Source organism: Engystomops pustulosus, chromosome 9, assembly GCF_040894005.1.
Source record: "Engystomops pustulosus chromosome 9, aEngPut4.maternal, whole genome shotgun sequence".
Classification (NCBI taxonomy): Eukaryota; Metazoa; Chordata; class Amphibia; order Anura; family Leptodactylidae; genus Engystomops; species Engystomops pustulosus.
The window spans coordinates 110,851,666-110,923,754 of record NC_092419.1 but is presented as its reverse complement, the minus strand read 5'-3'; the positions used below and the strand labels follow the sequence as shown (position 1 = coordinate 110,923,754).

At 50.2% G+C, this 72,089-nt stretch overlaps 1 protein-coding gene across 4 annotated transcripts; it reads left to right on the top strand.

The window, feature by feature from the left end:
- Positions 1-23,248: 23,248 nt before the first annotated feature.
- Positions 23,249-45,471, top strand: FUBP3 (far upstream element binding protein 3). 4 transcript variants are annotated; one of them, XM_072125688.1, is made up of 18 exons: positions 23,250-23,448; positions 28,714-28,819; positions 31,087-31,120; positions 31,743-31,792; positions 32,314-32,385; positions 32,489-32,546; positions 33,229-33,391; positions 34,706-34,804; positions 35,411-35,512; positions 36,057-36,159; positions 36,417-36,517; positions 37,335-37,473; positions 39,949-40,109; positions 40,299-40,372; positions 40,930-41,006; positions 43,539-43,610; positions 43,716-43,843; positions 44,009-45,471. In XM_072125688.1, exons 1-18 carry the CDS (start codon positions 23,359-23,361, stop codon positions 44,015-44,017), a joined length of 1,638 nt encoding a protein of 545 aa, XP_071981789.1. In that variant the 5' UTR covers positions 23,250-23,358; the 3' UTR covers positions 44,018-45,471. The 4 variants fall into 4 exon arrangements, with proteins under 4 accessions (XP_071981790.1, XP_071981789.1, XP_071981787.1 ...); XM_072125686.1 differs by lacking the exon at positions 23,250-23,448 and adding an exon at positions 28,410-28,610; XM_072125689.1 differs by lacking the exon at positions 43,539-43,610 and having other exon boundaries at positions 23,249-23,448.
- Positions 45,472-72,089: the final 26,618 nt, after the last annotated feature.

Below are 72,089 nucleotides of genomic sequence, written 5' to 3'. Positions count from 1 at the left end.
AGGTCTCCTCTGACCCCCGGAGCTTCTCCTCAGCCTCTGGATCATCCAGGTGGTTATTGGGCCCTACATGCGCTGGGGTGAGCACCTTGTGTGTCCTACAAGACTATAGTCCACGATGTTCTAGTGTCTTACTCATAGTAATTTACGACACGGCACATACTATGGATTGCACTCTTCTTAGTAAATGTGCCCCAATGAGTGCAGAGTAGGAGGAGCTGCGGGTAATAAGTGCAGAGTAGGAGGAGCTGCGGGAAATGAGTGCAGAGTAGGAGGGGCTGCGGGTAATGAGTGCAGAGTAGGAGGAGCTGTGGGTAATGAGTGCAGAGTAGGAGGAGCTACAGGTAATGAGTGCAGAGTAGGAGGAGCTGCGGGTAATGAGTGCAGAGTAGGAGGAGCTGCGGGTAATGAGTGCAGAGTAGGAGGAGCTGTGGGTAATGAGTGCAGAGTAGGAGGAGCTACAGGTAATGAGTGCAGAGTAGGAGGAGCTGCGGGTAATGAGTGCAGAGTATGCAGGGCTGCGGGTAATGAGGGTCTGCGGGTAATGAGTGCAGAGTAGGAGGAGCTGTGGGTAATGAGTGCAGAGTAGGAGGAGCTGCGGGTAATGAGTGCAGAGTATGCGGGGCTGCGGGTAATGAGTGCAGAGTAGGAGGAGCTACAGGTAATGAGTGCAGAGTAGGAGGGGCTGCGGGTAATGAGTGCAGAGTAGGAGGAGCTACAGGTAATGAGTGCAGAGTAGGAGGGGCTGCGGGTAATGAGTGCAGAATAGGAGGAGCTACAGGTAATGAGTGCAGAGTAGGAGGGGCTGCGGTTAATGAGTGCCGGGTGGGAGGATCTGCGGGTAATGAGTGCTGGGTGGGAGGGGCTGCAGGTAATGAGTGCAGAGTGGGAGGAGCTATCTCCTATCCCCCCATAGAAGTAACAGCATGCCACGTGGGGTATCTGGGAGCTTGTACATGGGGGTCTCTGTGTTGGGCCTAGCAGGTCTGTGTACAATGCACAGGCTGTACTCAGTCTTCGGGCAGCTATGGCGGCGGCTGTAGCGCCAGTTTCCTGTACGCTCGCCGCACTGCAGCTATAAATCATCAGGTGCCGAGCAGAAATCATGGGATTAGAGGTTTTGGGGTTGGACTGTCCCATCTGTCAAGGTGACAGGAATCTCCCCACCCTCCGGCGTGGCCCCGGCCCCCTCCACGGGCAGAGCTGTCAGGCAGCGGGCGCGCGGCGTCTCACCGCCATTCTAGCACCTGTCAGCCTATCATCTATGGAGCCCCCCCACCGCATACAAATAGCAGCTCCACCACTGGGACAATTTGTCCGGCTCCTTCCGTGTGTGTTTTTTCCCGGCTCTTAAAGATACAGCACACATAGTTATCCCCCGCAGGGTAATGCTTGTCTGACTGTAGCCAAGAACATTAGCCAAGTGCTCCCCGGAGGCCGCGGCAAAGATTTCCTCTCTTACAATTATTTCCATCTTATATTCTACATTCACCGGGAAGAAATCTCTACCATGCGCATGCGTATGGTCCGTACAATAACGCAGGTCACATGACCAGCCGCTAGGATAGATGTGCTATTATTAATGCATGTCACGTGACCCGGGCCCCCCACCTGTGTCATGTGACCAGGGGCCCCCCATCTGTGTCATGTGTCCCGGGCCCCCCACCTGTGTCACGTGACCCGGGCCTCCCCATCTGTGTCATATGTCCCGGGCCCCCCACCTGTGTCATGTGTCCCGGGCCCCCCACCTGTGTCATGTGACCCCGGCCCCCCACCTGTGTCATGTGTCCCGGGCCCCCCACCTGTGTCACGTGACCCGGGCCTCCCCATCTGTGTCATGTGTCCCGGGCCCCCCACCTGTGTCATGTGACCCCGGCCCCCCACCTGTGTCATGTGTCCCGGGCCTCCCCACCTGTGTCATGTGTCCCGGGCCCCCCACCTGTGTCATGTGTCCCGGGCCCCCCACCTGTGTCACGTGACCCGGGCCTCCCCATCTGTGTCATGTGTCCCGGGCCCCCCACCTGTGTCATGTGACCCCGGCCCCCCACCTGTGTCATGTGACCCCGGCCCCCCACCTGTGTCATGTGACCCCGGCCCCCCACCTGTGTCATGTGACCCCGGCCCCCCACCTGTGTCATGTGTCCCGGGCCCCCCACCAGTGTCATGTGACCCTGGCCCCCCACCTGTGTCATGTGACCCCGGCCCCCCACCTGTGTCATGTGACCCCGGCCCCCCACCTGTGTCATGTGACCCTGGCCCCCCACCTGTGTCATGTGACCTGGGCCTCCCCACCTGTGTAATGTGACCTGGGCCTCCCCACCTGTGTAATGTGACCTGGGCCTCCCCACCTGTGTCATGTGACCTGGGCCTCCCCACCTGTGTCATGTGACCCTGGCCCCCCACCTGTGTCATGTGACCTGGGCCTCCCCACCTGTGTAATGTGACCTGGGCCTCCCCACCTGTGTCATGTGTCCCGGGCCCCCCACCTGTGTCATGTGACCCCGGCCCCCCACCTGTGTCATGTGACCCCGGCCCCCCACCTGTGTCATGTGACCCTGGCCCCCCACCTGTGTCATGTGACCTGGGCCTCCCCACCTGTGTAATGTGACCTGGGCCTCCCCACCTGTGTCATGTGACCTGGGCCTCCCCATCTGTGTAATGTGACCTGGGCCTCCCCATCTGTGTCATGTGACCTGGGCCTCCCCATCTGTGTCATGTGACCTGGGCCTCCCCATCTGTGTCACGTGACCCGGGCCCCCCACCTGTGTCATGTGACCCCGGCCCCCCACCTGTGTCATGTGACCTGGGCTCTGCACTTGTGTCATGTGACCCCAGCCCCCCACCTGTGTCATGTGACCCCGGCCCCCCACCTGTGTCACGTGTGTCCCCCCCCCCCATCTGTGCCACGTGACCCGGGCCCCCCACCTGTGTCATGTGACCTGAGCCTCCCCACCTGTGTCATGTGACCTGGGCCTCCCCACCTGTGTCATGTGACCTGAGCCTCCCCACCTGTGTCATGTGACCCCGGCCCCCCACCTGTGTCATGTGACCTGGGCCTCCCCACCTGTGTCATGTGACCCTGCCCCCCCACCTGTGTCATGTGACCTGGGCCTCCCCACCTGTGTCATGTGACCTGGGCCTCCCCACCTGTGTCATGTGACCTGGGCCTCCCCACCTGTGTCATGTGACCTGGGCCTCCCCACCTGTGTCATGTGACCCTGGCCCCCCACCTGTGTCATGTGACCTGGGCCTCCCCACCTGTGTCATGTGACCTGGGCCTCCCCACCTGTGTCATGTGACCTGGGCCTCCCCACCTGTGTCATGTGACCTGGGCCTCCCCACCTGTGTCATGTGACCCTGGCTCCCCACCTGTGTCATGTGACCTGGGCCTCCCCACCTGTGTCATGTGACCTGGGCCTCCCCACCTGTGTCATGTGACCGGGGCCTCCCCACCTGTGTCATGTGACCTGGGCCTCCCCTCTTGTGTCATGTGACCTGGGCTCCCCATCTGTATTTTTCTATGATCAGTGGTCACTAGATGGCGCTGTATTTTTCTAATCTTTATCTCTGTAAGATGGACTCGTGGTCACTAGATGGAGAAGTCTATTATAGGAGTGTAAATCGTGTGTCAGTGTCAGTAGTGACTGTCATCAGCGTAACCTCTGTGCAGGGCCGGATCTCATCCTTTATCCCGCTCTATGTTTTTCTTGTCAGCTCCTGTCTTGTTATCTTTGAAGACAAGAGAGAAGACGCTGATGATGGAGGCCGCGTCCCTTCACTTCTCCCAAGCAGAACGTGTGACCCAGGAGATGAACATCCCTCACTCACGTGTACAGGGGCAACAGCAAGATACAAAGTCATCAATGGCAACATTGTAACAACACATCAGCAGATGCCCCGCCCCCGCTCAAACATCAGCCAATTACAGAGGAGGGAAAGTGCGCAGAACAAAACATTGTAATGGGGAGTCACATCTAGTTCTTCCACACAATCATAAGCTCCTAGGATAGACCCCGGGGCAGAAGATGGGGGGTAAATCTGCACCCACATAACTGACACTGAAGCTGCTGCAAAGCATCTAATGATGTCTGATCTCAATTCTTTACATTTGATGCATCTTTATACGGTCACCATTTACACTAGAATGTGCATCTGAAGCCACACCTCCTATTACACAAAGCCCCGCCCCTTTGTCAGACAAGATACAAAAAGAATGTGGTGTGTGTAATACCAAGACAAATACAGGCACTTATAAATTGTTACACATAAACCGCTCCCTGTATTTTCTATACAAAAAAAAAATTATCATGAAAAAAATTTAAAATAAAAATAAGGTTTTCTTGTTTTGTTTTTTTTTATTTTTGTTTTCTCGCTTTTATAGAAATTCAATAATTTTACGAAAACAAAATCCTCTCAATCGCAGTTTCATGTCATTTTTTGTCCCCTATATTTTATTTTATATATATCTGAAATTCATATTTTTTAAGTAATTTACTATTATCAAGATTTAAAAACACTCGATATTAATTGTTTATTTACAAAAACAAACAAATATCCAATTTTATGTTTTTTTTTTATTTTTTAAAATCTTTAAATATTTTTGCTTTTTTTCCTAATTGAAAAAATTGGATATTTTAACCATTTTTTTTACGCAGTTTTGGCTTTGAGCTCCCATTAACAATATCCGTTTTTTCATGAATTTTTTTTTGCAGCAATGTTCCATTTTCTTCCTCTTTTGCCGTGTTTTCTCTTCTCCTTGTGCGATGAGAATATTTTTCTGTCTACATGTTTGCCATTTTTCTTCTCTTTTATTTTGTTTTTTATTATCATTTTAATTGTTTTGTATTTTTGAGATCAGTTTTAACCCTTTGCGCTGGTAATTCTTTTCCCATCCTCTTTTGCTACAAGCGATACATTTGTTGCAATTTATTTTTTTGGTGTACATATCTTAGATTGATTGCAGTTTCCGATTTTCTAGATTTTTCCTTTCCGCCGCCTCCTATAAGCTGCTTTTAGCGATGAGAAGACACAATGCACGGAGAATCATCCGCTGAGCGGCCGCTCCGAAAGGAATTGAAAAGAAATCTCTCGGCAGCGTCCCCCCCCCCCCCCCCCAGTCCTGCAATAATAATAAAATACAAAATATCTCCAGTTGTCCGGACTGGGGGGAGAAAAATACAGTCAAACAGCCATAATTTTCTCTGTGGGGTATGTCAGTAATTGAACCATTATGATACAAATAAAAACGCGGAGGTAGAGGGACGCGGGGATCATGTCATAGGCGCCGCTCACACCCAAATCACTGCGTTTCTCCTTATTTTCGGAGACGTTTGCTCTCCGTCAGGGCTCGGGCTGCTGCTTCTTACATGTGGTTATAAGAAAAATTTAATGAAAAATTAAAATGGTTTTTTAAAAAAATACCAAATTTCGATAAGTCATTTGCTGTGATTGAGAGACGATTTTTTATTTTTTGGTTTCTTAGTTGAAGGAAGGAGATTTACATCGGAAATTTGTTTTCTCTGTGTTTAAGGGACGCAATTTCCTGGCAATGAATTATCGCGTCTCGGTGACGTTCAGATTGAGATCCTGCAATTTTTGTCTTTTTTTAATTTTCCTGTGTCTCCGGTTAATGCTCCTTCCTGACTCGTTAACTCTGAAGATGTCACATAATGGAGATGGGGGGGGGGATGGCGGCTTAGATGAAGCTTCCAGTCATCCGCCTTCTGATCCTCTCATACTCCGTAATATCGCCCCCCAGGACTGAGCGCGGCCATCACTCCCTCCCTGGGACCGGCGCAGCCTCCTGTGGTGGGTCACAGCCTCCGCTCGCCCACCCACCAGGCCAATTGCTGCTAATGTGTCTGAGGTGTTAATGCCCTTTTGTTGAGCCGTTCTTAGACAAGAAGATGTGATCCTAGTCTCATCCACATCCCTCGGGTATCCACTGTGTGATACTGCTGAACTAATGTATCTAATCCCAGTATGTATGATACTGTCCCCTGAGATGAGTATCTAATCCTATCCTGTGTGATACTGTCCCCTGAGATGAGTATCTAATCCTATCCTGTGTGATACTGTCCCCTGAGATGGGTATCTAATCCCAGTATGTATGATACTGTCCCCTGAGATGAGTATCTAATCCTATCCTGTATGATACTGTCCCCTGAGATGAGTATCTAATCCTATCCTGTGTGATACTGTCCCCTGAGATGGGTATCTAATCCCAGTATGTATGATACTGTCCCCTGAGATGAGTATCTAATCCTATCCTGTGTGATACTGTCCCCTGAGATGAGTATCTAATCCTATCCTGTGTGATACTGTCCCCTGAGATGAGTATCTAATCCTATCCTGTGTGATACTGTCAGATGTGTATCCATTCCAATAATGGGGCTCATTCACTAAGGGTCCGCGGAATGCATTTTTGCCGAGTTTCCCCACGATTTCTGTTTTGTGACGCATCACGCCGGGAATTGTGTGGCACGCGATTGGACTTTGGCGCATCGGCGCCGGCTTGCACGCGACACAAAATTACACGCACTTACAAGCACCGGGTAGAATAAGGTGAACTCCGGCGGACCTCAGCACGGAAGTGACGGATGGAGGAACTCGGGCGCACGAGCTTCATGAATTGCGCCGGACTTCATCCTCGTCGGACCGTCCGAATCGGGGATTTACTTACCCGATCCCGTTGCGATCCTGCGGTGCGTTGTCCGTCGAGGATTCGGGTCTGCCACGATTCACGATTCACTAAGACAGGTGTCGCTGTTGCGCCGGGGTCTGCCAGAGTTCACCTTCTTCTCCCGGTGCATGTGAGTGCTGATCTTGCGACACAAATCCTTTTTTAAATTCCGCGGTTTGTCCGAATTCGTCGGGTTGTCCGAAGGCCACGCCCCCGATTTCTGCCACTTGCAAGCCAGCGCCAGTGCGCCAAAATCCGATCGTGTGTGCCAAAATCCCTGGGCAATCCGGCGTAAAACAGAAATATTCGGGAAACCCCACAAAAGTGCGGCGTTTGGACCCTTAGTAAATGAGCCCCAATGTGTTTGACTGTCTGCTAAGCAGTGTATCTAGGCCCATCCTGTGTGATACAGTCTGCTGAGTTTATGTATCTAAGCCGCTCCAGTGTGATATCATGTGATTATTTGGGATTCTCACGGATGTCTCCTGGGGGGGAGAAGCTCTGGTGCATTGTCCCATGACTAAAGTGTCTCTTTACTAACTAATTACCAATCAATTAAAGGTCTCACATAAACAACTGAGAGGAGGAATGTTCCTGGGGGCAGATGATGGGGGTTGTCATCCTGCAGTGTGTGATCTGATTCTCGCTCCACTGCCTCCATCATTCTCTACCTGCTCAAGAAACTGGATAACAATGTGCAGGGGCTGAAAGTGACCAGAAACAGGTGACCGGAGGGAGGGGGGGGCCACAGCTTTATCATATGGTCATGGTGATGTCATCGCAGCGCATGGAGTGACCTCATACAGGGAGGAGGGTGCGTGGGAGTTGCCACTATGCCCCATGGTTAAAGAACATCCCTAAAGGGCAGTTTAAACGTATAAAACGCAATTGCACCAAGGTGGAGGATTACAATAAACAATGCTCACTGCTAAAAGATAGATTCCTAGAAGATATTAATAAAGCCATTAGAGAAGGGGAAAGTCTCATTACAGAAACAAAGTGAGTCTCACAGGGTAAAAGTAAGATGATGGAGGACAGAGGTAAACTAATCACCATTCCTTTTATCACAGAATATACAGGGGATTCTCACCATATTAGGCCAATCATTAAAGGGCACCTACCACCCCGATTCTACCTATAAAGGTAGAAGGGGTGGTAGGTGGATGGGATGTGAGGATAGCCCTTTTTTGGGCTAATCCTCACGTCCCGGGTGTCTTTTAGAAAACTTTATTACATGTATATGCAAATTTTTTTATCCGGCTACTGGGTCGTGGAGTAGCCGGACATGAGGCTACTAGTCACGGCTACTCCACGCCCCAGTAACCACGTTACTCCGCCTACCAGGTAATCTTCAGTAGCTGCGGGCCCTCGTCTGAGTCCCCCGGCTACTGCGCATGCGCAGTCGTTCCGGCCCCGGAGCCGCGGCCGCGCAGCCGAAGGCCTGCGTTCTGCACATGCGCAGAACGCAGGGGACCCAGACGAGGGCGCACAGCTACCCCAGTAGCCGCATAAAAAAAATTTGCATATACATGTAATAAAGTTTTGTAAAAGACACCCGGGATGTGAGGATTAGCCCAAAAAAGGGCTATCCTCACGTCCCATCCATCCACCTACCACCCACTTCTACCTTTATAGGTAGAATCGGGGTGGTAGGTGCCCTTTAAGAAAAACTGGCACATCTTGAAGTATGACCCAGTGATAGGATCATTGCTGGGGGCACCCAAATTTGTAGAAGAAACACTGGGGGTACTTATAACTTATCATCATCAGACAATTCTTTACTGTATAATATTAAACACTTTGCCACTTGTGACACTACTCACATTATTTAGATGATTGTCTGCCCGTGTGGTTTGAAATATATAGGAAGAACCATAAGGAAATTAAAAACACGGATCAACGAGCACTTTAGGAATATAAAGAACGGGAAGTTGGATCATTGTTTGTCTGCTCACTATGCACAACATCTCCACTTCTCTTATCAGTCTGGAACGTGTCTCCGCACAATGATTGTTTACATAATACAATTAAATCCATCATTTTATTATGTAAACAATCATTGTTAACTATGAACATCGTTACAGGTCCAGGCCGGGTGTTAGCTCCTTTTTTTTTTGTATATAACAGGCAATATGGGCGACAAATTAACATTCAGCTACTGATGAAAAAACCGAGAGGAGACTTTGAAACGCGTTTAGCAATTTTATCTCAAAAAACTTTTTTGGACGGTTACCGTGGAGATTAACGCCAGAAAAAGAGGACATTCTATTGTATGAAGCATCTAAGACAACTTATATCCGTTTGCTGTTGATTTGGACCACTGGGAGGCGCGTTGGTTGGGACAAGGCAGACACAATCCCACCAGGGACAGCGGTCTCGCGCATGCGCACAACGGCACACAGAACGCAGAGTCAAGACGATCGCTCCCACATGCAACGTTCGTGGCGGCTGGCTTCAGGAACCCTTCAATATTAGTATGGTAAAACCGTGAGTGCAATATCTGATGTTTACCTTTCGATAAAAAGCACAAGCCTGCATAAAAATCAAGTGCACTACCAATATATCACATTGATTTCACACGCTATACAAGCTTGTACAAACCTTTAACCACCAGTCGCCATCTTCTACGACACACATAGACTGTCATCAGTCCGGATCATATTCACAGCGTTTGTATTTGGACAATAACAACCATACTGACAATTGTCCATTCAGTACTCTTCAACGTTCTCCACGGATATACCTCCATTTGTCTAATATTTTTATCAAATTTTTTTTTTTTTATATATACAATTTTTACGTTTCAAACTATTTTTGGGAAAAATTGTGCACTTGGGCCCTTCATTGATTTTCTGACCCCTCTTTTAGCCCAGCCTGAGATCTAAAACATGTAGTATATTCATTGTATTTTTATGTCATATGAGAATAATATTTTGTGCAATGTCAAATTTTGAAACATAATGTTTTAATATTAAATATGTTTAATACTATACACACTTATATCGTCAATTGAGTATAGATAGGTGTCCTGGAGAGATGTGCAATCAGACCTCACACTGCTGTGCTCTGTACTCTCTGCAGCCAGTGTTATGTATTGTCCCTGGAGAGATGTGTAATCAGACCTCATACTGCTGTGCTCTGTGCTCTCTGCAGCCAGTGTTATGTACTGTCCCTGGAGAGATGTGTAATCATACCTCACACTGCTGTGCTCTGTGCTCTCTGCAGCCTGAGTTATGTATTGTCCCTGGAGAGATGTGTAATCAGACCTCACACTGCTGTGCTCTGTGCTCTCTGCAGCCAGTGTTATGTATGATCCCTGGAGAGATGTGTAATCAGACCTCATACTGCTGTGCTCTGTGCTCTCTGCAGCCAGTGTTATGTATTGTCCCTGGAGAGATGTGTAATCAGACCTCACACTCCTGTGCTCTGTGCTCTCTGCAGCCAGTGTTATGTACTGTCCCTGGAGAGATGTGTAATCAGACCTCACACTGCTGTGTTCTGTGCACTCTGCAGCCAGTGTTATGTATTGTCCCTGGAGAGATGTGTAATCATACCTCACACTGCTGTGCTCTGCGCTCTCTCCAGCCAGTGTTATGTATTGTCCCTGGAGAGATGTGTAATCAGACCTCACACTGCTGTGCTCTGTGCTCTCTGCAGCCAGTGTTATGTACTGTCCCTGGAGAGATGTGTAATCAGACCTCACACTGCTGTGCTCTGTGCTCTCTGCAGCCAGTGTTATTTATTGTCCCTGGAGAGATGTGTAATCAGACCTCACACTGCTGTGCTCTGTGCTCTCTGCAGCCAGTGTTATGTATTGCTCCTGGAGAGATGTGTAATCATACCTCACACTGCTGTGCTCTGTTCTCTCTGCAGCCAGTGTTATGTATTGTCCCTGGAGAGATGTGTAATCATACCTCACACTGCAGTGCTCTGTGCTCTCTGCAGCCAGTGTTATGTATTGTCCCTGGAGAGATGTGTAATCAGACCTCACACTGCTGTGCTCTGCGCTCTCTCTAGCCAGTGTTATGTACTGTCCCTGGAGAGATGTGTAATCATACCTCACACTGCTGTGCTCTGCGCTCTCTCCAGCCAGTGTTATGTATTGTCCCTGGAGAGATGTGTAATCAGACCTCACACTGCTGTGCTCTGTGCTCTCTGCAGCCAGTGTTATGTATTGTCCCTGGAGAGATGTGTAATCATACCTCACACTGCTGTGCTCTCTGCAGCCAGTGTTATGTACTGTCCCTGGAGAGATGTGTAATCATACCTCACACTGCTGTGCTCTGTGCTCTCTGCAGCCAGTGTTATGTACTGTCCCTGGAGAGATGTGTAATCAGACCTCACACTGCTGTGCTCTGTGCTCTCTGCAGCCGGTGTTATGTATTGTCCCTGGAGAGATGTGTAATCAGACCTCACACTGCTGTGTTCTGTGCTCTCTGCAGCCAGTGTTATGTACTGTCCCTGGAGAGATGTGTAATCAGACCTCACACTGCTGTGCTCTGTGCACTATGCAGCCAGTGTTATGTATTGTCCCTGGAGAGATGTGTAATCATACCTCACACTGCTGTGCTCTGTGCTCTCTGCAGCCAGTGTTATGTATTGTCCCTGGAGAGATGAGTAATCAGACCTCACACTGCTGTGCTCTGTGCTCTCTCCAGCCAGTGTTATGTATTGTCCCTGGAGAGATGTGTAATCAGACCTCACACTGCTGTGCTCTGTGCTCTCTGCAGCCAGTGTTATGTACTGTCCCTGGAGAGATGTGTAATCAGACCTCACACTGCTGTGCTCTGTGCTCTCTGCAGCCAGTGTTATGTATTGTCCCTGGAGAGATGTGTAATCATACCTCACACTGCTGTGCTCTGTGCTCTCTGCAGCCAGTGTTATGTATTGTCCCTGGAGAGATGTGTAATCATACCTCACACTGCTGTGCTCTGTGCTCTCTGCAGCCAGTGTTATGTAATGTCCCTGGAGAGATGTGTAATCATACCTCACACTGCTGTGCTCTGTGCTCTCTGCAGCCAGTGTTATGTATTGTCCCTGGAGAGATGTGTAATCAGACCTCACACTGCTGTGCTCTGTGCTCTCTGCAGCCAGTGTTATGTACTGTCCCTGGAGAGCTGTGTAATCAGACCTCACACTGCTGTGCTCTGTGCTCTCTGCAGCCAGTGTTATGTACTGTCCCTGGAGAGCTGTGTAATCAGACCTCACACTGCTGTGCTCTGTGCTCTCTGCAGCCAGTGTTATGTATTGTCCCTGGAGAGATGTGTAATCAGACCTCACACTGCTGTGCTCTGTGCTCTCTGCAGCCAGTGTTATATATTGTCCCTGAAGAGATGTGTAATCAGACCTCACACTGCTGTGCTCTGTGCTCTCTGCAGCCAGTGTTATGTATTGTCCCTGGAGAGATGTGTAATCATACCTCACACTGCTGTGCTCTGTGCTCTCTGCAGCCAGTGTTATGTACTGTCCCTGGAGAGCTGTGTAATCAGACCTCACACTGCTGTGCTCTGTGCTCTCTGCAGCCAGTGTTATGTATTGTCTCTGGAGAGATGTGTAATCAGACCTCACACTGCTGTGCTCTGTGCTCTCTGCAGCCAGTGTTATGTATTGTCCCTGGAGAGATGTGTAATCAGACCTCACACTGCTGTGCTCTGTACTCTCTGCAGCCAGTGTTATGTATTTTCCCTGGAGAGATGTGTAAACAGACCTCACACTGCTGTGCTCTGTGCTCTCTGCAGCCGGTGTTATGTATTGTCCCTGGAGAGATGTGTAATCAGACCTCACACTGCTGTGCTCTGTGCTCTCTGCAGCCAGTGTATACTGTCCCTGGAGAGATGTGTAATCAGACCTCACACTGCTGTGCTCTGTGCTCTCTGCAGCCAGTGTTATGTACTGTCCCTGGAGAGATGTGTAATCACACCTCACACTGCTGTGCTCTGTGCTCTCTGCAGCCAGTGTTATGTATTGTCCCTGGAGAGATTTGTAATCAGACCTCACACTGCTGTGTTCTGTGCACTCTGCAGCCAGTGTTATGTATTGTCCCTGGAGAGATGTGTAATCAGACCTCACACTGCTGTGCTCTGCGCTCTCTCCAGCCAGTGTTATGTATTGTCCCTGGAGAGATGTGTAATCAGACCTCACACTGCTGTGCTCTGTGCTCTCTGCAGCCAGTGTTATGTACTGTCCCTGGAGAGATGTGTAATCAGACCTCACACTGCTGTGCTCTCTGCAGCCAGTGTTATGTACTGTCCCTGGAGAGATGTGTAATCAGACCTCACACTGCTGTGCTCTGTGCTCTCTGCAGCCAGTGTTATGTATTGTCCCTGGAGAAATGTGTAATCATACCTCACACTGCTGTGCTCTCTGCAGCCAGTGTTATGTATTGTCCCTGGAGAGATGTGTAATCAGACCTCACACTGCTGTGCTCTGTGCTCTCTGCAGCCGGTGTTATGTATTGTCCCTGGAGAGATGTGTAATCAGACCTCACACTGCTGTGCTCTCTGCAGCCAGTGTTATGTACTGTCCCTGGAGAGATGTGTAATCAGACCTCACACTGCTGTGCTCTGTGCACTCTGCAGCCAGTGTTATGTATTGTCCCTGGAGAGATGTGTAATCATACCTCACACTGCTGTGCTCTGCGCTCTCTCCAGCCACTGTTATGTATTGTCCCTGGAGAGATGTGTAATCAGACCTCACACTGCTGTGCTCTGTGCTCTCTGCAGCCAGTGTTATGTACTGTCCCTGGAGAGCTGTGTAATCAGACCTCACACTGCTGTGCTCTGTGCTCTCTGCAGCCAGTGTTATGTATTGTCCCTGGATAGATGTGTAATCAGACCTCACACTGCTGTGCTCTGTGCTCTCTGCAGCCAGTGTTATGTATTGTCCCTGGAGAGATGTGTAATCATACCTCACACTGCTGTGCTCTGTGCTCTCTGCAGCCAGTGTTATGTACTGTCCCTGGAAAGATGTGTAATCAGACCTCACACTGCTGTGCTCTGTGCTCTCTGCAGCCAGTGTTATGTATTGTCCCTGGAGAGATGTGTAATCAGACCTCACACTGCTGTGCTCTGTACTCTCTGCAGCCAGTGTTATGTATTGTCCCTGGAGAGATGTGTAATCATACCTCACACTGCTGTGCTCTCTGCAGCCAGTGTTATGTATTGTCCCTGGAGAGATGTGTAATCAGACCTCACACTGCTGTGCTCTGTGCTCTCTGCAGCCAGTGTTATGTATTGTCCCTGGATAGATGTGTAATCAGACCTCACACTGCTGTGCTCTGTGCTCTCTGCAGCCAGTGTTATGTATTGTCCCTGGAGAGATGTGTAATCATACCTCACACTGCTGTGCTCTGTGCTCTCTGCAGCCAGTGTTATGTACTGTCCCTGGAGAGATGTGTAATCAGACCTCACACTGCTGTGCTCTGTGCTCTCTGCAGCCAGTGTTATGTATTGTCCCTGGAGAGATGTGTAATCAGACCTCACACTGCTGTGCTCTGTACTCTCTGCAGCCAGTGTTATGTATTGTCCCTGGAGAGATGTGTAATCATACCTCACACTGCTGTGCTCTGTGCTCTCTGCAGCCGGTGTTATGTATTGTCCCTGGAGAGATGTGTAATCAGACCTCACACTGCTGTGCTCTCTGCAGCCAGTGTTATGTATTGTCCCTGGAGAGATGTGTAATCAGACCTCACACTGCTGTGCTCTGTACTCTCTGCAGCCAGTGTTATGTATTGTCCCTGGAGAGATGTGTAATCAGACCTCACACTGCTGTGCTCTGTGCTCTCTGCAGTCAGTGCTATGTATTGCCCCTGGAGAGATGTGTGATCAGACCTCACACTGCTGTGCTCTGTGCTCTCTGCAGCCAGTGTTATATATTGTCCCTGGAGAGATGTGTGATCAGACCTCACACTGCTGTGCTCTGTGCTCTCTGCAGCCAGTGTTATGTATTGTCCCTGGAGAGATGTGTAATCATACCTCACACTGCTGTGCTCTGTGCTCTCTGCAGCCAGTGTTATGTACTGTCCCTGGAGAGCTGTGTAATCAGACCTCACACTGCTGTGCTCTGTGCTCTCTGCAGCCAGTGTTATGTACTGTCCCTGGAGAGCTGTGTAATCAGACCTCACACTGCTGTGCTCTGTGCTCTCTGCAGCCAGTGTTATGTACTGTCCCTGGAGAGCTGTGTAATCAGACATCACACTGCTGTGCTCTGTGCTCTCTGCAGCCAGTGTTATGTATTGTCCCTGGAGAGATGTGTAATCATACCTCACACTGCTGTGCTCTGTGCTCTCTGCAGCGAGTGTTATGTACTGTCCCTGGAGAGCTGTGTAATCAGACCTCACACTGCTGTGCTCTGTGCCCTCTCCAGCCAGCGTTATGTACTGTCGCTGGAGAGATGTGTAATCAGACCTCACACTGCTGTGCTCTGTGCTCTCTGCAGCCAGTGTTATGTATTGTCCCTGGAGAGATGTGTAATCAGACCTCACACTGCTGTGCTCTGTGCTCTCTGCAGCCAGTGTTATGTATTGTCCCTGGAGAGATGTGTAATCAGACCTCACACTGCTGTGCTCTGTGCTCTCTGCAGCCAGTGTTATGTATTGTCCCTGGAGAGATGTGTAATCAGACCTCACACTGCTGTGCTCTGTGCTCTCTGCAGCCAGTGTTATGTACTGTCCCTGGAGAGATGTATAATCAGACCTAACACTGCTGTGCTCTGTACTCTCTGCAGCCAGTGTTGTGTATTGTCCCTGGAGAGATGTGTAATCAGACCTCACACTGCTGTGCTCTGTGCTCTCTGCAGCCAGTGTCATGTACTGTCCCTGGAGAGATGTGTAATCAGACCTCACACTGCTGTGCTCTGTGCTCTCTGCAGCCAGTGTCATGTACTGTCCCTGGAGAGATGTGTAATCAGACCTCACACTGCTGTGCTCTGTGCTCTCTGCAGCCAGTGTTATGTATTGTCCCTGGAGAGATGTGTAATCAGACCTCACACTGCTGTGCTCTGTGCTCTCTGCAGCCAGTGTCATGTATTGTCCCTGGAGAGATGTGTAATCAGACCTCACACTGCTGTGCTCTGTGCTCTCTACAGCCAGTGTTATGTATTGTCCCTGGAGAGATGTGTAATCATACCTCACACTGCTGTGCTCTCTGCAGCCAGTGTTATGTATTGTCCCTGGAGAGATGTGTAATCAGACCTCACACTGCTGTGCTCTGTGCTCTCTGCAGCCAGTGTTATGTATTGTCCCTGGAGAGATGTGTAATCAGACCTCACACTGCTGTGCTCTGTGCTCTCTGCAGCCAGTGTTATGTATTGTCCCTGGAGAGATGTGTAATCATACCTCACACTGCTCTGCGCTGTGCTCTCTGCAGCCAGTGTTATGTATTGTCCCTGGAGAGATGTGTAATCAGACCTCACACTGCTGTGCTCTGTGCTCTCTGCAGCCAGTGTTATGTACTGTCCCTGGAGAGATGTGTAATCAGACCTCACACTGCTGTGCTCTGTGCTCTGTGCAGCCAGTGTTATGTATTGTCCCTGGAGAGATGTGTAATCAGACCTCACACTGCTGTGCTCTGTGCAGCCAGTGTTATGTACTGTCCCTGGAGAGATGTGCAATCAGACCTCACAATGCTGTGCTCTGTGCTCTGTGCAGCCAGTGTTATGTATTGTCCCTGGAGAGATGTGTAATCAGACCTCACACTGCTGTGCTCTGTGCAGCCAGTGTTATGTATTGTCCCTGGAGAGATGTGTAATCAGACCTCACACTGCTGTGCTCTGTGCTCTCTGCAGCCAGTGTTATGTACTGTCCCTGGAGAGATGTGTAATCAGACCTCCCACTGCTGTGTTCTGTGCTCTCTGCAGCCAGTGTTATGTATTGACCCTGGAGAGATGTGTAATCACACCTCACACTGCTGTGCTCTGTGCTCTCTGCAGCCAGTGTTATGTATTGTCCCTGGAGAGATGTGTAATCAGACCTCACACTGCTGTGCTCTGTGCTCTCTGCAGCCAGTGTTATGTATTGTCCCTGGAGAGATGTGTAATCAGACCTCACACTGCTGTGCTCTGTGCTCTCTGCAGCCAGTGTTATGTACTGTCCCTGGAGAGATGTGTAATCAGACCTCACACTGCTGTGCTCCGTGCTCTCTGCAGCCAGTGTTATGTACTGTTCCTGGAGTGATGTGTAATCATACCTCACACTGCTGTGCTCTGTGCTCTCTACAGCCAGTGTTATGTATTGTCCCTGGAGAGATGTGTAATCATACCTCACACTGCTGTGCTCTGTGCTCTCTGCAGCCAGTGTTATGTATTGTCCCTGGAGAGATGTGTAATCATACCTCACACTGCTGTGCTCTGTGCTCTCTGCAGCCAGTGTTATGTATTGTCCCTGGAGAGATGTGTAATCATACCTCACACTGCTGTGCTCTGTGCTCTCTGCAGCCAGTGTTATGTATTGTCCCTGGAGAGATGTGTAATCATACCTCACACTGCTGTGCTCTGTGCTCTCTGCAGCCAGTGTTATGTATTGTGCTCTGTGCTTTGTGTATGTATCTTCTCTGGTGTGAGTGATGGAGAGGGGCAGAGGTTTCCTATCTCCGTTAACCCTGTAGTGTCCTGGCAGTGGTGCCGCCCCTCCCTGGCACTTGGCAGTGAGTCTCTTTCATGGCATCTTTCCATGTATCATCTTCCTCCGGTCGCTGCCAGCGTTCTGTCATTTTTCTTAGTTTTCGTGGCAGAACAATCGGCTGAGTAATCGCGACTTGTTATCCACTTCAGCTGGAGATGCACGAGGGGCGCAGGAGATGCACGAGGGGCGCAGGAGATGCACGAGGGGCGCAGGAGATGCACGAGGGGCGCAGGAGATACACGAGGGGCGCAGGAGATGCAGGAGGGGCGCAGGGGATACACAAGGGGCGCAGGAGATGCACGAGGGGCGCAGGAGATGCACGAGGGGCGCAGGGGATACACGAGGGGCGCAGGAGATGCAGGAGGGGCGCAGGGGATACACGAGGGGCGCAGGAGATGCACGAGGGGCGCAGGGGATACACGAGGGGCGCAGGAGATGCAGGAGGGGCGCAGGGGATACACGAGGGGCGCAGGAGATGCACGAGGGGCGCAGGGGATACACGAGGGGCGCAGGGGGATACACGAGGGTCGCAGGGGATACACGAGGGGCGCAGGGGATACACGAGGGGCGCAGGGGATACACGAGGGGCACAGGGGATACACGAGGGGCGCAGGGGATACACGAGGGTCGCAGGGGATACACGAGGGGCACAGGGGATACACGAGGGTCGCAGGGGATACACGAGGGTCGCAGGGGATACACGAGGGGCACAGGGGATACACGAGGGGCACAGGGGATACACGAGGGGCGCAGGAGATACACGAGGGGCACAGGGGATACACGAGGGGCGCAGGAGATACACGAGGGGCACAGGGGATACACAAGAAACATCTGGCTGCAGAGAGCACAGAGCACAGCAGTGTGAGGTCTGATTACACATCTCTCCGGGACAATACATAACACTGGCTGCAGAGAGCACAGAGCACAGCAGTGTGAGGTATGATTACACATCTCTCCAGGGACAGTACATAACACTGGCTGCAGAGAGCACAGAGCACAGCAGTGTGAGATGTGATTACACATCTCTCCAGGGACAGTACATAACACTGACTGCAGAGAGCACAGAGCACAGCAGTGTGAGGTATGATTACACATCTCTCCAGGGACAGTACATAACACTGGCTGTAGAGAGCACAGAGCACAGCAGTGTGAGGTCTGATTACACATCTCTCCAGGGACATTACATAACACTGGCTGCAGAGAGCACAGAGCACAGCAGTGTGAGGTCTGATTACACATCTCTCTAGGGACAATACATAACACTGGCTGCAGAGAGCACAGAGCACAGCAGTGTGAGGTATGATTACACACCTCACCAGGGACAATACATAACACTGGCTGCAGAGAGCACAGAGCACAGCAGTGTGAGGTATGATTACACATCTATCCAGGGACAATACATAACACTGGCTGCAGAGAGCACAGAGCACAGCAGTGTGAGGTCTGATTACACACCTCACCAGGGACAATACATAACACTGGCTGCAGAGAGCACAGAGCACAGCAGTGTGAGGTCTGATTACACATCTCTCCAGGGACAATACATAACACTGGCTGCAGAGAGCACAGAGCACAGCAGTGTGTGAGGTCTGTTTACACATCTCTCTAGGGACAGTACATAACACTGGCTGCAGAGAGCACAGAGCACAGCAGTGTGAGGTCTGATTACACATCTCTCCAGGGACAGTACATAACACTGGCTGCAGAGAGCACAGAGCACAGCAGTGTGAGGTCTGATTACACATCTCTCCAGGGACAATACATAACACTGGCTGCAGAGAGCACAGAGCACAGCAGTGTGAGGTATGATTACACATCTCTCCAGGGACAATACATAACACTGGCTGCAGAGAGCACAGAGCACAGCAGTGTGAGGTCTGATTACACATCTCTCCAGGGACAATACACAACACTGGCTGCAGAGCACAGAGCACAGCAGTGTGAGGTCTGATTACACATCTCTCCAGGGACAATACATAACACTGGCTGCAGGGAGCACAGAGCACAGCAGTGTGAGGTCTGATTACACATCTCTCCAGGGACAGTACATAACACTGGCTGCAGAGAGCACAGAGCACAGAAGTGTGAGGTATGATTACACATCCCTCCAGGGACAATACATAACACTGGCTGCAGAGAGCAGAGAGCACAGCAGTGTGAGGTAGGATTACACATCTCTCCAGGGACAATACATAACACTGGCTGCAGAGAGCACAGAGCACAGCAGTGTGAGGTCTGATTACACATCTCTCCAGGGACAGTACATAACACTGGCTGCAGAGAGCACAGAGCACAGCAGTGTGAGGTCTGATTACACATCTCTCCATGGACAGTACATAACACTGGCTGCAGAGAGCACAGTGCACAGCAGTGTGAGGTCTGATTACACATCTCTCCAGGGACAGTACTAACACTGGCTGCAGAGAGCACAGTGCACAGCAGTGTGAGGTCTGATTACACATCTCTCCAGGGACAATACATAACACTGGCTGCAGAGAGCACAGAGCACAGCAGTGTGAGGTCTGATTACACATCTCTCCAGGGACAGTACTGTAATCGGCTTAACAGCAATTCATTGCAAAGTCAATATTTGCCTAGAAATGTAACTTTTTCCCCCAAAACACATTTCACCTTCATTGCCGGGGCCTTAGACGGAGCAGCGGCCATGGTGTCAGTGATGTCTCCAGTAACACAGGTGCGGGGGCTGATGAGGACAGGGCTGGGGGACAATGTGTCATGTGTAAGTAACAATCACACCCCTGGACACTTTACAAGGAGGCTGGTGCTTGACATCATTGAGTCTCTTCTGTTACCCATGGTTATCTCTAAAGAAACTCGTGCAGCCATCATTGCACTGCACAAAACTGGCCGAACAGGGAAGAGTATCGCAGCCAGAAAGATGTCACCTCAGTCACCAATCTATCGCATCATCAAGGAATCCAAGGAGAGAGGCTCCATTGTTACCAAAAAGGCTAAAGGGCGCCCAAGTAGGACCAGCAAGCGCCAGGAGCGTCTCTTACAAGTGTCTCAGCTTGGGGATGGGGCTCCCAGCATCGCAGAGCTCAGGAATGGCAGCAGCAGGTGTGAGGCATCTGCACGCACTGTGACACTGCGGAGACTCCTGGAGCAAGGCCTGGTGTCCAGGAGGGCAACACAGAAGCCGCTTCTCTCCAGGAACCATCAGGGACAGACGGATATGCTGCAGGAGGTGCAGGGAGTGGACGCTGAGGACTGGGGGACAGACGGATATTCTGCAGGAGGTGCAGGGAGTGGACGCTGAGGACTGGGGGACAGAAGGATATTCTGCAGGAGGTGCAGGGAGTGGATGCTGAGGACTGGGGGACAGACGGATATTCTGCAGGAGGTGCAGGGAGTGGACGCTGAGGACTGGGGGACAGACGGATATTCTGCAGGAGGTGCAGGGAGTGGACGCTGAGGACTGGGGGAAAGGCATTGTCTCTGATGAATCCCCTGATTGTTGGGAGAGGACAAGGTGAGCGATGCCCCCAGTCCTGTCTCCTGCACCTGTAAAGCTCCTGCAGCCATTCATGTGGGGGGGGGGGGGGGGGGGGGAATCGGCTAAAAACACCTCCATGAATAAAGAATGGAGCAGAATGTCCTCCAGGAGCCGCTTCTCCCGACCCTCCAGGAGCAGATGGTGATGAGCAGAGCCTCCTCCAGCATGATGGAGCACCGGCCATAAAGGGGAGAACTAAATGGATCAGGGGACAGAACACAGAGATTCTGGGTCCATGGCCCGGAAATAGAACACAGAGATTCTGGGTCAATGGCCCGGGAACAGAACACAGAGATTCTGGGTCCATGGCCCGGGAACAGAACACAGAGATTCTGGGTCCATGGCCCGGAAATAGAACACAGAGATTCTGGGTCCATGGCCCGGGAACAGAACACAGAGATTCTGGGTCCATGGCCCGGGAACAGAACACAGAGATTCTGGGTCCATGGCCCGGGAACAGAACACAGAGATTCTGGGTCCATGGCTCCGGGAACAGAACACAGAGATTCTGGGTCCATGGCCCGGGAACAGAACACAGAGATTCTGGGTCCATGGCCCGGGAACAGAACACAGAGATTCTGGGTCCATGGCCCGGGAACAGAACACAGAGATTCTGGGTCCATGGCCCGGGAACAGAACACAGAGATTCTGGGTCCATGGCCCGGGAACAGAACACAGAGATTCTGGGTCCATGGCCCGGGAACAGAACACAGAGATTCTGGGTCCATGGCCCGGGAACAGAACACAGAGATTCTGGGTCCATGGCCCGGGAACAGAACACAGAGATTCTGGGTCCATGGCCCGGGAACAGAACACAGAGATTCTGGGTCCATGGCCCGGGAACAGAACACAGAGATTCTGGGTCCATGGCCCGGGAACAGAACACAGAGATTCTGGGTCCATGGCCCGGGAACAGAACACAGAGATTCTGGGTCCATGGCCCGGGAACAGAACACAGAGATTCTGGGTCCATGGCTCCGGGAACAGAACACAGAGATTCTGGGTCCAGGGCCCGGGAACAGAACACAGAGATTCTGGGTCCATGGCTCGGGAACAGAACACAGAGATTCTGGGTCCATGGCCCAGGAACAGAACACAGAGATTCTGGGTCCATGGCCCGGGAACAGAACACAGAGATTCTGGGTCCATGGCTCCGGGAACAGAACACAGAGATTCTGGGTCCATGGCTCCGGGAACAGAACACAGAGATTCTGGGTCCATGGCTCCGGGAACAGAACACAGAGATTCTGGGTCCATGGCTCCGGGAACAGAACACAGAGATTCTGGGTCCATGGCCCGGGAACAGAACACAGATTCTGGGTCCATGGCCCGGGAACAGAACACAGAGATTCTGGGTCCATGGCCTGGAGACTCCCCGGATCTTATCCCATTGAGAACTTGTGGTCAATCATCAGGAGACGGGGGACAAACAAAACCCAACACATTGTGACAGAATGCAGCAGTGATTGTGCAGGAATGGACGGGATCAGTCAGGATCTGGTGCAGGAGGTGAGTGAGAGCTGCCAGGGAGAATTGCAGAGGTCCTGAAGAAGAAGGAGAGGTCCTGCAGATACTGACTCGCTGCAGTAACTCCTCCCACCTGACAATAAAAGCTTCTGCTCCCCATAATATGATTGCACTTGTATCTCTGTATGTGATAAACATCTGACAGACCAGAGGACACATCATGTGACAAGAGGAGATTTGTGTCACTCTCACAACTTATGGCCATGAGTGTACATATAAGGTGCTGTGCCACGGGCTGATCACTGTCGGCTCTGCTGCATCTATCAGTCCCCAGCAGAGGGATCACTCCGTGGCACAGTACTATTAATGTCCGTGATATCCATGGCCTCCTGCCTTCTAAAATCAACTTTGATAATTATGCTAATGAGCCAGAAAGGCTCCAATGTGTGAGATTATAGGCAGAGGGAAGGGGAGACAGCGTAGCTGCAGCATGGAGGGGCTCTGGTAACACATCCAGGAGCCCGTCTGTCTCATTAGCATAATTATAACAGTTGATGTTAGGAGGAAGGAGGCCAGGCATAAGATGTAGGCAGGGACCACAGTCCCGGTGCCTGGATCTAGGACTAATGTCCCGGTTCACCAGGGTTTATTTCCTTTAAGGGCATGTCCATTAGCGGTAGCCGCTTTCCATGGACAGTCTCGGGCAGGACCACACACAACCTCAGGCTGCTGTGGCGTTAGGAAGCAGCTGTGTTTCCTCATGGTGAACCAGCCCTTCATACGTGGCGATTAGTGATGAGTGTGAACAGGGCTGTGCGGTGAGCACGTGGCAGCGCTGGCCGGAGGGGCTCCTCCTGGGACACGCCCAGAGCCCCCCAGCCACGGTGCCGCGTCCTGGCTGCGCGTGACATCACCTTCCCCCTCCCCCCTCTGTTGGCTTCTGCGCGGCGGCCGGGCGCTGGTGACGTAGTTCCGGCGGAAGCAGTTCTCGCGGTCGCTTTCCGTTTCCGGGTCCCCGGGCGCAGTGAGTGAGGTCGGTGTAGCGGCGGCGGCCTCCTCCTGTGGGTGGCCGGTACCATGGCGGAGCTGGTGCAGGGACAGAGCGCGGCTCCTGTGGGGATCAAGTCCGAGGCGTTGGCGGACGCGCTGCACCACCGGGTCCGGCAGGTGAGGACGGGAGGGGACAGGCCGCGGCGCAGGCCTGGGGGGAGGGGAGGCGGCGGATACCGGGGGAGGACGCCAGGGATCCCCGCGCTGTGCTCAGAGGCTCCCGCGGCCTAGGCCCGAGCCCGGCCCCGCACATCCAACCCCCAGGTGTCAGCTCTGCGGACCAGGCCCAGGACAGTCATGTGGCCTCCACCCGGGCCCTCAGCGCCTGGTCTGCAGAGCTGACACTCATGTGGCCTCCACCCGGGCCCTCAGCGCCTGGTCTGCAGAGCTGACACTCATGTGGCCTCCACCCGGGCCCTCAGCGCCTGGTCTGCAGAGCTGACACTCATGTGGCCTCCACCCGGGCCCTCAGCGCCTGGTCTGCAGAGCTGACACTCATGTGGCCTCCACCTGGGCCCCGGCGCCTTGTCTGCAGAGCTGACACTCATGTGGCCTCCACCCGGGCCCCAGCGCCTTGTCTGCAGAGCTGACACTTATGTGGCCTCCACCTGGCCCTCAGCGTGTATCCAGCGCCTTGTCTGCAGAGCTGACACTCATGTGGCCTCCACCTGGGCCCCGGCGCCTTGTCTGCAGAGCTGACACTCATGTGGCCTCCACCTGGGCCCCGGCGCCTTGTCTGCAGAGCTGACACTCATGTGGCCTCCACCTGGGCCCCGGCGCCTTGTCTGCAGAGCTGACACTCATGTGGCCTCCACCTGGGCCCCGGCGCCTTGTCTGCAGAGCTGACACTCATGTGGCCTCCACCTGGGCCCCGGCGCCTTGTCTGCAGAGCTGACACTCATGTGGCCTCCACCTGGGCCCCGGCGCCTTGTCTGCAGAGCTGACACTCATGTGGCCTCCACCTGGGCCCCGGCGCCTTGTCTGCAGAGCTGACACTCATGTGGCCTCCACCTGGGCCCCGGCGCCTTGTCTGCAGAGCTGACACTCATGTGGCCTCCACCTGGGCCCCGGCGCCTTGTCTGCAGAGCTGACACTCATGTGGCCTCCACCTGGGCCCCGGCGCCTTGTCTGCAGAGCTGACACTCATGTGGCCTCCACCTGGGCCCCGGCGCCTTGTCTGCAGAGCTGACACTCATGTGGCCTCCACCTGGGCCCCGGCGCCTTGTCTGCAGAGCTGACACTCGCAGGGATTCCCTCTGGTGCTTCCTGGGAGATGCACTTAAATACTGTAAGGATATGAAGGGACTACAACTCCCAGTGTCAGGGAGAGCTCACTCTTCCCTGTAGCCACTGATGCTCAGTGCTTTACTACCCAGCAACCACTGGAGAAGTGTGAGCCCTGCAGCCAAGGTGCCAGAGTCCTTTTTTTGGATGTTAGATTATATCTGTGGATCCACAAACCACTAGTCATCAGGCACGTCCTGGGGGTAGCAGAGAGGAGTGTAAGCTCTGTAGACGAGCCCTGGACACATGCTGATAGTTGTAGTTCTGCAGTATTTACTTCTAGAGGGATTAAAGGGAAAAAATTTCCAGCATCACCCAGTTTCTTGTGCACAGAGCTTCCGTTTCTTTCTGTGTCTAGCATCCAGAAACCAGCAGAGAGTGCAGAAGTGTGTTAGCTCTTTGGTCCAGGCATCGGCGGCCTGCTTGTAGTTGTAGTTCTGCAGCATTTTCTTAGAGGGGTAATAGATGTGCATGCTAAACTTACAAGGCACCAGACCTATTCTGGGGGCTGAAGAAAGAGTGTCAGCTCTGTAGACAAGGCGCTGGAAACATTGAGAGTTGTAGTTCTGCAGCATTTAGTTGGAGGTGGTACCTTGTTCTGAGAACTTACCTGCAGCCCCCCGCCCCTGGTGCTTTCTAGACGCTCAGGATTTTCTGTGGTCTGGATCCAGCATTGCCGTCACAATCCATCCGGATAACCAGGGACATTACTCATAGATCCAGGGACCGGGACTGCGGGAATCTCCTTATATTTATCTATAGCCTCCTGCCTTCTAATATCAACTACAAAGATGCCAAAAAGCCGCTAGTGATCTGGGGGTGTTACTAGAGCCCCACCATGCTGTAGCTTCACAGGCTGTTATCCAGTCTTCTGTTCCACTCCCCCTTCCTCCGCCTACTGTAATCTCTTTGCAGTTGAGGAGGTTTCAGCACAGTGGAAAGGGGAAGTGCTCTTTGCACACTGTAACAGCCTGTGAAGCTACAGCACGGAGGGGCTGTGGTAACATCCCTAGAGCCCTCTCGGCTAATTAGCATAATTTTTGACCCCTTTTGCCGAAATTCCATTTCTTTTAAGACAAATCACCCAAATAACTTCATAACGAACCTTTCCCTAATGCCGGCCTCATATTGGGGGCACCTCGTATTTCTCAGATGTTATGGGGCTTAGAGTTTTGGGTGCAATTTCTCAATTTTTTTTTAATGAAAATCGCCAAGACATTTATTTGCAGGTATATGCACAGCTCTGAGAGGCCGAAATGATGGTAACACCCCATAATTTACCCCATTGCAGAAACTGCACCCCCTCAGTGTATGAGAAACCAACTTTAAGAAGACTGTTTAACCCTTTAGGTGTTCCATTTGGGGAGAAATTCCCTTGTGTTTGCATCGCCATGTTCTAAGAGCGGTTATGGTTTTTGTGTTTTAGGGGCATTTATACTTTTTATTTATTGGGATCTTATTGGGATAAATGTTACTTTTTTACCACGTTTTTTTTTTTCATGGCGTTGACTGTACGGTACAAGTTATTACGGACGTGGTGGTTTCTAATATGTAATGGGTTTTGTAGTTTTTTTTTTTTTTATATTATTTTTAGATCTGATCGGCCATTAGGGGATCTTCCCAAATTCCTTTTTAATCCTTTTGTTTTGTCAGTGTGCAATGATTTGGTGACCTGTTGAGTGTAATACACTGCACTAATGTATAGCGGCATATTACATGAATCCGCCTGGCAGGGGTATTCGCACCCGCTACTGCTCCATAGGAATTAAATGCACATGGGGACACAGGATATTTGGTGACGGACATGTACGTCCATATGTGTTACGGGGTTAAAGGTTGATGATAGAAGGCAGGAGGCCACGGATAACAAATATAAGGAGATTCCCACAGTCCCGCTGCCTGGTCTATGATTGGTGTTTCCTTTGCAGATTCCTTTACTGGTGGCAGGCTGTCCCCGCTAGGAAGATTGTACAAGTGATGCTGAGGAGATGCTCGTTACCTTAGGGGGTACAGGGTGAGGCAAGGTTTGGCAAAGATCTCCACTTTATATAAATATGGTAAGGAGCCTCTCAGGCCTATGTCTGCCGGCACCTTCTCTTCAATTGTGCAGCCCTCGTAATAGAAAATCCTAGTCTGTTCCTCCCGCAAACCCTGCAGACGGCATGTGACGTCACCCGGCCGTCTGCAACACCAGTGCGGCTGCGCAGGGACACCTGGCTGGTCTCTGCAGCACTTGTGGGAGCGACAGACCATGAATTTTTATTACTTAGGCGTGCATGATTGAGGAGTGTCCGGGGCCAGAAGGCGCTTGGCTGTCGCAGGTCCTTAACATATTTTTATAAAGTATAAGGGAACCTGTCACCGGGAGACTCCTTTTTAGCACCTCTCCCTCCCCCCGTCCCCATAGAGCATTGCACATAGACTGCTAAACATTTGCAGATGAAGCGGTGCCGGCCGCAAGGTTCCCCCATCATGTATAGTGTGGAGCATTCGCAGATGGTTGTGGGGACCTTGCGGCTTGCACCTCCTTATCTGCATATGTCCGTGCACACAGTACAAGAGATGCTGACCACACAGGCGTAAGAATGCCTGACGCGGGCGTGGTGGGGGTGTTGGGACCGCTCTTCAGCCCCACCCAGGGGGCAACTTGACTAGTCACAGAGCACTTGTCATTCTAAGGTAATGTATAACTTATCTTTTGTTCTGTGAAACTATTTTTCATTATCAGTGTATGTGCAATGCTCTATGGGGGGGGGGGGTTCTAACAAGGGGTCTCCTTAAGTTCTTTGCCAAATGGACCAAGGATAAGAAAACGGGTGCCCTAAAGTAACGAACATGACAGTGGGGACAGTCTGCCTGTAGATCCTGCCTTACAAAGTTTGACACTTCCCGCTCGCTGTCTCCCACCAGTAACTGCTTCCCTTTTCCTCCGTGGTGTTGGAGCAGTCGTGTAACCGGGGAGGAGATGGCTGTGATGTGCGGAGACTCCTCCATTCTATCTGCTCCAGGGAAAGCTGAGTGGCATCCAGACACATTGCGCCCATGGTATATCTGGGCCTAACATCCATGGAGTAGTGCAGTAGTGGTAGTAGTAGTGTAGTCCATGGTCCCCACGGCTCTGTATATACGTGTAGTGCCGCCCTGTGTCACTATCTGTAGTCAGTGCTGGGTGCACCTCCTGTTACTGGGGGCTTGGCCCCGGATGATTATCTCTTGCGGTCACATGGTCGTTGCCGCCATGTTGCATTGGATCTGGGGTGGATTGTTGTGTCCTGAGCCGATGTCTGCAGTGATATCCATGTAATGACACATTCCCTGTACAATTCCGAAATAATTCCCCACCTCGGGCTCCATCAATGCAGGAGACGAGACAATGCGCCCCAGTCCCTCTTACCGTACAGCAGGTACCTGATGATTGGTGCGCCCCGGACATGTTCTGGCTGCAGACACAAAGGAGCGTTCAGCCTTGAATCTCAGACGGTCTCTTTTCAGGTGCGCTCTCGCCTCCTACGTCTAGAGCGCTCCAGCTCTCTACCATTATGTCTGCACAGCACACAATGGAAAATGTAACCGATCATTAGAACTACAACTCCCAGCGTGCCCCAGGCTCTGCACTCAGCAGTGCAAGTGTTTCCATTGTGCCAGGTCTGTGTAGGTTCTGCCCCTGATGCCCAACCCTCGCTGTGTCTCTCTGTTATCAGCCAAGTGTCAGGAGCTTTCCATCTATATCAGACAATGCTGAGATCCCAGGCAGATTTTTGCAAGTGTAATTAACCCCTTGGTGGCCCCCAAGGCAGGGGCGGCTTGTTTGTGGTCCGGTGACGGGGATGTGCAGCTCGCACCAAGGTCACACAGACAGATTAAGGCTGAGAGCGGCTTCTATCCCCTGGTGTCACATTGGCTCTCAGCCTCTGCCGCCATGTGTCATCCCCCTCCAGCTGTTACCCAGACCCCTCATACAAGCACCTCTGTACTGGAGCCCCTGCTATGGACAGGTGGCAATGCTCACAGCTTCCTGTAGGCGTCCGGCTGGACTTAACCCTTTCTGTTCAGCTGCTTCTAGGCCCTTGATCATTTGTTTCTATATCTCTTTTACAGATCGCTGCTAAAATAGATGGAATCCCACACTTGAATAATTCCGGACCACTCGTGGACCCTTCGTTGTACGGATATGGCATTGGGAAAAGACCGCTGGATGATGGAGGTAATGTGATGGCGCCAGCAGTTTCCCCTTCACTGTCTTTCGGCATCGCCTGCGGTTGGGTTTGATGTGTGGCAGGAGGTTTGTTACTGACCTAAGTTTTGTATGTAAGAGCAGTGACCGCTTCATTGTCCTCAAATCTTTCCTCCTCTATTCCCTGCACCTCCTGCATTACCAGCCAGCTCCTAGCTGTGGCCTCTGCTGCCTGTCACTGAATTGCTCTACAGCGGAAGCTCACTACCTTTCCTGAACTTTTTGCAGCTGAGGGTTTGCTACAATGCATTGATATAGATGGCAGCCAGGATTGTCAAACACTGAGGCCCTAACCTAAGACTGAAACCTTATGGAATGGATTTGTGGGGGTCTCCGGTTAGTATCGGAATCACCTGGACTAGGGATCAGTCATCGGGGTGTAATAGTGGAAACTCTCCTTTTAAGAAAAAGTTGCCCTGAGACCAGTCAGGGGTTGTAGTCTGGTCCCCCCATTCAGGCCCATTCATCGATACAGTGCATGGTCATAGTCCGGACCCCCAGAGATGTAGATGTAGGGTACACTGTCTGCACATAATGGACAGTTGCCTTCTATAGCAAAATTGCAAACATAGCTGATTTTTTTTTTGTTGGACTCTGCTCCCGTGTCTCCTACTCCTCAGTGACAGGGACACATTAAACTTGGTGTCAGATGGACTCAGACTCCCCGGAAATGGTCCCAAGCTCTATATGCTGCAAATAAAAGTAGATTGGTGCCAGAGAGCAGAGAATGCTGGGAGTTGTAGTACAGTTCGTGGGCTTGTTTACTCACCTCGGCTTATAAATAACATCTGCTGTGTCATCTGATCTGTGGAGTTGTGGGTTTACACAGCCGCCTGGCACTGGGAAAGTCTCATAGATCTCCAGGCACGCGGAGCAGGAGCCGGGGGAACAGCTGCTGTCCCCTGCAGTATAAATAGCCCCCATTATCAGGAGCAAACCTCACTATCTACACGGGAGGCCTGGCCAAGGTGCACAGTACAGGGGGTGGCACCCACATGACTGTACATTATACTGGTAATGATGGAGCCCCCTCCAGTGCCAGGTCTCCATGGCCTCCCTGACCCCACTACAGTATGTGCTTTACAGCGAGGAGAGGGGGATGTGTGGCCCCCAGATGTGAGGGGGTGGATTATCTTCATGAACAAAGCATTGGCCATATATCGAAATCCAGCATGGCCGTCCCCTCGTAGCCTCCCCAAAGCTTCCCCCAACCCCTACAAAAGACTTTCATCCAAGGTGTAGGGAATGTATTTCCAGTGGCTCTTAGGTGTTGCACTTGTTGACGGCCACAGCATCTAAGTAGTTGGACATAGAGGCGGAGCTTCCTGTCTGCGCCTCTTGATGGATGTGTACCTGTATACTGTGGTGTCTCCACCTGATTCCCTTCTCAAGCTCAGTGTTCTTTATCAGAAATCAGTAAAGCTTGATGCGGTTCTGTGATTTATAATCTAGAAGTTCCCTGGACAATGAGGCAATCTGCAGGTGTCCCCCTTTTTTGGACCCCAGTGGGTATCACCTGCTGCGCCCCCACAGGCGGAATAAAGCATTACACAATGCCCTCTGATTGCCTCAATCAAATTTGTAATATCTATTGGGGTACAAAAGTTATCAGCACAGGACGTGTCCAATGTGATGCACAGCTATGTGTCGTGTTGTCCCTGGATACAATGAGAATCAACAGAGAATCTCTGGTCTTCTGTGATGGGGTAGATTGCCTTCTCCTAAATATCCATTGTGGGGGGGTTGGGTTCTTACCCCTCACCTGCTGTAATAGAGGAGCGGCTGCACAGCACTCGGCAGCCCGCAGGGCCGGAGCAGCACTCCCAGCGGACGTGTCCAGAGAGCAGGATCGGCGCTGGTCATCTATCGATCGGCGTTTACAAGAGCAGACATATGTCCCGGCCGCGTTAATGTGGACACCAAGCTGCTGCTCTTTACATCATCTTTAATTTGGTGGCCAGTGGGGAGGATTTAAAGGGTTTTTTTTTTAAAGAATTTTCATGGGGGGGGGGGGCACCGTATGTCCTCCGGATCTCCCACCCCCCTTGCATGAAAGCTTACGATCAATGTCATTGCTCTGGTCCAGCTGGTTCATACGACTTATAGACTGGACATCCCCCCCCATAATGTGCTCAGACGCCGAGAGCCTAAATGTCTGCCCCCCCTCTGTGTATTATGTGATCGCTTGTCATTAAGTAATACTTGTGGTTTCTCTGTTCCCCTCTTCTCTCCCACAGTTGGTAACCAGTTAGGGGCCCTGGTACATCAAAGGTAAGCCCTGGGCTCCGTTTTATTATTTATTGATTGGCAACTAATTGTCTATTGATCCGCCATCTGTACTCGGCTATGAGAGCGGCGAGTAGATGGAGACATCGGGAAGGGGGGAGAGGAGTTCATACTCTTAATATCCAGCATTTAGAGAAATAGAAAGGGAAGGGGGGGGGGGGGGCGGTCGATAAAGTTTTTGATTTACGGTTATAGTCTGACCAGGGTCCTGCAGGCCGAGGGGCCCCGCTCCATGACATCACATAGGGAAGGTGGGATCATACTAGGAGGGTCCGAGGACGACTGGACAGGAGGAGGTAATACAGAGGGGCAACATCTGTGGGGTCTCACCCTTAAGCACAAGAACTGGGGCCCCCCATTCCATATGGTTCATGTATAACCTGATGCTTCATTCATTAGGGGATGCAGGACCCTGTTCTTATGGTTGTTGTGGTCTTTCTGATCACCATGGTATTGGGATGTACAGACTTCATAGATAAGTGGGCTCTATGCTGCAATAGAAAGCTGATAAGACATTGGGGGGTCGGGTGGTACCCCAGTATATCCCAGTCTCCTGGTATTACATAATGTGCCCGTTCCCTGCTTCTGATGAGCCTTTTCTTTGCAGGACTGTGATGACCGAAGAATTTAAAGTGCCTGACAAGATGGTGGGATTCAGTAAGTTCATAGCTCCCTACTGTACTTCTGCTGTGTATTTAAAGGACATCTCCCACCAGACGAGCCTGAGGGGCTCCATTAACTCCTATGGACCCTGTAGCCCCTGGGGCTCATTTGCATACAGTCTGGTGGTAGATGCCCTCTGGTCCAGGACTTTGCATTGGTGATCAACATCTGTTTGGAAGAAGAACACGCAAAACAGGATAAGTGATCAGTATAAAATCCCTGCAAATCTTTAATGTTTAGTTCTGGCCTTTCGGGAGCCCAAGGAAGTTGAGTTACGTCTTCACCCACCCACACAGAACCAGAAATAATCTAATGGCAATAATGTGGGTCTACTATATAGTATAATGACAGCCTGCCTGACATTGGGGTCTGTGGTGTGGAATGGGTCCCTTGTTCTGTTCCTATGTCACTACAGACTGGACAGATGTGAACGGGGATGTGCGATTTTTGTTTAGGGGGCAGGTAAATTGTGGTTCTTTCTGCTGAGCCCTTGATCCTTGTGTTCTTTCCTCCAGTTATCGGACGAGGAGGGGAACAGATTTCAAGAATCCAGACGGAATCCGGATGCAAGATTCAGATTGCTCCAGGTAAGTGAGGTTAACCCTTACACACACCACTGTGTGTGAGCTCCCAGTACAGGTGTATTAGCTTGTACCGATGAATTTACATTGTCTGTGTCTTGTCTTACAGATAGTGGTGGAATGCCCGAGAGACCCTGCGTCCTTACCGGAGCACCGGAGAGCATTGAGTAAGCCCCCAATAATCCCCTGCAACCTGCTGTACCAGTAGCCATTTCCCTTTGTGCCGTGTTGCTAAGTATAATCCATCTCGCACCTCTCCCCCTCCTCCCCCGTTCCTACAATCTCTTCCACAATTGCTGCACTTTTTTCCGCTCAGCGAGTGAACACAAAAGTCAGTGAAGGTATCACAGCGGGCGGAGGCGCGGCAGCAGCAGCGCTGGGGTTTTTTCTTCCTCCTGCGCCCCATCACGCACTCAGAGCGGGCCGCAGCCGCCCGTCCTCCAAGCTGCGCTCAGGATCTGTATAGATAACTGGTTTTACTGCACCCCAGCAAGTCGTCCTGAGTTTTGAGGGCGTTTGAATAGCCCCCTCATTCATGCCGGGCCGCTGTGACTGCTCAACTGGAATAAGTGTTATTGGCAACTGCATATTACACAGCAAGCAGTGCACTTTCTGCTTTGTTTTCAGGGGTGTTTTTTTTTTTTCCCTCTGAAGATATACCCATTACCGTGCAGTGAAATCATTGGGGCAGCAGCGGCTCTTTAACCCCTTGTTTTGCAGACCGCTGCAGTTAGTTGCAGGGGTGGTGTCACCATTCTCATACCTGAATTTCATTAAAGTTTGTGGTTTGTAAGATGATACCCACTAGTGTAACCCCTTACTAATCCCGTGTCACTGTCCCCCCCACAGGCAGGCAAAGCGTCTCCTGAGCCAGATAGTGGAGCGCTGCCGGAACGGGCCTGGTTTCCACAATGACATGGATGGGAACAGCACCGTGCAGGAAATCCTCATCCCGGCCTCTAAAGTCGGATTGGTCATCGGCAAAGGAGGGGAGACCATCAAACAGCTTCAGGTAAGAAAAGGGTTAATGTGCGATAGGCTCAGGCCTTCCACCATCCTCCTCACTCCCCCGGTACTACAGGTCTTTTTTTCTCTCCTCCATTTTGCTAATAGTTTAGCGCTGCAGCAGGTATAAGTGTGTAATTACGCTCAGTGTGCAGCGGCCTTTGTAGGATGGTAATTTGCAGGAGTGCAGTCTGCCGCTAATTAGCACTTAATTCCCAGAAACTCTGGATCCGAGAGGAAAAAAAAAATAATAATAATAAATTCATTTCCTTAATTCTTAAATTCTATTTTGGTTTTTCTCCTGTTTTATTAAAAAATAATAAAAATGAAGCGTTTTACACTCCCGAATACTTAAGTCGGGCGAGCGCTGAGTGATGCTAATCACTGGTTGCAGTTACGAGCCTCGAGAGTCAGTCATACACCCGGGTGACAGGTACGGCACATGTCAGCGAGGAGGGGGACGGGGTGACAGCAGAATGTGAAGGAGGAGGAAGTGCATGATACCTGCCATAGAGAAGGGAAGGCTGCAGAGCATGGACTCCCCCCAAACCCTCCCCACATGATTGTCATATGGAGACGTCCATGGACTCCCACCCTGCACACACACATGATTGTCATATGGAGACGTCCTGATGGACTACTGACATGATTACGCTACAAGAGAGGAAGTGATTCCCGGCATCATAGATGATTACAATGCTGGGAGTCCAGCTCATCGCTCTAAGCCCAACACAGTACGTGTTTATAAGCCAGTTTTAGTTGCTTGCATGACCTGCAATTTTCTCTCTACATTGGACATAGATGCAACACATTTGCCTTGGGAAAATCTGGAACACAATGCGCTGCCTAGTTATACGCTGTTTTGGCTGCGTTCTTTCCACGTGATGGTACCCTAAGGCCAGTGACGTGGTCTATGACTGTATCCTGCCTGGGTTTCTTAGATGCACTGTGTCGGAAGCCGGACTCCCATCATTATAGTGAAAGATGATTAGAATACTCAGTCTGCACCGTGTTCTGTCTCGGACATGATTTTCATATTGCCTTTTGTTATTCAATGTCTTCCATTAAATGGAGCCTCAAAACTCCTCCTGGTTCTGGAGTAAAATCTGACGCATACACGGTGACATGAGGGTGATGTAAAATAGGGATGTATAATATGATCTAGGTCTGTAAAAACAAGTCTGCATGTTCATCAATCATTGCTACGTGGCACCCACTACCTGTGTTAGGGCCCATGTGCCACTCAATGTAATGATCCTGTTGTTTTGATGTTGCATAAGGAATTGTCAATTCTAAAATCCTCTTTGATCTGTTTCCATAGGAGAGAACCGGTGTTAAAATGATCATGATTCAGGATGGTCCATTACCCACCGGCGCTGACAAACCTCTCCGGATCACAGGAGACCCATACAAAGTTCAGGTACAGATGTGAGACGTCTGATGTGGCAGCTAATGCTTGAGAGATGCGCATGAGCCGTGCATTCACTCCATCGCTCACATGTCAGGAGTCTGAGACAATGCTGTATACTCAGAATATCTCCACTGGTGAATGAGAGTGATGGGGGTGACCACAGAGGGTTAATCCGCCTGCATGCTGCCCAGCTCTACGGCATGACTATACCCCGCTCCGCATTTATGTCATTGTGACTTGGTAGAGTGTTAAAGGCACAGGCGCACATTATGTTCTCCTTACTGAGTTCTTAATAGGTAAAATTTGTTTGAGCACAAAGTACAAGTCATGCGGTGAGTTCACGGCCTGTGCCGGAAAAATAAACAATGGATCTGTGGAAACTTTGTGTGCTGTGAGATCTGGGCTCCGATCCTAAAGCAGCGAAACCCTGAGGCCGGTGTTATATGGCTGCTATCAGGCTCTGTCTGACATGTAGTATGCAGAAGTAACACTGTGCAGCCAGTGCAAGATGTAATGAAGTGTAGAGGGGCAGGAGCTGCTGTCTGTAACATGGGGGTAGCTGCACCTGTAATACTGACTTCTGAAAGCAATAAGGGGTTGTCTTTTATATTGCAGCAAGCGAGAGATTTGGTCCTAGAAATCATCCGAGAAAAAGATGTGGCAGACTTCAGAGGGGTACGCAGCGACCTGAGCTCCAGGATGGGAGGCAGCATAGAGGTAAGTACCGCCATACTGTTCATCAGTTACACCAGCTTTAGGTATGAGGCAACCAATAGAACGTCCTGCTATTTGTTCAACCACCATAGACATATGGGGCTTATTACTCATAGGGTGCGTTCACACGGAGCGTTTACAGTGTTTAGAAATGCAGTATAAATGCCCTTGGGCGGGGCTTGGTCCAAACACATATGCATTTCCATTGAAACCTGTGCGATCAATAACAGCAACTGCTGTCTTCCCTGTCAACAACGCAAAGCACCAGGTGCTTGTTAGTGATCACTTGGGCTTCAATGGAAACACATATGCAATGGGGCCGATCATTTTGCTTTGCATTTCTTAATGCCATGACACATATAGGGTTGAGCAGGGGTCTGTAAAGAAATAAAACCTACTGCTTGCAGCTGTTATTTTACTACTACTCCCAGCATTTTCTTGTAGTTTTGCATCAGTTAAGAAGCCGTACATCAATCTAATGACTTGGTGATCAGCTGATGTCGTATTCCTTAACCGTGTCATCTCTTTCCCCCCACGTCCTGACCAGGTTTCTGTTCCAAGGTTTGCAGTAGGAATTGTAATCGGTAGAAATGGTGAGATGATCAAAAAGATCCAGAATGACGCCGGCGTAAGAATCCAGTTCAAACCAGGTACGCGAGATCACGGTGGGGCTAATTCACCTGCCACATCTGGGTGTGTGGTTGTTACCATTGTGCCCCTTGCCGCCTCATGTGCTTCATACGGAGGGCAGTGTGTTCTTGGAGGTCGTCATTTTGCATAGGAGCAGGCACAGGGCTTGTGTATGTTGCTGTTGGCTTTTGGATCCGCTGCCTGCGTCTGTACGAAGCATCACTGCACGACCGCTGGGGGCTAAATGGTTTGCTTTGGTTGTGTATCCCTCCTGCAGATGACGGAATCAGCCCTGAGAGAGTGGCGCAAGTAATGGGCCTCCCTGACCGGTGTCAGCACGCGGCACACATCATCAATGAGCTGATCCTGACAGCACAGGTGAGACGGCAGACACCACACATGAGCGGAGGCCTCACCTGTCATAAGAGGAGTCCATGTCTCTCCATAATCCTCAGGCCATGGCTGCCATTGTCCTATTTGTAGTGCCTGACAGTAGAGGGAGTCTACACCGCGCCTGGCGTTCTGTTGATCGTGTAAAGGGATGTTTCTTGGAGGGTGCACTAGACGCTGTGATCACACCGTAGTGAACCAAGAAGCAAATTTGAGGCTTTAAAATTGTTTTATGTAAAATGTATTTTCTGTATAGATTTCCTGAGCTTATTAAGTCCCATATACTCAGTTTATTTTCCTCCTTTTGGTAACTTTGAGTTTGTCCCTCCAGGTCTGATACACTGGGGGTCTCCAGTATTAGTTGCAAATGACTACTAATGCCGCTACTACAGGGGGACCTACTGGAGGGAAGTGGTGGGAATGAGCCCCAAGGACGTACATGGACAATGATGTGGATATTTACATATTGGAAAAGTTAGTTTAAAGGGGTTTTCCCAAGTTATCCCCTATGTTTCATCTGTGTGGGTCCTACTGGAGGGACCCCTGCGATGCAGAGAACAGGTATCCCATGAGTGGGTAGAGCGACAGGACAAGCCTGCACCCTGCCTCTCCATCCTATTCTATGGGAGTCCCATAGTCTATTCTCTGGATTGCGGGGGTCCCAGCAGTCGGACCCTTCACCAGTCAGGTTTTTCACCCTGATAACCTCTAAACTTAGGACAACCCCTTTAAACTTGCCGCCTTCACCCCTCCATGATGTGTATTGTAGTGGATATTTTATTTGGTCTGTTTCATCCTTCCTCAGGAGCGGGATGGCTTTGGGAGTCTCGCCATGTCACGAGGAAAAGGTCGTACCCGCAGCGAATGGAATTATTGTTCGGGAGGAATGCAGGAGATCACGTACACCGTGCCAGCAGACAAATGTGGACTCGTCATAGGCAAAGGTACCGCACACTCTTCCACATGGGGCTGGGTGGGTCGCCATGTAACTCTGCAGGTCTGATGCCAGGAGGGATGTGAAGCTTCATTCATTGTAGTCACCCAGCTTTCCTTGGTGCAGATACTGAATCATTAAGCCAATGCTTGGAAACCCACATAGTCCAGGATTGGTGATACCTCCGCAGTTTTGGTCAGGTGGAGGGGGTAATCGTTGTCTTTGGTCGTGCGTTTGCTTGTGTAAGCTCCCGGCGTCCATAAATCTCTGTTGCTTCCTTGGGCTGGCGGAGCGTGGCAGTGTAATTAGATTATAATCACACAACGATTAGCAGCCTGGGCACTTGAGTATATTTAGAAGCAATTTGCTTTGGCGGCGTGGCCTCTCCCCCTGCTGGAGAAGCTGTTGTATGGAGCCGTCCTGTAGGCGCGTCCCTTTAATGGCCTGTAACAGCGCTGCCAGATTTATTTGATTTATTTTGTGCTCTTTTTGCCCTGCATATACTCGGTGGATGGCATTGCGCCAGCTACTCGCAACCTAATTTTTGGATTATGTACCAGGTCTTACCTTTTTGGGGATTTGGCCACTTAACCTCTGAAGTGCTGCCACTGAGGGCTGTGTTAATCACTTTATAGATGTAGCAGCCTTAAAGGAGACAAGTCATTTGTCATTGCACATTTAAAGGGGTTGTGAAGGAATTAATATTGATGGTAAATCCTCTGGGCAGGCATCACTAGTAAATGAGCCAATCCCTGAGCAGCATGTGATCGTGCGACCGGAGACCAAGGGTTACGGAGGATCTACCGGAGAGGTCATTTTGGGGTTTCAACAAAATCTTGTTTATGTTGTGCCTCTGTGGACAGTCTGGTGCCCTGTGCTGTGTATTGGAGATGCGGTGGGTACGATGCACTATTAGGGTTGGTATTTTTGGGCACAGATCTGGCGGCCCCTCACCCATCCCTCCCCTCTTCTCCTCAGCCCATTCACATTTCCATGATAAACAGCGTGTCAGCGAGAGCCAGGGGCTCATAGCCCCATCCTGTCCACTCTGCCTTTTAACCGCCTTGATTAATTGCTTTACAATTTGCCACCCGCTGGGGGCCCCTCATTCCTCCACCCCCCCCCCCCCCCCCCCCCCTAAACCATTGCTGTCCCCTCCACATAGAAAAGAAGGGGAGGAAACAAACCATTGAAATTCTCCCAGACTAATAAGGAACTAATTGGGATACAGCTCTATGGACTACATGAGAGAGAGCCAAAAAATGCCAAAATATGTTCTTATGAGTTAAGCAACTTTCTGCTAGACATTGGGGGATAGATGATAGTCTCACAATAATCGCAAATGTTTGCAGTGTGCAAGAATTGGTTTTTCACTGCTTCTACGCCAGAAAACTGCTTACAAGCCGTGATAAATGGCCCCCATAGCGTAGAATTTTCTGGACTGTCTTTAATATCTCTGCTTGCTGTTGGTGAATAGGTTTATCTAAATGTGTATTAAGATTTGGCCGCAATCTGCTTCCTTCCTGCGCTGATACATTGTATCCATCCGGGTGCTTGGACAAGACTTGGATAAATTTGTAACAAATGCTGAGCTGTGACCCTCTGGGTGTAAATGAGACTATTCCCAGTCATATCGGACAAGCGGAGATCTTGACGGCTCTTAGAAAGCCCTTTCATACAAGGCATACAGCAGACATGGCGATCTATTCTGCGTCTGTTACTAATACAGTGACCACTGCTGCGCCTGTTGCTAAGTGATTAAAAGCCTGAAGCAAGCGCCGTTATATATATATATATCTCCATGCACCGCAGAATGACCCCCAAATCCTCCAATTTTTCTACCTTTTCCCCAATCGTAGAGATATTTCCATAATCGGCCTCAATCTGATGAGTTGGATGTGAGGCCCCCTTGACCCCCTACCCATGTTATATAGTCCTTAGTCCATTAACACGAGTAGCTTTAACCCTTGCCTGTCCGGCATGATCTCATTATCCCTGCAGACCACACGGTGTTTTGTCCCTTTCTGTGTGTGTGGGACGGTGATGAATACAAGGCCGGGGTGTAGTGGACGGAGGCGTGCCAGCAATGAATAGTTAAGTAATGAGGGTTCACCTCCGGTGCGCCCCCTGCTGCTCCTCTGTGCTGAGCCATGTCCCTTTCATCGGAGGATACGCTTTAATCCATTATCCATACCCTGTTGACATGTTTGCAGACGCCTTGCTTCCATATGCTTCATCCTGGAAATCTGTTGTGTACACGAGGGCGCTGCAGCGTCTGGGGCGGCGGCACGGGACAATATGCTTGTATTAGATGTCGTTAGCAGCATAATTAGCAGATAATTAGATAATGCCTTTATCTAGTACATCACTTGACTCTGCACAGTGATGTGGCTCTAGGGGGGGCTATAGCAGGCGGGTTATTGAAGTCGTTGGCTGCTTTATTATCAGGATTATTTAGTCTGATTTTATGTTTTTATTTTTGCAGGAGGAGAAAATATCAAAAGCATAAACCAGCAATCCGGAGCCCACGTGGAGCTTCAGAGAAATCCGCCTCCTAACACGGACCCCGGCGTCCGAATATTCACCATCCGGGGCCTCCCGCAGCAGATCGAGATGGCCCGGCATCTCATTGATGAGAAAGTTGGGGTAAGGTTACACACAGGAGCCATGTTATTATACCCCTGCTGTTATCAATGCCTTTCCCACATCTGAAGGGGGGTCATTACATTGCTGCTTGCTATGGAAGTTATAGTGGCAGCTCTATCGTATACAGGGAAGGAAGGTCCTGCTGCCTCTGACCCTTCAGTTCTTACATCTTAAGCTTTTTTCCTCCAGGGATCTGCCATTGGAGCACCCAGCAGCTTTGGTCAGAGTCCTTTCAACCAGGCACATGCGACACCTCATCAAAAGTAAGTGATGGGCTTCTCTCCGGTATGTGGGTTCAATGGTCTGACAGGCGGTCAGAGCCTGAACCCAGTACAGCTGCATGAGGGTGAGGTCACATGTGCTGCTTCAATTGTTCTTGTAAATGTGGGTGAGCCACTGCCCCGTCACATATGCGTTTCTGTGTTGGTGCAGACAATCGGTTAGCAGCACCCAGTACTAAACCATACAAGACACTGGGTGCTGGATAGAGACCTCATATCTGAGCGGGCCATGGCACGCACCCATGCGCCTTGATTCCACTTATAAGTGCTAACATGTGACCGCACCCTCAGGCCAAATCATTGTCAAATGCAATGGGTACCAGTTGTGCACGTTCACCCCAGTCTTATAAGCTTATTGGGCTTCTCCCTCCATATACAGCACCCTGGATTATGTGTAATGGGCTGCTCCTGGTCACTATTGGATCCTTCTAGACCAGGGAGCCACATACATGACCATTCACATAAGCAGGATGATTTCTTCTCTCTAGACAATGTATACATCTAATCTCACTATTTTGTGTCTTGGCTCTTTGTTGCAGTGGTCCTCAGGCGTTCGTCACACAGGGTTGGGGTAGCACTTACCAAGCATGGCAGCAGCCTGCCCAGCAGCTTCCAGGTAGGTTCTTGTGGAAATGCTGCACTATGTTCCCATGTTTGGATGTTTTATGTATAGAAGCGTAGTTGCTGGTACCTGTAGTTCCACACCTGGTGTGTACAGGAATGTGCTCATCCGCAGGGCATTGTTACATTTCCCGTTTACTGCTCCTTGGGTTTGTGTACGGGGAGGAATATCCTCACCTAATACATTAATGGTCGTACATCCCGGCACTTGTCTATTATCCTGTTCTCTCTATTCATAGTTTCCTAGGTGAAATGATCATGTATGCCTGCGGCGAGCCCTCCCCCTCCTCACTCCTACGCCATTGCTCTCGCTCTGGTTAGGTGCTGCCACGTCTTCAGAGCTCAGACTTACATCTGCATGGCATATTATCTGCTTCCTGCGGTGTCTATGTCCCCCATAGTAGTAGACCCTGCTGCTTAGTAATCGGGGTGCTGTTCCCCTTTAAGATGTCTCCATGCTTGCCCCCCACCCTCACATGGCGCGGCCGCCATCTTCCAGGAGTCGCTGAGGCATGAAGCAGGACTAATGTTTAGTAAAGCGTTTGGCGAGGTCGTTATCAAACCTACAAGATGGCTGAGCGGCGCAGCACTTCCACATAGCGATGAGATATTGATTGGTCCTGAGGCGCCCCGCAGGGAGGGATATAGGAGGCCCGCTGGGAGATGTGCTCCATTTTGCTGGTGTAATCCTCCTTCACTACGTTATGTGAAAACGAGTCGTATTGCCGCGGCTTTTGTTCCCCTCGTAGTATTGTATGTAAGCAGCGAGCGTCTGTAACTACTCCTCTCCCCCTCCCGTCCTCATCACTGATCTAAACATTGAGAGTTTTATTGCTCCTTACAAACCCCTGGGCACATACATAAAGCCCCCAATGAGGTTACACATGCCGCTCGCACTCCATTAATTGCCGTGTCCCTCAATGACTTCCCAGTGAAAGGCCATTGATTGAGCTCCCATTGTGGGGAGTGGCAGGTGGGCGCTTTATGTGACCCCCGCAGCATTGATGAGGGACATCGGTCATCCCCCCGTACTGCTGCCGCTGCTTCATGTGTCCTCTAAATTGTTTACTTTTTACTCCTTTTTCCGCTACTTTTATACCCCCTCATGTTCTGTATCTGGACCCATGTGCCGGCACCGGTCCAGTCCTACAACACACGGACTGAGCGATCCAGAGAATGCAGGTTGAGCCTTAGAGGGGACGTCCATAGACCCGGCTTATCCTTTCTCCACCCTCCGGTTACTGCCCCCATCAGGTCGGGGATTGATGTGTATGAGACACCAGGGGAGGGGGAGCACGGGCTGAATTACAGGAACATCGTCCTAGTAACGGATCCTGGGGACAATCCCTGCAGCAGCGGCTCTGTACACGTCCTGATCCACTGAGTGTCCTCGTCCGCTGCTCCTGGGACCTCCGCGTTCTCCTGGAAGTATCCGCGGTCATCCATCTCCCATAGCGATTCCCTACACGACTCGCAGAGCCCCCATTACCCGTCACTGAGAGGGGCTCAGAGGGGCGAGGGCAGAGATTCCATGGACCCCTCATACTATCCCCCTATATGTGTGATTATAGAAAATGTTTTATGTACCCCCAATATGTTTAATAGGTGTAGTGATAACTTGTGTATGCAGGATTATACCCCCCCCACCTTGTATGTGTGATATTTGATGTCCCTGTGTGTGATATTCGGGGGCTGCCTGTCCCTGTGTGTGATATTGGGGAGCTGCCTGTCCCTGTGTGTGATATTGGGGAGCTGCCTGTCCCTGTGTGTGATATTGGGGGGCTGCCTGTCCCTGTGTGTGATATTGGGGAGCTGCCTGTCCCTGTGTGTGATATTGGGGGGCTGCCTGTCCCTGTGTGTGATATTTGGGGGGGCTGCCTGTCCGTGTGTGATATTGGGGGGCTGCCTGTCCCTGTGTGTGATATTGGGGAGCTGCCTGTCCCTGTGTGTGATATTGGGGAGCTGCCTGTCCCTGTGTGTGATATTGGGGAGCTGCCTGTCCCTGTGTATGATATTGGGGGGCTGCCTGTCCCTGTGTGTGATATTGGGGAGCTGCCTGTCCCTGTGTGTGATATTGGGGAGCTGCCTGTCCCTGTGTGTGATATTGGGGAGCTGCCTGTCCCTGTGTGTGATATTGGGGAGCTGCCTGTCCCTGTGTGTGATATTGGGGGGCTGCCTGTCCCTGTGTGTGATATTGGGGAGCTGCCTGTCCGTGTGTGTGATATTGGGGGGCTGCCTGTCCCTGTGCGTGATATTCGGGGGGCTGCCTGTCCCTGTGCGTGATATTCGGGGGGCTGCCTGTCCCTGTGCGTGATATTCGGGGGGCTGCCTGTCCCTGTGCGTGATATTCGGGGGGCTGCCTGTCCCTGTGCGTGATATTCGGGGGGCTGCCTGTGCGTGATATTCGGGGGGGCTGCCTGTGTGTGATATTCGGGGGGGGCTGCCTGTCCCTGTGTATGCTGGGGGAGGGGGTGCATGTGGAGATTTGCTGCTCCCCTCACTCCTCGGCTCTTGTGTTTGCGCTCAGGTCAGCAGAGTCAGCAGCAGAACGCGCAGCCGGATTACAGCAAGGCGTGGGAGGAGTACTACAAGAAGCAGAGTGAGTCCTGGCCATGGGGGGGGCGCCGCGCACCTCCTCCTGCTGCTGCCGCTGCTTCTACATTTTACATTTTGGCAACTTTTTTTTTTTCTTTAATGGTTCCAGGTCAAGCGGCCAGCGCCACGTCCCAGCCCAGCTCCCAGCCCGACTACACCATGGCGTGGGCCGAGTATTACCGCCAGCAGGCCGCCTACTACGGCCAGTCACTGGGACAGACGCAAAGCCACAGCCAGGTAAGTGGCCGCTCCTAGGACGCAGCATCTGCGCTCATGACCCCTGAAGACGCGCTCTTACATTCTAGAAGCTTCTCTTTGTATTACATAAAAAAATTGCAACAATGTAAAGAATGATGAATAATTTGTCCGTTGTGTCGCTGACTCTCGTCTGGTTTCTTGCAGGAGCAGTAGAACAATAATCCGGGCAGTTTTTTTTCTTCCCCCTCCTCTTGGAATCATTGCAGAAGATCCTTAATTTGTAACCGGTTTCTAGATTTTTTGCGTCTGTTTTTTTTTTTTTTTTTGAAGAAAAAAATATTTTTTTCTCCTTTTCTGTTTGTAAAACACTAGTGATATAGGGTTAAATCTATACTGAACTTTGCTAAGAATCAGGATTCTATAATATACTAAAGATATAAATGTGCTGGGAGGATTTTTATTCCTTTTACTTTTTTTTTTTTTTTTGTACATTTCTTACCCTCGAAAACAAAAAAAGTGTTAAGATGAATTCTTTTTTTTTTTTAATTATTATTTGAGCAGATCAGATGTTATTGAAGAAAAAGAAAAAAAAAACAAACAATAATAATTCTGTATATTCCTCCACTGTGCAGCCCCTGCCCCCACCCCCTTTTTTTTTTTGGTGCTGAAATTGCAACATATTTGTCTCAAGTTTTTTTTTTTTTTTTTTTGTTTTTTCGGAGTCTTATCACCATTATGCGATTGTGTACACAGTTCCTGAATTTTTTAAATGTGTATTTAAATATTCTTAACTGTAAATTTCATTAAATGTTTTACGTCTTTTTTTGATTTTTTTTTTTTTCCTGGTATTTTGACTGTATTTGATTTTATTGCATTTTTTTTGTTATTTTTTAAGAGAAGTGTTTTGATCTATGTTACTTGGAGAACGAGAGAAAAAAAAAAAATTAAGCAAATATTTGAATCTATTTCTTGAGACAAGTATCGTGTGTGTCGGGGGTTAAAAAGGGGGGAGGGGGGAGCAGGGATATTTTTGTAGGCTTTGTACAATACTTAGGGTTTTGAAGCGTTAATATAATAAAAAAAAATAAAATTATGATTGTTAACCTCTGCGTAGACCCCCCCGCCACACCCCCCACACCCCTTGTCCTTCCAGATGGCAGGACGGGTGGCGGGCGAGGGGGGGCGGGACATTTTATAAAGCAATGTTTATCACTTCTGAAGATGCCTCTGTATATCAGACTTCCAAGCTATAACAGGAAAAAAAAATTAACTTTTTTTGTGCCGTCAGAAATAAATACTATTATTTTTAATATGAAAAAAATAAAAAAAAAATTGTTTTCATCTGTAAGAATCTTTATTGCAAAAAAAAAAAAAAAAATTAATAAAAATTAAACACTGTGGAACCTCTTAACAGTCCGGAGAAGAGAAAGAGAGAAAAAAAAGAATCGTAATAACTATTTTTTAACTCCAGGGTTTGTTCATGTCGCTTTTTGATTTTTTTTTTGTTTAATTTTTTTTTTTTTCCCTGTTTATTATTTTTTTTTGTTTTAAATATTTTCTTATGTAATTGTCAAATTTATCATAGAAAAAAAAATACTTAGTATTAACCACGGTCTGTGCTAAAAAAAATAAAACTTTCGATTTAATAAAAGGGAGATGATTTTCAATGTTTGTAGTTTTTATTTTTATTTTTTTTCCTGTACAGAAAATGTTTGATTGTTTTTCTTGTTTTGAGATTGAAAAAAAAAAAAACAAAAACGGAATTTGAGCTAATTTTGTGTGTGAATTTAATCTTTGGGAACATTCCGTTTTTTTTTTTCTTTTGTTTTTGGGATTTTGCGTTTGACTTTTACTTATTTTTTTTTTTTTCCTTTTATTCCTAAAAAAAAATGTTTAACTATTTAAAACACAAAAAAACAAATCACCGTTGGATGAAATTGATGATGTGACAGCGAGATGTCTCTTATCTGACGATTGCATTTTACACTCTATATAATAAAAAAAAAAAAAAGCCACGAGGCGCCGCTTGTGGACAAAAACTTCTCTTGTCTGTGTTCTTCATGTTTTGGGTCACGGGTAACCTGAGCAAAAATTTTAGTTTTTTTTTTTTCCCCTTCCAGGAACTTTCAGCCAAAGTTACCGGGTTTTTAGGAGGGGAGGAGGTGGTTATTGAGTGTCTTCTACCTTTTTGGCAATTCACAAAAACTTTCAAGCTAAAATAAAACCTTTGTCATTTGAATATTTTTTTTTTTTTTTTTTTTAGAAAATCCATTATCTCGAGTTCTTTTTAAAACCAAACAAATTAGATACAAACTCTTATCAAAGAAATTCTAGCTCCTTAACCCAAATGAAGAAAAAAATCAATAAAAATGTAATTATTGTAAAAAAAAAAAACCAAAAAAAAACCTTTTCTTTTATCAGCCCCGGGTAAGGTGAGGGAATTTGTCATTTTTGTTAGAATTTTTAATATTTTTTTTTTTCTCGCCCTCATCTAGGCAGTGAGAAATTAAAAATTTTAATTTTTTTTAAATTCCCATTGGCCATAATTGTATGGGGTTTTTTTGTTGTTTGTTTTATGTGGCAGTAATTTGTTGCCCGGGTGACGAGGTTTGTAACCTTTTTGTGTTGCTGTAATTAGAATAGAGTTTTCATTTCTTTACAGTCAAATGAAAAGTAGAAATATTAATAATTAAAGGGAAAAACCATAAGTTGTCCAATTATCACGGGTGTCGCTGAGATCTGCGCGGGGAGGGGAGGGGGGGGGGGGTCTAATGGACTCAGGATTCTTAAATGGCTCCAAAAACACAATGGGGGGGGGGGGGTGTAAGATTTTAGTTTTGCACATGTCACTGAGAACTGCAGTGGGGGATCGGGCTCCTCTTGTGCTTTATAGTTATTATACTGAGATCCAACATTAATGAATTAACAGGAATAGGGGGGGGGGGGGGGGGGGTCTGTCCCATCATCACCGCGACCTGCCGTATCCATCCGCTGTAGTGGGTGCGTCACTACCTATCGGTGTAAAGGCAAATTTAGCTTGTGCCCCCCCCCCCCAATGTTGCAAAGACCTGGATGTGTATAATAATACACATAACATAATAGCAAAATTTGGACTATAATTTGGCGCATGATCTGCGTTTCTCCCCTGCGGCTGCTGCGTTGCTTTCCCATTACTCGGAGGGTGTTGCGAGCGCCGGGGGCAAAGGTCACCTCTTCAGTCCTTACTTACAGATATCTCTCTCTGCGCGTTCCTGTGATTGGCTGTCACTTATAAATGGCCTGTGGGGAAGGAGCTAATGCTCCGTGGTCATATCCATTACATGCACGTGGCTCAGGTAATGGCGCAGCCTCCGCCATCCCCTGATGTGTCCAGTGCGGCCATCGGGGTCTATTCTTTGGACCCCACGTTACAGGAGCCGCTTCTCGGAACTCAGCAAGTGGGAGTTTTCCCTGTGAGACATTTCCTGCCATGCCCCCCCCCCAAATCTCCGATTATGGATGATGTACCCCCTAGGACTAGCTGATCGGACCCTTCATGGCCTGATGGTGAGCGGCTATTGTGTTGTATCGCACCATGTATTGCCTCTGCGCATCACGTGTTGCCTCTGCGTGTTTAGTGTCGCACCACGTACCGCCTCTGCACGTCTTGGGTGTTGCACCGCGCTGCCACTGCGCGTTTCGTGTGTCTGTGCTTAGTCAGTAACCCCAGAGGAGGATGGCCGAGCAGAACGTCTACCAGGTGATATTGGAACCTGTCATCAGCTGAAAATAACGTTCCAGGTTCTAATATCCTATGGGGGGGGGGGGGGCAGCTGCAGCCTGTGTGTGCCTGTGTCTGCTCAGGTTTCCTTCCCCCTCCCTCCCCTGCTCAATGCATGAGACGAGGAGGGAGCTGGTGCCTGACGCCGGCTGCAGCTGCTCCTCCCTGGGGCCACGCTGCTGACAGGAGCCAGGTAATGTGAATAGAACTTATATAAAGTATTGAAATGGAGCAGAATTCTGACAGTCATTGTTATAAGCGGCATAGCCGAGGTTATTGGAACCTGTCACCAGCTAAAAATGACATTCGTGACGGGTTCCCTTTAAAACCGGACGAGAAGATCTGCTCCAGTCCATTAGAGGAAATGGTCAATACAAAGGGAACAATGGGCAGAAATGGCAAGACAGGAGGTAAGTGGTCGGATGGATAGAGAGAAAAAGAGACGGCCCGGCACTGGTAGAGGTAGGTAGATGGATATGACGACACGTTCCGGGAAAGATATTGCAGTTCTCCCGACAAATCCAGGAAAACCGTGGAAGCGTATTGAGTGCTGTGAGTGGCGTCCGGGGAACGCACTCAATAACACTTCACTCCGCTTCTTCCCTGGATTTGTTGGAATGCTGACATTTTATCTGGGAATATTGAATGGTACGTCCCGGATTAGATCCATCTTTATTCTGCTTCCTGGTTATATCTTCCAGGTACAATAACTTATGGGATCACTTACCTGTCCGGCCAGGGTGACCTTCACGTCATGTGCTCAGTCCGCCTTTTCCTTGGAGCCTTGGCCTCTTCTGCTTCCTGTATTCCAGTCTCGGCCTCCTGTGGGTGGACATCGGGTAGGTAGGTGCCCATGTAATACAGTGACAGACCAGATGTTACACAGAGCTCTAGCCCATTGTACAGGAGATTCTCTGGAGAGCGGCCGCCATGATGTCTCCCATATACTGCACCCAGATCTGCTTCATCTCTCCACATGTATAATTATATATATAGGATGTTATATGGAAGTGCTGACCGCTATTGATTCAGGGGAGATGGATACATGCTTTTATCTCCAGCAGCCGCAGTCTCTTCATTCTATCACTTAGAAATATTAGCAGGATCATACTGAACCTTATACAGAAGTCCTGACCTATACGAATGGGGATAAAGCACTTGGGGTGAGATAGAAGCCTCCTATTATCAGCAGCAGCCTCTGTCTGTGTCTCTTCATTCTATCACTCAGAAACATCTGTAGGATCATATAGCACATTATAGAAAAGCAGTAACCTATACGAATGGGGATAAAGCACTTAGGGTGAGATAGCAGCCTCCTATTATCAACAGCAGCCTCTGTCTGTGTCTCTTCATTCTATCACTCAGAAACATCAGCAGGATCATATAGGACATTATACAGAAGTCCTGACCTGTACGAATGGGGATAAAGCACTTGGGGTGAGATAGCAGCCTCGCCCTAGCATTGCTCCCTCGCCATAGACTTGAATGTTCTGGACCTGAGACGTGATGATTAGTGTTGGGTGCCCTGCGTTTAGATGGTCGTTATAGAATCTATAAGCGAATGGGGCGTCGGCTCGCGATATAAAATGGCTGACGGCGTTGGGATTGCAGAGCAGATAAAGCGGGCGCCAGGCGGTGGTCGCCATCTATCATCCCGTGTTATGAGCCCCAGGTTCCGCCTCATCCGATCCATCGGACCTCCCAGACTATAAAAGCAGGTAATGGAGGCGCCAAGCAGACGCCCTGGTACCTCTATCCTAATGATGGGCGCCCTCGCCCCGCCCGCCCTGCGCCCGGGATAAAAGCCTGGATGAGGATTTCTATAATTCATAGTGTGGGATCCCGCAGGGAGCGGCCGAGCTGTACTTACAGATACAGACGAGATTGCATCCGCCGCAGACTTTATGGGCTTGGCACGGAGCGCAATGCTCAGTCCTCAATTACAGGACACCTCCGACTTCATTACTGCTCAATTACTCCCCCCGAAGCGGCCAAATGTGGTCCTGGCACCGGCTCCCGGGATGAATCACAGCACAACGCTCACTCTAATTCTGCACTTACAATTCCCATCCCACCAGTCAGCAGTACAAGCCCCATCATCCACCTGCGCATCCCACACTCACCCGCTAATAGAGGCAAAAGTATCCGAGCTCAGAGAGCTGAGCTGTATCCGAGCTTATACTGTGTGATATACAGAGAGCTGACATGTATCCAAGCTCATACTGTGAGATACAGAGTCCCATCCCACCAGTCAGCAGTACAAGCCCCATCATCCACCTCCGCATCCCACACTCACCCGCTAATAGAGGCCCAAGTATCCGAGTTCCCAGTGTGTGATACAGAGAGCTGAGCTGTATCTGAGCTCATACTGTATGATACAGAGAGCTGAGATGTATCCGAGCTCATACTGTGTGATACAGAGAGCTGAGCTGTATCCGAGCTCATACTGTGAGATACAGAGTCCCATCCCACCAGTCAGCAGTACAAGCCTCATCATCCACCTGCGCATCTAACACTCACCCGCTAATAGAGGCAAAAGTATCCGAGCTCAGAGAGCTGAGCTGTATCCGAGCTTATACTGTGTGATATACAGAGAGCTGACATGTATCCAAGCTCATACTGTGAGATACAGAGTCCCATCCCACCAGTCAGCAGTACAAGCCCCATCATCCACCTGCGCATCCCACACTCACCCGCTAATAGAGGCCCAAGTATCCGAGTTCCCAGTGTGTGATACAGAGAGCTGAGCTGTATCTGAGCTCATACTGTATGATACAGAGAGCTGAGATGTATCCGAGCTCATACTGTGTGATACAGAGAGCTGACATGTATCCGAGCTCATAGTGTGTGATACAGAGAGCTGAGCTGTATCCAAGCTTATACTGTGTGATATACAGAGAGCTGACATGTATCCAAGCTCGTAGTGTGTGATACAGAGTGATGACATGTATCTGAGCTCGTAGTGTGTGATACAGAGAGCTGACATGTATCCAAGCTCGTAGTGTGTGATACAGAGAGCTGAGCTGTATCTGAGCTTATACTGTGTGATATACAGAGAGCTGACATGTATCCGAGCTCTTAGTGTGTGATACAGAGAGCTGAAATGTATCCGAGCTCATAGTGTGTGATACAGAGAGCTGACATGTATCCGAGCTCGTAGTGTGTGATACAGAGAGCTGACATGTATCTGAGCTTATACTGTGTGATACAGAGAGCTGACATGTATCCGAGCTCGTAGTGTGTGATACAGAGAGCTGACATGTATCCAAGCTCATAGTGTGTGATACAGAGAGCTGACATGTATCCGAGCTCATAGTGTGTGATACAGAGAGCTGAGCTGTATCCAAGCTTATACTGTGTGATATACAGAGAGCTGACATGTATCCAAGCTCGTAGTGTGTGATACAGAGTGATGACATGTATCTGAGCTCGTAGTGTGTGATACAGAGAGCTGACATGTATCCAAGCTCGTAGTGTGTGATACAGAGAGCTGACATGTATCTGAGCTTATACTGTGTGATACAGAGAGCTGACATGTATCCAAGCTCGTAGTGTGTGATACAGAGTGCTGACATGTATCCGAGCTCTTAGTGTGTGATACAGAGAGCTGAAATGTATCCGAGCTCATAGTGTGTGATACAGAGAGCTGACATGTATCTGAGCTTATACTGTGTGATACAGAGAGCTGACATGTATCCGAGCTCATAGTGTGTGATACAGAGTGCTGACATGTATCTGAGCTCATAGTGTGTGATACAGAGAGCTGAAATGTATCCAAGCTCATAGTGTGTGATACAGAGAGCTGACATGTATCTGAGCTTATACTGTGTGATACAGAGAGCTGACATGTATCCAAGCTCGTAGTGCGTGATACAGCGAGCTGACATGTATCTGAGCTTATAGTGTGTGATACAGAGAGCTGACATGTATCTGAGCTTATACTGTGTGATACAGAGAGCTGACATGTATCCAAGCTCGTAGTGTGTGATACAGAGTGCTGACATGTATCCGAGCTCTTAGTGTGTGATACAGAGAGCTGAAATGTATCCGAGCTCATAGTGTGTGATACAGAGAGCTGACATGTATCTGAGCTTATACTGTGTGATACAGAGAGCTGACATGTATCCAAGCTCGTAGTGTGTGATACAGAGAGCTGACATGTATCCGAGCTCATAGTGTGTGATACAGAGAGCTGAAATGTATCCGAGCTCATAGTGTGTGATACAGAGATCTGAAATGTATCCAAGCTCATAGTGTGTGATACAGAGAGCTGACATGTATCCGAGCTCATAGTGTGTGATACAGAGAGCTGAGCTGTATCCGAGCTCATAGTGTGTGATATACAGAGAGCTGAGCTGTATCCAAGCTTATACTGTGTGATATACAGAGAGCTGACATGTATCCAAGCTCGTAGTGTGTGATACAGAGTGCTGACATGTATCTGAGCTCGTAGTGTGTGATACAGAGAGCTGACATGTATCTGAGCTTATACTGTGTGATACAGAGAGCTGACATGTATCCAAGCTCGTAGTGTGTGATACAGAGTGCTGACATGTATCCGAGCTCTTAGTGTGTGATACAGAGAGCTGAAATGTATCCGAGCTCATAGTGTGTGATACAGAGAGCTGACATGTATCCAAGCTCGTAGTGTGTGATACAGAGAGCTGACATGTATCTGAGCTTATACTGTGTGATACAGAGAGCTGACATGTATCCAAGCTCGTAGTGTGTGATACAGAGAGCTGACATGTATCCGAGCTCATAGTGTGTGATACAGAGAGCTGAAATGTATCCGAGCTCATAGTGTGTGATACAGAGATCTGAAATGTATCCAAGCTCATAGTGTGTGATACAGAGAGCTGAAATGTATCCGAGCTCATAGTGTGTGATACAGAGAGCTGACATGTATCTGAGCTTATACTGTGTGATACAGAGAGCTGACATGTATCCAAGCTCGTAGTGTGTGATACAGAGAGCTGACATGTATCCGAGCTCATAGTGTGTGATACAGAGAGCTGAAATGTATCCGAGCTCATAGTGTGTGATACAGAGATCTGAAATGTATCCAAGCTCATAGTGTGTGATACAGAGAGCTGACATGTATCCGAGCTCATAGTGTGTGATACAGAGAGCTGAGCTGTATCCGAGCTCATAGTGTGTGATATACAGAGAGCTGAGCTGTATCCAAGCTTATACTGTGTGATATACAGAGAGCTGACATGTATCCAAGCTCGTAGTGTGTGATACAGAGTGCTGACATGTATCTGAGCTCGTAGTGTGTGATACAGAGAGCTGACATGTATCTGAGCTTATACTGTGTGATACAGAGAGCTGACATGTATCCAAGCTCGTAGTGTGTGATACAGAGTGCTGACATGTATCCGAGCTCTTAGTGTGTGATACAGAGAGCTGAAATGTATCCGAGCTCATAGTGTGTGATACAGAGAGCTGACATGTATCCAAGCTCGTAGTGTGTGATACAGAGAGCTGACATGTATCTGAGCTTATACTGTGTGATACAGAGAGCTGACATGTATCCAAGCTCGTAGTGTGTGATACAGAGAGCTGACATGTATCCGAGCTCATAGTGTGTGATACAGAGAGCTGAAATGTATCCGAGCTCATAGTGTGTGATACAGAGATCTGAAATGTATCCAAGCTCATAGTGTGTGATACAGAGAGCTGACATGTATCCAAGCTCTTAGTGTGTGATACAGAGAGCTGACATGTATCCGAGCTCGTAGTGTGTGATACAGAATGCTGACATGTATCTGAGCTTATACTGTGTGATACAGAGAGCTGACATGTATCCAAGCTCGTAGTGTGTGATACAGAGAGCTGACATGTATCCGAGCTCATAGTGTGATACAGAGAGCTGAAATGTATCCAAGCTCATAGTGTGTGATACAGCGAGCTGACATGTATCCGAGCTTACAGTGTGTGATACCGGCTGCTGAGCCTGTATCCAAGCCTTTCATGTGATACGGAGTCCTGAGGCTGTATCCCAGACGCTCCTGTGGATACTACTCCTCCCATCATGTGCTTGCAGGGTGGGGGTAGTGGTGGAGCATGTAATGTGAAGTGATGGATCTGATGGTGTCAGATATTGGATCCTGGTTAATAATGTGTAGGGGTGGGGGGTCCCCTAATCTGCTGCAGGTGGGGCTCATCACTGGGGATCCCGCATTGTGTGGAGTGTCAGCTCCTCGTCACCTGCAGGAATCCCTGTCACTCAGCGGATTAACTCCTCCGAGCCCCAGACAAGTGCCCACATCACTACAACCCCCAGCATTCTGCCAGGAGACTGCTCCACCACAACAACCCCCAGCATATCACTAACTGCTCCACCACTACAACCCCCAGCATACCACTAACTACTCCATCACTACAACCCCCAGCATACCACTAACTACTCCATCACTACAACCCCCAGCATACCACTACAACCCCCAGCATACCACTAACTACTCCATCACTACAACCCCCAGCATACCACTAACTACTCCATCACTACAACCCCCAGCATACCACTACAACCCCCAGCATACCACTAACTACTCCATCACTACAACCCCCAGCATACCACTAACTACTCCATCACTACAACCCCCAGCATACCACTAACTACTCCTCCACTACAACCCCCAGCATACCACTAACTACTCCATCACTACAACCCCCAGCATATCACTAACTGCTCCACCACTACAACCCCCAGCATACCACTAACTACTCCATCACTACAACCCCCACCATACCACTAACTACTCCATCACTACAACCCCCAGCATACCACTACAACCCCCAGCATACCACTAACTACTCCATCACTACAACCCCCAGCATACCACTAACTACTCCATCACTACAACCCCCAGCATACCACTAACTACTCCACCACTACAACCCCCAGCATACCACTAACTACTCCATCACTACAACCCCCAGCATATCACTAACTGCTCCACCACTACAACCCCCAGCATATCACTAACTACTCCATCACTACAACCCCCAGCATATCACTAACTGCTCCACCACTACAACCCCCAGCATATCACTAACTACTCCATCACTACAACCCCCAGCATATCACTAACTACTCCATCACTACAACCCCCAGCATACCACTAACTGCTCCACCACAACAACCCCCAGCATATCACTAACTGCTCCACCACTACAACCCCCAGCATACCACTAACTACTCCATCACTACAACCCCCAGCATATCACTAACTGCTCCACCACAACAACCCCCAGCATATCACTAACTGCTCCACCACTACAACCCCCAGCATACCACTAACTACTCCATCACTACAACCCCCAGCATACCACTAACTACTCCACCACTACAACCCCTAGCGTACCACCAACTACTCCACCACTACAACCCCCAGCATACCACTAACTACTCCATCACTACAACCCCCAGCATACCACTAACTACTCCATCACTACAACCCCCAGCATACCACTAACTACTCCATCACTACAACCCCCAGCATACCACAAACTACTCCATCACTACAACCCCCAGCATACCACTAACTACTCCATCACTACAACCCCCAGCATATCACTAACTGCTCCACCACAACAACCCCCAGCATATCACTAACTGCTCCACCACTACAACCCCCAGCATATCACTAACTACTCCATCACTACAACCCCCAGCATACCACTAACTACTCCATCACTACAACCCCCAGCATATCACTAACTGCTCCACCACAACAACCCCCAGCATATCACTAACTGCTCCACCACTACAACCCCCAGCATATCACTAACTACTCCATCACTACAACCCCCAGCATACCACTAACTACTCCATCACTACAACCCCCAGCATATCACTAACTACTCCATCACTACAACCCCCAGCATACCACTAACTACTCCATCACTACAACCCCCAGCATATCACTAACTACTCCATCACTACAACCCCCAGCATACCACTAACTACTCCACCATTACAGCCCCCATCATACCACCAACTACTCCACCACTACAACCCCCATCATACCACCAACTACTCCACCACTACAACCCCCAGCATACCACCAACTACTCCACCACTACAACCCCCATCATACCACCAACTACTCCACCACTACAACCCCCAGCATACCACCAACTACTCCACCACTACAACCCATCATACCACCAACTACTCCACCTCTACAACCCCCATCATACCAGCAACTATTCCACCACTACAACCCCCATCATACCACCAACTACTCCACCACTACAACCCCCAGCATACCACCAACTACTCTATGACTACAACCCCCAGCATACCACCAACTACTCCATCACTACAACCCCCATCATACCACCACCTACTCCACCACTACAACCCCCATCATACCAGCAACTACTCCATCACTACAACCCCCATCATACCACCACCTACTCCACCACTACAACCCCCAGCATACCACCAACTACTCCATCACTACAACCCCCATCATACCACCACCTACTCCACCACTACAACCCCCATCATACCAGCAACTACTCCACCACTACAACCCCCATCATACCAGCAACTACTCCACCATGACAACCGCCAGCATGACACCAACTACTCCACCACTACAACCCCCATCATACCAGCAACTACTCCACCACTACAGCCCCCATCATACCACCAACTACTCCACCACTACAACCCCCAGCATGCCACCAACTACTCCACCACTACAACCCCCAGCATGACACCAACTACTCCACCACTACAACCCCCAGCATACCACCAACTACTCCACTACTACAGCCCCCAGCATACCACCAACTACTCCACCACTACAACCCCCAGCATGCCACCAACTACTCCACCACTACAACCCCCAGCATGCCACCAACTACTCCACCACTACAACCCCCAGCATGACACCAACTACTCCATCACTACAGCCCCCAGCATACCACCAACTACTCCACCACTACAACCTCCATCATACCACCAACTACTCCACGAGTACAGCCCCCACCATACCAGCAACTACTCCACTACTACAACCCCCAGCATACCACCAACTACTCCACTACTACAGCCCCCAGCATACCACCAACTACTCCATCACTACAACCCCCATCATGCCACCAACTACCCCACCACTACAACCCCCAGCATGCCACCAACTACTCCACCACTACAACCCCCAGCATGCCACCAACTACTCCACCACTACAACCCCCAGCATGCCACCAACTACTCCACCACTACAACCCCCAGCATGCCACCAACTACTCCACCACTACAACCCCCAGCATGCCACCAACTACTCCACCACTACAACCCCCATCATACCAAAAACTACTACACCACTACAACCCCTAGCGTGCCACCAACTACTCCACCACTACAACCCCCAGCATGCCACCAACTACTCCACCACTACAACCCCCATCATACCACCAACTACTCCACCACTACAACCCCCAGCATGCCACCAACTACTCCACCACTACAACCCCCATCATACCACCAACTACTCCACCACTACAACCCCCAGCATACCACCAACTACTCCACCACTACAACCCCCATCATACCACCAACTACTCCACGAGTACAGCCCCCATCATACCACCAACTACTCCACCACTACAACCCCCATCATACCACCAACTACTCCACCACTACAACCCCCATCATACCACCAACTACTTCATCACTACAACCCCCATCATACCACCAACTACTCCACCACTACAGCCCCCAGCATACCACCAACTACTCCACCACTACAACCCCCATCATACCACCAACTACTCCACCACTACAGCCCCTAGCATGCCACCAACTACTCCACCACTACAACCCCCATCATACCACCAACTACTCCACCACTACAGCCCCCAGCGTGCCACCAACTACTCCACCACTACAACCCCAATCATACTAGCAACTACTCCACCACTACAACTTCCAGCATGACACCAACTACTCCACCACTACAACCCCCATCATACCACCAACTACTCCACCACTACAGCCCCCATCATACCACCAACTACTCCACCACTACAGCCCCCAGCATACCACCAACTACTCCACCACTACAACCCCCATCATACCACCAACTACTCCACCACTACAGCCCCCAGCATACCACCAACTACTCCATCACTACAACCCCCATCATACCACCAACTACTTCACCACTACAACCCCCATCATACCACCAACTACTCCACCACTACAACCCCCATCATACCACCAACTACTTCACCACTACAACCCCCATCATACCACCAACTACTCCACCACTACAACCCCCATCATACCACCAACTACTCCACCACTACAACCCCCATCATACCACCAACTACTTCACCACTACAACCCCCATCATACCACCAACTACTTCACCACTACAACCCCCATCATACCACCAACTACTCCACCACTACAACCCCCATCATACCACCAACTACTTCACCACTACAACCCCCATCATACCACCAACTACTCCACCACTACAGCCCCCAGCGTGCAACCAACTACTCAACCACTACAACCCCCATCATACGACCAACTACTCCACTACAACCCCCAGCATACCACCAACTACTCCATCACTACAACCCCCAGCATACCACCAACTGTTCCACCACTACAGCCCCCATCATACCACCAACTACTCCACCACTACAACCCCCAGCATACCACCAACTACTCCACCACTACAACCCCCAGCATACCACCAACTACTCCACCACTACAACCTCCAGCATACCACCAACTACTCCACCACTACAACCCCCAGCATGCCACCAACTACTCCACCACTACAACCCCCAGCATGCCACCAACTACTCCACCACTACAACCCCCATCATACCAGCAACTACTCCACCACTACAACCTCCAGTATGCCACCAACTACTCTACCACTACAACCCCCATCATACCAGCAACTACTCCACCACTACAACCCCCATCATACCACTAACTACTCCCCCACTACAACCCCCATCATGCTGCCGGGAGACTACTCCACCACTACAACCCCCATCATACCACCAACTACTCCACCACTACAACCCCCAGCATACCACCAACTACTACACCACTACAACCCCCAGCATACCACCAATTACTCCATCACTACAACCCCCATCATACCACCAACTACTCCACCACTACAACCCCCAGCATGCCACCAACTACTCCACCACTACAACCCCCAGCATGCCACCAACTACTTCACCACTACAACCCCCAGCATACCACCAACTACTCCACCACTACAACCCCCAGCATGCCACTAACTACTCCACCACTACAACCCCCAGCATGCCACCAACTACTCCACCACTACAACCCCCATCATACCAGCAACTACTCCACCACTACAACCCCCAGCATACCACCAACTACTCCACCACTACAACCCCCAGCATACCACCAACTACTCCACCACTACAACCCCCATCATGCCACCAACTACTCCACCACTACAACCCCCAGCATACCACTAACTACTCCATCACTACAACCCTCAGCATACCACCAACTACTCCACCACTACAACCCCCAGCATGCCACCAACTACTCCACCACTACAACCCCCATCATACCGCAACTACTCCACCACTACAACCCCAGCATGACACCAACTACTCCACCACTACAACCCCCATCATACCAGCAACTACTCCACGAGTACAGCCCCCATCATACCACCAACTACTCCACCACTACAGCCCCCAGCATACCACCAACTACTCCACCACTACAACCCCCATCATACCACCAACTACTCCATCACTACAACCCCCATCATACCACCAACTACTCCACCACTACAACCCCCATCATACCACCAACTACTCCATCACTACAACCCCCATCATACCACCAACTACTCCACCACTACAACCCCCATCATACCACCAACTACTCCACCACTACAACCCCCATCATACAACCAACTACTCCACCACTACAGCCCCCAGCGTGCCACCAACTACTCCACCACTACAACCCCCAGCATGCCACCAACTACTCCACTACTACAACCCCCAGCATACCACCAACTACTCCACCACTACAACCCCCAGCATACCACCAACTACTCCACCACTACAACCCCCAGCATGCCACCAACTACTCCACCATTACAACCCCCATCATACCAGCAACTACTCCACCACTACAACCCCCAGCATACCACCAACTACTCCACCACTACAAACCCCAGCATACCACCAGCTACTCCACCACTACAACCCCCATCATACCACCAACTACTCCACCACTACAACCCCCAGCATACCACCAACTACTCCACCACTACAACCCCCATCATATCACCAACTACTCCACGAGTACAGCCCCCACCATACCAGCAACTACTCCACTACTACAACCCCCAGCATACCACCAACTACTCCACCATTACAACCCCCATCATACCAGCAACTACTCCACCACTACAACCCCCAGCATACCACCAACTACTCCACCACTACAGCCCCCAGCGTGCCACCAACTACTCAACCACTACAACCCCCATCATACGACCAACTACTCCACTACAACCCCCAGCATACCACCAACTACTCCACCACTACAACCCCCAGCATACCACCAACTACTCCACCACTACAACCCCCATCATGCCACCAACTACTCCACCACTACAACCCCCAGCATACCACTAACTACTCCATCACTACAACCCTCAGCATACCACCAACTACTCCACCACTACAACCCCCAGCATACCACCAACTACTCCACCACTACAACCCCCAGCATACCACCAACTACTCCACCACTACAACCCCCAGCATACCACCAACTACTCCACCACTACAACCCCCATCATACCACCAACTACTCCACCACTACAGCCCCCAGCATACCACCAACTACTCCACCACTACAACCCCCATCATACCACCAACTACTCCATCACTACAACCCCCATCATACCACCAACTACTCCACCACTACAACCCCCATCATACCACCAACTACTCCATCACTACAACCCCCAGCATACCACCAACTACTCCACCACTACAACCCCCATCATACCAGCAACTACTCCACAAGTACAGCCCCCATCATACCACCAACTACTCCACCACTACAACCCCCATCATACCACCAACTACTCCACCACTACAACCCCCATCATACAACCAACTACTCCACCACTACAGCCCCCAGCGTGCCACCAACTACTCCACCATTACAACCCCCAGCATGCCACCAACTACTCCACCATTACAACCCCCATCATACCAGCAACTACTCCACCACTACAACCCCCAGCATACCACCAACTACTCCACCACTACAAACCCCAGCATACCACCAGCTACTCCACCACTACAACCCCCATCATACCACCAACTACTCCACCACTACAACCCCCAGCATACCACCAACTACTCCACCACTACAACCCCCATCATATCACCAACTACTCCACGAGTACAGCCCCCACCATACCAGCAACTACTCCACTACTACAACCCCCAGCATACCACCAACTACTCCACCATTACAACCCCCATCATACCACCAACTACTCCACCACTACAACCCCCAGCATGCCACCAACTACTCCACCACTACAACCCCCATCATATCACCAACTACTCCACGAGTACAGCCCCCATCATACCAGCAACTACTCCACCACTACAACCCCCATCATACCACCAACTACTCTATGACTACAACCCCCAGCATACCACCAACTACTCCACCACTACAAACCCCAGCATACCACCAACTACTCCACCACTACAACCCCCAGCATACCACCAACTACTCCACCACTACAACCCCCAGCATACCACCAACTACTCCACCACTACAACCCCCATCATACCACCAACTACTCCATCACTACAACCCCCAGCATGCCACCAACTGCTCCACCACTACAACCCCTAGCGTGCCACCAACTACTCCACCACTACAACCCCCAGCATGCCACCAACTACTCCACCACTACAACCCCAGCATGACACCAACTACTCCACCACTACAACCCCCAGCATACCACCAACTACTCCACCACTACAACCCCCATCATACCACCAACTGCTCCACCACTACAACCCCCATCATACCACCAACTACTCCACCACTACAGCCCCCAGCGTGCCACCAACTACTCCACCACTACAACCCCCATCATACCACCAACTACTCCACCACTACAACCCCCATCATACCACCAACTACTCCACCACTACAGCCCCCAGCGTGCCACCAACTACTCCACCACTACAACCCCCAGCATGCCACCAACTACTCCACCATTACAACCCCCAGCATGCCACCAACTACTCCACCATTACAACCCCCATCATACCAGCAACTACTCCACCACTACAACCCCCAGCATACCACCAACTACTCCACCACTACAAACCCCAGCATACCACCAGCTACTACACCACTACAACCCCCAGCATACCACCAACTACTCCACCACTACAACCCCCATCATACCACCAACTACTCCACCACTACAACCCCTAGCATACCACCAACTACTCCACCACTACAACCCCCATCATACCACCAACTACTCCACCACTACAACCCCCAGCATGCCACCAACTACTCCACCACTACAACCCCCATCATATCACCAACTACTCCACGAGTACAGCCCCCATCATACCAGCAACTACTCCACCACTACAACCCCCATCATACCACCAACTACTCCATCACTACAACCCTCAGCATACCACCAACTACTCCACCACTACAACCCCCAGCATGCCACCAACTACTCCACCACTACAACCCCCATCATACCGCAACTACTCCACCACTACAACCCCCATCATACCAGCAACTACTCCACGAGTACAGCCCCCATCATACCACCAACTACTCCACCACTACAACCCCCATCATACCACCAACTACTCCACCACTACAACCCCCATCATACCACCAACTACTCCACCACTACAACCCCCATCATACCACCAACTACTCCATCACTACAACCCCCAGCATGCCACCAACTGCTCCACCACTACAACCCCCATCATACCACCAACTACTCCACCACTACAGCCCCCAGCGTGCCACCAACTACTCCACCACTACAACCCCAGCATGACACCAACTACTCCACCACTACAACCCCCAGCATACCACCAACTACTCCACCACTACAACCCCCATCATACCACCAACTGCTCCACCACTACAACCCCCATCATACCACCAACTACTCCACCACTACAGCCCCCAGCGTGCCACCAACTACTCCACCACTACAACCCCCATCATACCACCAACTACTCCACCACTACAACCCCCATCATACCACCAACTACTCCACCACTACAGCCCCCAGCGTGCCACCAACTACTCCACCACTACAACCCCCAGCATGCCACCAACTACTCCACCATTACAACCCCCAGCATGCCACCAACTACTCCACCATTACAACCCCCATCATACCAGCAACTACTCCACCACTACAACCCCCAGCATACCACCAACTACTCCACCACTACAAACCCCAGCATACCACCAGCTACTACACCACTACAACCCCCAGCATACCACCAACTACTCCACCACTACAACCCCCATCATACCACCAACTACTCCACCACTACAACCCCCAGCATGCCACCAACTACTCCACCACTACAACCCCCATCATACCACCAACTACTCCACCACTACAACCCCCAGCATACCACCAACTACTCCACCATTACAACCCCCATCATACCACCAACTACTCCACCATTACAACCCCCATCATACCAGCAACTACTCCACCACTACAACCCCCAGCATGCCACCAACTACTCCATCACTACAAACCCCAGCATACCACCAGCTACTCCACCACTACAACCCCCATCATACCACCAACTACTCCACCACTACAACCCCCAGCATGCCACCAACTACTCCACCACTACAACCCCCATCATACCAGCAACTACTCCACCACTACAACCCCCATCATACCAGCAACTACTCCATCACTACAACCCCCAGCATACCACCAACTACTCCACCGCTACAACCCCCATCATGCTGCCAGGAGACTACTCCACCACTACAACCCCCATCATACCACCAACTACTCCACCGCTACAACCCCCATCATGCTGCCAGGAGACTACTCCACTACTACAACCCCCATCATACCACCAACTACTCCACCACTACAACCCCCAGCATACCAGCAACTACTTCACCACTACAACCCCCATCATACCACCAACTACTCCACCACTACAACCCCCATCATACCACTAACTACTCCATCACTACAACCCCCAGCATATCACTAACTGCTCCATCACTACAACCCCCAGCATATCACTAACTGCTCCACCACTACAACCCCCAGCATACCACCAACTACTCCACCACTACAACCCCCATCATACCACCAACTACTCCATCACTACAACCCCCATCATACCACCAACTACTCCACCACTACAACCCCCAGCATACCACCAACTACTTCACCACTACAACCCCCATCATACCACCAACTACTCCATCACTACAACCCACAGCATGCCACCAACTACTCCACCACTACAACCCCCATCATACCACCAACTACTCCACCACTACAACCCCCAGCATAGCACCAACTACTCCACCACTACAACCCCCATCATACCACCAACTACTCCACCACTACAACCCCCAGCATACCACCAACTACTCCACCACTACAACCCCCAGCATACCACCAACTACTCCACCACTACAACCCCCAGCATACCACCAACTACTCCACCACTACAACCCCCATCATACCACCAACTACTCCACCACTACAGCCCCCAGCGTGCCACCAACTACTCCACCACTACAACCCCCAGCATGCCACCAACTACTCCACCACTACAACCCCCAGCATATCACCAGCTACTCCACCACTACAACCCCCATTATACCACCAACTACTCCACCACTACAACCCCCACCATACCAGCAACTACTCCACCACTACAACCCCCAGCATACCACCAACTACTCCACCACTACAACCCCCATTATACCACCAACTACTTCACCACTACAACCCCCAGCATGCCACCAACTGCTCCACCACTACAACCCCCAGCATACCACCAACTACTCCACCACTACAACCCCTAGCATACCACCAACTACTCCACCACTACAACCCCCATCGTACCACCAACTACTCCATCACTACAACCCCCAGCATACCACTAACTACTCCATCACTACAACCCCCATCATACCACCAACTACTCCACCACTACAACCCCCAGCATACCACCAACTACTCCACCACTACAACCCCCAGCATGCCACCAACTACTCCACCACTACAGCCCCCAGCATACCACCAACTACTCCACCACTACAACCCCCATCATACCACCAACTACTCCACCACTACAACCCCCAGCATACCACCAACTACTCCACCACTACAACCCCCATTATACCACCAACTACTCCACCACTACAACCCCCAGCATGCCACCAACTACTCCACCACTACAACCCCCAGCATACCACCAACTACTCCACCACTACAACCCCCAGCATACCACCAACTACTCCACCACTACAACCCCCATCATGCCACCAACTACTCCACCACTACAACCCCCAGCATACCACTAACTACTCCATCACTACAACCCTCAGCATACCACCAACTACTCCACCACTACAACCCCCAGCATGCCACCAACTACTCCACCACTACAACCCCCATCATACCGCAACTACTCCACCACTACAACCCCAGCATGACACCAACTACTCCACCACTACAACCCCCATCATACCAGCAACTACTCCACGAGTACAGCCCCCATCATGCCACCAACTACTCCACCACTACAACCCCCATCATACCACCAACTACTCCACCACTACAACCCCCATCATACCACCAACTACTCCATCACTACAACCCCCAGCATACCACCAACTACTCCACCACTACAGCCCCCACCATACCAGCAACTACTCCACTACTACAGCCCCCAGCGTGCCACCAACTACTCCACCACTACAACCCCTAGCGTGCCACCAACTACTCCACCACTACAACCCCCATCATACCACCACCTACTCCACCACTACAACCCCCATCATACCAGCAACTACTCCACCACTACAACCCCCAGCATACCACCAACTACTCCACCACTACAGCCCCCAGCGTGCCACCAACTACTCCACCACTACAACCCCCATCATACCAGCAACTACTCCACCATGACAACCGCCAGCATGACACCAACTACTCCACCACTACAACCCCCATCATACCAGCAACTACTCCATCACTACAACCCCCATCATACCACAACTGCTCCACCACTACAACCCCCAGCATGACACCAACTACTCCACCACTACAACCCCCAGCATACCACCAACTACTCCACCACTACAACCCCCATCATACCACCAACTGCTCCACCACTACAACCCCCATCATACCACCAACTACTCCACCACTACAGCCCCCAGCATGCCACCAACTACTCCACCACTACAACCCCCATCATATCACCAACTACTCCACCACTACAACCCCCAGCATACCACCAACTACTCCACCACTACAACCCCCATCATACCAGCAACTACTCCACAAGTACAGCCCCCATCATACCACCAACTACTCCACCACTACAACCCCCAGCATACCACCAACTACTCCACCACTACAACCCCCATCATACCACCAACTACTCCACCACTACAACCCCCATCATACCACCAACTACTCCACCATTACAACCCCCAGCATACCACCAACTACTCCACCACTACAGCCCCCAGCGTGCCACCAACTACTCCACCACTACAACCCCCAGCATGCCACCAACTACTCCACCATTACAACCCCCATCATACCAGCAACTACTCCACCACTACAACCCCCAGCATACCACCAACTACTCCACCACTACAAACCCCAGCATACCACCAGCTACTACACCACTACAACCCCCATCATACCACCAACTACTCCACCACTACAACCCCCAGCATGCCACCAACTACTCCACCATTACAACCCCCAGCATGCCACCAACTACTCCACCATTACAACCCCCATCATACCAGAAACTACTCCACCACTACAACCCCCAGCATACCACCAACTACTCCACCACTACAAACCCCAGCATACCACCAGCTACTACACCACTACAACCCCCATCATACCACCAACTACTCCACCACTACAACCCCCAGCATACCACCAACTTCTCCACCACTACAACCCCCATCATATCACCAACTACTCCACGAGTACAGCCCCCACCATACCAGCAACTACTCCACTACTACAACCCCCAGCATACCACCAACTACTCCACCACTACAACCCCCATCATATCACCAACTACTCCACGAGTACAGCCCCCACCATACCACCAACTACTCCACCATTACAACCCCCATCATACCACCAACTACTCCTCCATTACAACCCCCATCATACCAGCAACTACTCCACCACTACAACCCCCAGCATACCACCAACTACTCCATCACTACAAACCCCAGCATACCACCAGCTACTCCACCACTACAACCCCCATCATACCACCAACTACTCCACCACTACAACCCCCAGCATGCCACCAACTACTCCACCACTACAACCCCCATCATACCAGCAACTACTCCACCACTACAACCCCCATCATACCAGCAACTACTCCATCACTACAACCCCCAGCATACCACCAACTACTCCACCGCTACAACCCCCATCATGCTGCCAGGAGACTACTCCACCACTACAACCCCCATCATACCACCAACTACTCCACCGCTACAACCCCCATCATGCTGCCAGGAGACTACTCCACCACTACAACCCCCATCATACCACCAACTACTCCACCACTACAACCCCCAGCATACCAGCAACTACTTCACCACTACAACCCCCATCATACCACCAACTACTCCACCACTACAACCCCCAGCATACCACCAACTACTCCATCACTACAAACCCCAGCATACCACCAGCTACTCCACCACTACAACCCCCATCATACCACCAACTACTCCACCACTACAACCCCCAGCATGCCACCAACTACTCCTCCACTACAACCCCCATCATACCAGCAACTACTCCACCACTACAACCCCCATCATACCAGCAACTACTCCATCACTACAACCCCCAGCATACCACCAACTACTCCACCACTACAACCCCCAGCATGCCACCAACTACTCCACCACTACAACCCCCAGCATACCACTAACTACTCCATCACTACAACCCTCAGCATACCACCAACTACTCCACCACTACAACCCCCAGCATGCCACCAACTACTCCACCACTACAACCCCCATCATACCGCAACTACTCCACCACTACAACCCCCATCATACCAGCAACTACTCCACGAGTACAGCCCCCATCATACCACCAACTACTCCACCACTACAACCCCCATCATACCACCAACTACTCCACCACTACAACCCCCATCATACCACCAACTACTCCACCACTACAAACCCCAGCATACCACCAACTACTCCACCACTACAACCCCCAGCATACCACCAACTACTCCACCACTACAACCCCCAGCATACCACCAACTACTCCACCACTACAACCCCCATCATACCACCAACTACTCCATCACTACAACCCCCAGCATGCCACCAACTGCTCCACCACTACAACCCCTAGCGTGCCACCAACTACTCCACCACTACAACCCCCAGCATGCCACCAACTACTCCACCACTACAACCCCAGCATGACACCAACTACTCCACCACTACAACCCCCAGCATACCACCAACTACTCCACCACTACAACCCCCATCATACCACCAACTGCTCCACCACTACAACCCCCATCATACCACCAACTACTCCACCACTACAGCCCCCAGCGTGCCACCAACTACTCCACCACTACAACCCCCATCATACCACCAACTACTCCACCACTACAACCCCCATCATACCACCAACTACTCCACCACTACAGCCCCCAGCGTGCCACCAACTACTCCACCACTACAACCCCCAGCATGCCACCAACTACTCCACCATTACAACCCCCAGCATGCCACCAACTACTCCACCATTACAACCCCCATCATACCAGCAACTACTCCACCACTACAACCCCCAGCATACCACCAACTACTCCACCACTACAAACCCCAGCATACCACCAGCTACTACACCACTACAACCCCCAGCATACCACCAACTACTCCACCACTACAACCCCCATCATACCACCAACTACTCCACCACTACAACCCCTAGCATACCACCAACTACTCCACCACTACAACCCCCATCATACCACCAACTACTCCACCACTACAACCCCCAGCATGCCACCAACTACTCCACCACTACAACCCCCATCATATCACCAACTACTCCACGAGTACAGCCCCCATCATACCAGCAACTACTCCACCACTACAACCCCCATCATACCACCAACTACTCCATCACTACAACCCTCAGCATACCACCAACTACTCCACCACTACAACCCCCAGCATGCCACCAACTACTCCACCACTACAACCCCCATCATACCGCAACTACTCCACCACTACAACCCCCATCATACCAGCAACTACTCCACGAGTACAGCCCCCATCATACCACCAACTACTCCACCACTACAACCCCCATCATACCACCAACTACTCCACCACTACAACCCCCATCATACCACCAACTACTCCACCACTACAACCCCCATCATACCACCAACTACTCCATCACTACAACCCCCAGCATGCCACCAACTGCTCCACCACTACAACCCCCAGCATACCACCAACTACTCCACCACTACAACCCCAGCATGACACCAACTACTCCACCACTACAACCCCCAGCATACCACCAACTACTCCACCACTACAACCCCCATCATACCACCAACTGCTCCACCACTACAACCCCCATCATACCACCAACTACTCCACCACTACAGCCCCCAGCGTGCCACCAACTACTCCACCACTACAACCCCCATCATACCACCAACTACTCCACCACTACAACCCCCATCATACCACCAACTACTCCACCACTACAGCCCCCAGCGTGCCACCAACTACTCCACCACTACAACCCCCAGCATACCACCAACTACTCCACCTCTACAGCCCCCAGCGTGCCACCAACTACTCCACCATTACAACCCCCAGCATGCCACCAACTACTCCACCATTACAACCCCCATCATACCAGCAACTACTCCACCACTACAACCCCCAGCATACCACCAACTACTCCACCACTACAAACCCCAGCATACCACCAGCTACTCCACCACTACAACCCCCATCATACCACCAACTACTCCACCACTACAACCCCCAGCATACCACCAACTACTCCACCACTACAACCCCCAGCATGCCACCAACTACTCCACCACTACAACCCCCAGCATACCACCAGCTACTACACCACTACAACCCCCAGCATACCACCAACTACTCCCCCACTACAACCCCCATCATACCACCAACTACTCCACCACTACAACCCCTAGCATACCACCAACTACTCCACCACTACAACCCCCATCATACCACCAACTACTCCACCACTACAACCCCCAGCATGCCACCAACTACTCCACCACTACAACCCCCATCATACCACCAACTACTCTATGACTACAACCCCCAGCATAGCACCAACTACTCCACCACTACAACCCCCATCATGCTGCCAGGAGACTGCTCGTGTGTTAATACTTCTGATAGTTCAGGCTCCTCTGAAATCCCCGGGAAACTTTGTGAAACGTCAACAAAAGTTGCAAAAAGAGACGGAAAAAATGAAAAAAGTTTGATAACTGCCCCCTGGAGAGATCCGCAGTCTGGAATGTGGGAATATCCTGGAGGCGTGTGAATGAGCCCCTCTATCTGTGGTGCGGAGATACAATGAAGTGGCCGGGTCCCATGGGATGAGGGTCCGGGGGGAGGGGGGATAATCCCTCAGGTGTGCAGCGCCATATACCTGCCCTGAGGAAGAGAAAGTGTCAGGGTCCCGCCCATTGTATCCACTCAATGGTTACTGAGCCTTAAAGGGATTGTCCACTCTGTAATGTGATCATGAACACTGAGAATTCTCTGCGGCTTCCTATCCATATGGCGCTGGCTGCAGGGGGCGGGGCTGTGACTACTACACACGACAGGTCTGTATGTTACATGTGTATACACGTTACATGTCTGTATGTTACCGCTTTAAGATCTATCTATACATTAAGATTTCTATAAAAAATGATGAAAAGTTTGTACGTTCCCCAAAATGGCATCAGCTGGACCTGCAGAAGATGACACCGGCACCAGCACCTGCCACTGCTGGACCCACTGTTCTATCCATTCATTACAGCCAACATCATACCGCCATATAGTGCAGAATTCATGCTATGAGCAAAATACCACCATATAGTGATAATGTGAAAGGAAGGAACATAATACCGCCATATAGTGCCATTGTTATCGAGTGATAGGAAGGACATTAATATTACTGCCTTCAAGAGCCCACATTATACCGCCATATAGTGCAGAATTCATGGTATGTTCACATAAGCAAAATACCACTATACCAGGCGGTCCCCTACTTAAGAACACCTGACTTACATACGACCCCTAGTTACAAACGGACCTCTGGTAATTGATAATTTGCTGTACCTTAGTCCCAAGCTACAATAATCAGATATAACAGTTATCACAGGCGTCTGTAATGAAGCTTTATTGATAATCCTGGTTCTTATGACAACACAACATTTTTAAAATCCTATTGTCACAGAGACCAAAACAATTTGGACTGGGGTTACAATAATAAAGTATACGGTTCCGACTTACATACAAACTCAACTTAAGAACAAACCTACAGACCCTATCTTGTATGTAACCCGGGACTGCCTGTATAGTGATAATAAGGAACATAATACCGCCATATACAGCCATTATAATATGCATATAGTGAGAATGTGACAGATAGGACCCCAAATAAACTGCCTTAAACAGTCCATATAATACCGCCATATACTGCCATTATAATATGCTGATAACGTGATAGTAAGGACACTAATAATACTGCGTTAAACAGCCCACATAATACCGCCATATACTGCCATTATAATATAGTGACAATGTGATAGTAAGGACACTAATAATACTGCCTTAGAGAGCCCACATAATACCGCCATATACTGCCATTATAATATAGTGACAATGTGATAGTAAGGACACTAATAATACTGCCTTAGAGAGCCCACATAATACCGCCATATACTGCCATTATAATATAGTGACAATGTGATAGTAAGGACACTAATAATACTGCCTTAGAGAGCCCACATAATACCGCCATATAGTGAGACCCCATGTAATGATGACACCCCTAGAATTTCGGGGTCTGATATAATTGCTGCCCCCCCTCCAGTCTGTCTGATACATGGAGACCACCTGAG

Excerpts from the sequence above, each read along its gene's own strand:
- FUBP3 (XM_072125686.1), top strand. The coding sequence starts at position 28,443 with ATGTGCAGCTCGCACCAAGGTCACACAGACAGATTAAGGCTGAGAGCG. Across the intron at positions 35,513-36,056 it reads GGATGGGAGGCAGCATAGAG|GTTTCTGTTCCAAGGTTTGC; the intron begins GTAAGTACCGCC and ends CGTCCTGACCAG. Across the intron at positions 41,007-43,538 it reads GCCTGCCCAGCAGCTTCCAG|GTCAGCAGAGTCAGCAGCAG; the intron begins GTAGGTTCTTGT and ends GTTTGCGCTCAG.